At 49.7% G+C, this 70629-nt stretch overlaps 2 protein-coding genes, 2 non-coding genes and 1 pseudogene across 4 annotated transcripts; all 5 read right to left on the bottom strand.

Annotated features, from left to right (window-relative positions):
* Positions 1 to 20243: 20243 nt before the first annotated feature.
* Positions 20244 to 20884, bottom strand: LOC142428552 (annexin A1-like; annotated as a pseudogene).
* Positions 20885 to 28892: 8008 nt separating this feature from the next.
* Positions 28893 to 30939, bottom strand: GAL3ST1 (galactose-3-O-sulfotransferase 1). The gene is made up of 2 exons (XM_075534849.1): positions 30812 to 30939; positions 28893 to 30033 (listed from the first exon to the last, which is right to left on the bottom strand). Exons 1-2 carry the CDS (start codon positions 30937 to 30939, stop codon positions 28893 to 28895), a joined length of 1269 nt encoding a protein of 422 aa, XP_075390964.1.
* A 3743-nt stretch (positions 30940 to 34682) lies between these two features.
* LOC142430145 (U1 spliceosomal RNA) lies at positions 34683 to 34846 on the bottom strand. The gene has a single exon (XR_012780610.1). It is a non-coding gene; the product is annotated as a U1 spliceosomal RNA (small nuclear RNA).
* Positions 34847 to 48056: 13210 nt separating this feature from the next.
* On the bottom strand, positions 48057 to 48219 carry LOC142430136 (U1 spliceosomal RNA). The gene has a single exon (XR_012780603.1). It is a non-coding gene; the product is annotated as a U1 spliceosomal RNA (small nuclear RNA).
* A 7369-nt stretch (positions 48220 to 55588) lies between these two features.
* Positions 55589 to 66138, bottom strand: PES1 (pescadillo ribosomal biogenesis factor 1). Its single transcript, XM_075534151.1, has 15 exons — positions 66006 to 66138; positions 63169 to 63248; positions 61665 to 61818; positions 60596 to 60705; positions 60287 to 60458; positions 60118 to 60207; positions 58286 to 58402; positions 58120 to 58194; positions 57855 to 57944; positions 57575 to 57705; positions 57201 to 57326; positions 56923 to 57107; positions 56384 to 56550; positions 56139 to 56300; positions 55589 to 55950 (listed from the first exon to the last, which is right to left on the bottom strand). The coding sequence occupies exons 1-15, from the start codon at positions 66027 to 66029 to the stop codon at positions 55867 to 55869; spliced, it is 1767 nt and encodes a 588-aa protein (XP_075390266.1). The 5' UTR covers positions 66030 to 66138; the 3' UTR covers positions 55589 to 55866.
* Positions 66139 to 70629: the final 4491 nt, after the last annotated feature.

Raw genomic sequence — 70629 nt, 5'->3', positions numbered from 1 at the left:
ACCCAGTGCTGCCCCAGTCCATAAATCCAATATTAGCCCATATGTCCGACACCAATCTACAAAGTCCTCCTCAATCTCACAAAACACATGCAATGGCACCTACTGCAGGAGGAAAGCCAAATTAGTGAGCATGTAAGCATCTCAGCGCTGGCAGGGGTCTCCACACGGGTGCTCCAGCACCCAGGGCTGCATCGGGGTAGGTCCATGTGGCTTCTCTTCAGGGATGTCTTGCAGGAAGTGAGCCTTGCCAACTGAAGCAGGGAGCTGACTAAGGCAGCTGCACCCTGGTCCGACCATCACAAAGCAAGAGACCCGAGAACTAGAAAAGTGAGGCTCACTGAGTCATTTATCCCTCTGTCCTTCAATTAACCCCACATGTGCTTATCAGCCAGATTGACACAATAAACCTGAACCATCTCACCCACAGAGCAGTTCTTTTCTGTAACACTTGGGGATGATGAAATAAAATGTGTATACATACAATGGAATGACAACTCTGAGGAAGAATGACGTTCTAAGGCAGGACACATGATAGATGAGCCTCAGAAACATTCTCGCTGCCATCGAGTCAATGCTGACTCATAGTGACCCCTTGTGGGCTTCAGAGTCCGTAACTGTTTACAGGAGTAGTGAGCCCAGTCCTTTTCCCAAAGAGCTGCCTGTGGGGTCAAACTGCTGACCATGCGGATTGCAGCCCAGAGCAACCACTATACCAGCAAGGTCAAGGGAATCAGACACGGAACTCACATACAGCCCGATTGCACTTACTGCTTCCTACTCAGAATAGATAAACTCATGGAAACAGAGAGGTGGTTTCCAGGGATGGTTGGGAGGACATGGGATGGGGAACCACAGTTTAAGGAATACAGGGTTGCCTTTGAGAGGGATGAACATGTTTGGGGACTTGATAGATGTAATGGTTGGGCTTCCTTTGTGAAGGAACCCGCCCTTGACATTCCATTTTTCACCTTGAAACACTTTAAGGTATGGGACTGTCACCTACATCCAAAGCACACACGGGCACCAAGAAGGGTCCCAGGAACGTAGCCTGCCTCTCTGTTTTGCCAGTTAGAGAAGCGTTACCAGGGCAGCGTGTCTGACGGTGGAATGTTCTCCAGGGCCTCTGCAGACACAGCCAGATTCAGAGATGGGATGGCAGGGTCACCGTCCTGTGGGTCTGTGGGTCCTGACACCCAATTCTGTGTGAGACCCAGGCTGCAGCTTCATCAGGGCCTTGGAACAGCGGCCCAGAGCCTTCCATTCTCCAATGCCCCGGTGCTGAGAGGGCAAGCCTGCATGTTGGAAGAAGACATGGGAGTCAAAGTCTTTTCCCCTAGATCAGGAAGCCACCGGGTTGTATTTCAGTCAACTGAGAACAGCGATTACACAACTGCTTGAGGGGTGACTTGGGATTGGATCATAGAAAAAGGCCTCCGATTATCACTGAGATCGAGGTTACAGGAGGTGATAGTGCTTGTGCAATTCTGTGGTGACCCAGGGCCTGGGCTATTCCCAAGGGGCCAAAGATCTGTGAGCAACTTTCTAGAAGCCTCGCCCCTCAGGAGACTGGAGAGGGCCAAGGCAGGGAGGGCTGGGAATTCACTGTGGACCCAGAGATCGAAGAGGAGGTGGGGGAGTGGGGTCCACAGGTGAGCCTGACAATGATTCCACCTTCTCTACGAAGGTTTTATCCCAGGAGCAGGCGTTCCACAGCGCAGCTGTTGTGTTTGAATCAGGCTGCAGGTGTTGACGCATCTCAGTGCCTCTGCAGAGAGGGACCGACATTCAGACAGAGTGCCCTATTTGGGAGCCTCCCACGGTGGTGAATTTGCACATAGATCTATTTCCCCATCGTCATATATAAATATATTTGCATCTGTACATGCCTGTATTTTGACCTCTATAAATGCCCTTTGCCTCCTAGTTCTTTCCTCTATTTCCTTTTACTCCCTCTTCTCCCACTATCAGGTTCAGCCTTCATTTGGGTTTCAGTAATTCCTCTCTGTTACATTGTCCTTGATCAAGCCCTATCAGGCCTCCTACACCCTCCTCACCATTGATTTTAGATCACTTGTTCCCTTGTCCCTGGGTTTGTTAACACCCACTTCCTTTCCTCCTCCTCCTCCTCCTCTCCCAAGTCCCCCCAGAACCATCAGTTCCATTGTTTTCTCCTCCAGGTTGTTTATCCCGCCTAACTTATCTAGATAGAGCTACAGAGATAATAATATGCACAAAAACAGATCAAAACAAAGCAACAAAAGAAAAGAAAACAACAACAGAAAAAGAAAAGCCTAGTTCAAGGTCACTTTGTTGATCTTTAAGAATGTTTTCTGGTCCAGTTTGATGGAGTGCCACGTCCTGGCCCCAAAGTCCAGGTATTCCCTGCTCCCCTTGCTGTTCTTTTGCACACCCTTAGTGTCTCCCCTCGGTGTGGTGGGGTCACGTTAGGCACAATTCCCACACTGTGTCTCAGTGTTGTCCCCCATGGCACTATATTCGTAGTGGGCCTGACCCTATGGTTCTCTGCAATGGCTGCTCTGAGCAGGAATATCGTCTTCAGGGCTTGGTGGCCAGGATGTGCTCCACTCTCTCTTCTTCCCCCTTCATTTGCTCCTGTGATGCCTCTAGTTCAGTGGTTCTCAACCTGTTGGTCGCAACCCCTTTGGGGGTTAAACGACCCTTTCACAGGGGTCGCCCGATTCATAACAGTAGCAAAATGACAGTTATGAAGTGGCAACAGAAATCATTTTATGGTTGGGGGGGTGGTCACCACAACATGAGGAACTGTATTAAAGGGCCACAGCATTAGGAAAGTGGAGAACCACTGCCCTAGGTCTTTAATGCTTCCTCCCTCCCAACCCCAACACTGTCATGACCCCAATTCTACCTTACAAATCTGCTAGACTCGAACATGTACACTGGGACAGATAAGAGCTCTGGACACACAGAATCCAGGACAGATAAACCCCTCAGGACCAATAATGAGAGTAGCAATACCATGAGGGTAGGAAGAAGGTGGGAGGAGAAGGGTGAGAAAGGAGGAACTGATCACAATGATGGATGTACACCCCCCAACAACAGAAATGTGGGTGAGGGGAGACAACGGACAGTGTAAAATATGAACATAAAATGATTTATACACTAGCAAGGATTTGTTAGGTAGCTGGAGACAGGACCCCTACAGGCGGTTCACAGAAAACCAGGCGAGGCTCAGCCAGCCAATAAAGGCTAAGGGGCATGTGCCAATTCAGGCCTCCCCAAGCCAGGTGGGCGGTACTCCTGGGTGGACCCAGACGAGGCCAGGTGGGTTTAATTCAGCCAGTGGAGTCGACCAATACCTTTAACCACGCCTCCCAGCCCAAGGCCCCAAATACCAGAACCTGGAGACCACGCAGCGATTGGCTGCTTCTCCAGCTTCTGTTCAGCCATGCCTCAGTCTCTCTTTGGCCACAGGTCACCAGGTGTGGGGGTGCAGTCCATGAGTTGCCTGTGTTCAGTGACTGTAAAACCTGAAACTTCTGTCCTTTATAAAAACCCACTTGGTTCACAAACTAGGCTTCAGCGTGAATTCTTTCTCATGCAAAGCCAAGAACCGAGGTATTTCCCACCTGAGAAACCTACTAGATTCATGAGAGTGGGAAGGTAGGGGATGGAGAGGAAAAAGAGGAGCTGATACCAAGGGGTCAAGTTGAAAGAAAATGTTTTGGAAATGATAATGGCAACAAGTGCACAAATGTGCTTGATACAATCGATGTATGGATTGTTCTAAGAGCTGTAAGGGCCACCAATAAAATGATTTATTAAAATAATTTTTAAAAGAATAAATCGTCCACCAATACCTTAGTGTGGGAAACGGAGGACCTGGAATAAAGTGCACGTGGCTTGCTGCCTACACTCGTGACCACACCGGCACAGTTGGTGACAATGAACAGCACCCAATTATACATAAGCCAGGAAAGAAGATTCTCCACAAGTACCCCCATTACAATTCTAGTATAAAGCCGGCTCCTACAGATGTCTGGCTTCTCAGTACACAGAGGATGCTGACCTTAAAAAGCAGTAAGCTTTCTTTATCCCTTGTTCTTTAGGAGTGATTCATACCTTTTGTCTCTGAAGTACCTGGAGCTCACTACGAAGTGTTTCCCCAGAAGGCTCAGGTTCTCCAAGATGAACACACTGCTCATTTCATTGTGTTTGGATCCACAGGAGGCTTTCAGGCCTGAGGGCTAGAAAAGAATCCTAATGTTGAATAAACTCGTCACCTCTTCTCTAGATAATGGAGATGGGTCCCCTTGGCTCCTCTTTCTAGCTTCTCTGCCCTCATGCCTCAGGACCCCTTTTGACTATGAGGCTGGACCCCACACCGCAGGCCCCCCCCCAAAAGCTTCTCTCTGTGAAGATGTCTAGCAATTGGCGCTCAGGTCAGACTGAACTGGCTTTGCATCGTGCAGGCTGTGTGACCTGCGAGATAGATGAGGCTTTCTGATGCTGCAGAGATGGACAGCCTTGGAAATCTAAGGGGGGCACTTTTGCTCTATCCTACAGGGCTTCTTGTCTGTTGGTGTGTCGTACAGTGGTGGCTTGTGTGTTGCTGTGATGCTGTAAACAAAGGTCACTGGTAATTCAAATGTCATCAGGGTCACCCAAGTAAACAGGACTCCGCGGAGCTTCCAGACTAAGAACAGACACCGAAGAAGGACTCTGCTTCCCACTTTAGAGGAAGGAGCCGCTGGAAAAATTGTGCATAGCTTCAAAGCATTGGCTGCTACTGAGGGCCTAATGAATGAAGTGGGACCTGGTTGAGGAGAGTGCCTGAGGATGGGCCCTTTGAGTCGGAGAGCTCTGTTAGGGAGCTGGCTAGGGGCTTGTTTCTCTCCAGGCTCAGGGACCCCCTACAGGAGATTGGAAGTCAATGCAGGCTAAAGGACCCTGAGCCAGTACACCTGGGTGTCCCCCAAACAGGCCAGGTGGGCTTAATTCAACCAATGGGGCCAACCAGTACCATCAACCAGGCCTCCCAGCAAAAGGCCCTAAAAACCGGAACCTGGAGGCCACCGCCCTCTCTGCAGTGCCATGAGGGGGCCTGTGCGCAGTTTGCTGTAACGCCGCAAACTTCTATCCGTGATACAAACCCGTTTGGATCACAAACCAGGGTGCAGCGTGACATCTTTCACGTGCGAAGCCAAGGACCCAGGTATTTCCCACTTGAGGGCTCTGACAGCCCTAGGAATATGACTGAGAAGGAGCTGATTTCTCTGAGGGGAGTCATCCATGGTGATGTGAGTTGGGCAAAACGTGTGGGAGCAGAGCCTTGAGGATCTTCATTTGCTGATGGGATGCAACTCGAGGTAAAAAGAAGCACCTGAAAAAATCTGCAAGTGATTGGAACTTGAAATGTGTAAAGGGTGACTCTAGAAGAACTGGAAGTGATCAAAAATGAAACAGAACTCATAAAGATCTGTATTCTAGGTACTGGGGAGCTGAAACAGACTAACATTGGCCATTTTGAATTTTAAAAATCATCACATTTAACATAGCAGGACTGACCCAATCAAGAATGGTGTTTCATTCATTGTCAAAGGATACTGCAGAATCCATCCTGCAGTACAATGCAGTCTGTGATAGAACCGTATCTAGCTGCCTTCCAGGAAATCCAATCAACACAACACCAACCACAATAGCTATCGATGAAAAATGTGAAGAATTCATTTCAGTCCATGGGTCGCTAGATGGGGGATTAAGGACTAAAAGAAAATTAGCTGTCCATGCCACAGTAATGGGGTTGGAAAGAAACCGGGCACCCATTAGACACCTAAGAGAAAAATCCAAACTGCACATGCTCAGACACAAGCCCCCATGGTCCAGGTAGGAGGTCCAACCTGGGCACACCCACCTAAGCCCATGGCATCACACAAGTTGGCCTAACTCAGGCAATAAGATTGGCCATACCTTCAAGCATGCCTCCCCAGTGAGTGTAGGCAGGCCAGCTCTTCCTGGTGTGCTTGGAAGCCAGAGGGTGTGCCACATGCCCCGTTGGGCCTCAGGGGTTGTGGGAGGAGCGCTCCACTCAGGCCTCTCTCTTTCCCCTCAGGGGTCTCCTGGGGCCACAGCAGGGGTTTGTGCTCCTGCTCCTGTAGACTTTCCATTAGGTGTTTCGGCCGTGGACCCTGCAAGGTTTCCACACAGCCTGGTACACTGTCCTAAAACAGTGCGTGCTTTTGAGTCTGCACAAACCTGAAACTTCCCTTTTCCTCATATAGGTCACTTGGATTGAATCCTTTCAGCTCCGTGAAGCAAGAATGAAGGTACCTCAATCCAGGAACCTCCCACGTCCAAGCCCAGGGGTAGAAAGAACTCCCCATTCAGTCCCAGCCCAGATTGCCCAATAAAAATCAGTCCTGTGGTTTTTAGAAAGCTGATGGTGCCCGGCTATCAAAAGATAGAGCAGCTGGGGTCTTAAAGGCTTGAAGGTAAACAAGCAGCCATGTAGCTCAGAAGCAACAAAGCTCACATGGAAGAAGCCTGTATGATCATGAGGTGTCGATGAGATCAGGTATAAGGCATCAAAGACCCAAAACAAAACAAACAAAAAGCATATCGATGGGACTGAGGGGAGAGCAGAGTGGAGACCCAAAGCCCATCAGTAGTCAATTGGACACACCCCCTGTCAGAAGGGCCACACGGAAGAGAAGGGCCAGTCAGGATGCAGTATAGCACCACTGAAACACACAACCTTCCCCTAGTTCTTTAATGCTGTCTCCCTTTCCACCACCATGACCCCAATTCTATCTTACCAATCTGACCAAACCAGAACATGTATACAGATAATAGCTTGAAACACAGGGAATTCAGAACAGGTAAGCCCTAAGGACCAATAAGGGGAGCAGAATGCTGGAAGGGTAAGAGTGGGGCAGTGGTAAAGGGGAACCAATCACGATGATCAACGTATGGCCCCCATCCCAGAGGGACAGACAGCAGAAAAGTGGGTGAAATGAGACAGCAATCAGTGTAAAACGTGAAGAAAAGAAAGGAAAAAGGTGGCGGGTCGGGAGAGGGTGGGGCCAGGGATCTTTGGGGGCGGGCCAGGGGTGGGGTGAAAAAAAAAGAAAGAAAAAAAATTATAAATTATCAAGAAGGTATGGGGGAGGGAGGGGTAAATAAGGAGCTGATGCCAGGGGCTCAGGTAGAAAGAAATGTTTTGAAAAAAAATGATGACAACATGTAAAGATGTGTTTGATAAAATGGATATATGTATGGATTGTGATAAGATCTGTAAGAGCCCCCAATAAAATAAAATAAAAATTTGAAAACCAGTCAGCCCCAACCCAGATAGTTGACCAGAATCTGGTCAGGCCAGCCCAGAAAGTCGACCAGAACCCGACAATCCAAGCTCAGAGAGCAGACCAGAACCCAATCAGAACCAGCCCAGAGTGTTGACCAGAACCTGGGCAGTCCAAGCCCAGAGAGCCAACCAGAAGCCGTCCACTCCCCTCCCAGAGAGGCAAAGATGAAAGTGATGCTGGAGCGGAACTTTTATCAAAGTATCTAGCCCAGCACCTTCTATGATGGACTCAAGCCACCTAGTTGCCCACCCATGCTGCCCACAGGGGTGGGATCTGGTTCTCTGCCCCCTAAGTACAATCCTTGTTCTGCACTACATTTGACCACCTACCTTTTGCTCAGTGGGCAGCCCCTCTCAGGCCTCCCTGCCCAGATTCCATGCCGTTTTGCCAGGCCTCTTAAGGACAAGGATGTTTGTGGCTCATCAGGTTGATGTTGGGATGATGACAAAAAGGGATGTCATGTCAAAGGTGGCCACCAACTGCTGCCACACACTCTCCACTCTGCCTCTCTGCTTCTCCCACCTACTCCTGTGACCCCTATCAGAGGACTCCTAGAACCAGAGATGATGACCCTTCACCCTGGTAGACAACTGGAACGCCCTGTCCTCACACCCCAGTGTATCACAGGCTCCACCTGTCACCCAGTATGCCTGGAGCACCTGTCTGTGATTCACCTCAGCTGTTAGACCATGGGCTACAGGGGGTGGGAGGAGAAAGACTTTAAGCCCAGACTCTGACCCAGGGAGGTGGACCTGCAACTGGGGCTGGGCCACACCTGCTGAGCCATATCCAGAGCCCAAGACAAGGACATGTCCTGGCATAAGATGAGCACTTGGTCTGGTGCATGGCACCCCCAGCCGTGGACCACTGAGACCAAGATCCCAGTGCCAGTTTGTTCTGAAGGCCATCACAGGAACAAGGGACCAGGGGTGGGGGGCGGGAAGGAAAGTAGAACAAGGATGACAGCTAGGGAGGGAGGGCTGCCAGGGAGCCACTGGCGCTAATCCTGCTGAGGGGCTCCAGGAGACCACATGGAATGCCCACCCCATAGCTGTGCCCCGCTGAGGCCTGAGTGAACGCCAACTCCCAAGAGCCTTCATCATTGCTCTTCATTCTCATAGAGGCCACCCTGGCGAAGGGGTCTCAGAACATGTGTGGAGGTTTTCAGGACCCTTTCACTCCATTTTCCCATAAACTTGTGGCTGTTCCCTCAGCCAGGTCCCGCACCACTCCCTGAGGGCTGGAGTTCTGAGTCCTGGGGTGGTTACTTGTTGGGCTGTGTTCTGGGGTCTCGTAGCATCCTTGAAGTGTTTTACCAGCTCTAGCTCCTCGCCCTCTTGCCCTAACTCCCACTTCTGCCTGACATTCCAGCATTTTTGTGATAAAGGGTGTCGTGTTTTGTCTGGCTGCTTCCTGCTGGTAGGGGGCGCTGTGGATTTAGACACTGAAGCAGGCAGAAGATGGGGGCAAGGGGGGCCAGGCAATGGCCAAGCGGGTGTATGGGTGACATAGCAGCTGGTTTACTATGACCCTGGACAGTTCTAGTATGCACTGCTGGATAAATCTGAGAAAAGACGGAGCTAAGAGAAAAAAGAAAGAAAGAAGAATTAGTAGCCCTAATAGAGGGAACAATCAGGTGGCCAAGGGGGATTGCAGCCAACCAAATGGGGAGTAATCCATCCTTCAATGACAGCGGAGGTCCTCACTTAGACAGGTCAGCATTTCTATGTCTTGCTCCACTAGCCCAGATTCATTAATGTAATAACAGCACTCTTCCCTGTGGAAGAGGCAGATACCCCCTTTTCCAGCAGTGAGAAGATCCATGGCCCATCTGTTCTGTAGGGAAACTTTGGCCAGAGAGCTGATCTGGCATTGCAACGAGGCCAAGGAGGCTGTGGTAGACTCCAAGGAAGCCTGAAATCACTTCAAAATCTTGTGCTGAGATGATGAAGTGGCCAAGTGTGCCTCCAGCCACTCCAGATGCTGTGATTGAAAAGGTTAGGCTTCTACCTACCATTACAGGAAGGAATATCGCTCTCTGATCGTCAGACAGAGTAACCGTGTTAACTCAGACTGACCACACAGGATTAGCAGAGGAACCATGGCAACTGGAAAACAAGATTCTGCTGTGGAGGAATTTACACATTTACTTAAAGTTCCATTGTGCAAAAAGATTGTCCGGGATTGGAGAAAAATGTAGCATTAATAGTTATATTATGTCGCATAATCCGTGCAGAGAAAATCCATCTACATTCCGATCTGTGAAGTAACAGACTCACTGTGGCTGAGTCTGATTTACTTCTTTTGCATGAGACCATGTCTGCTCTGTTGTTTCCCTGTGTTACTGGGGAATCATCAGTTTGATGCCCTTCATATTTCTGACATGTAAGGGGCCCCGTGGACAATGGGTAAGAGGGACAGCTGTCAGTTCCCATGACAGAGACCTGGGAAGGTTGTAAAGAACCAGAGAAGGAAGGTAAAACTGAGAAGGTAGCCCCTATGTTGTCCAGAAAGGACAAAATCTTACCTGCTACCTTGACTGTTACCCCAGGTTCAGCGAGGGTGATTGGAAACCTCGATTCTGGGCTCCATCATTCCTTAGCAGCCAGGCCCAGTAGTGTCAATGGCTGGTCAGGGCTTGGAAGGTGCGATAGTTTATTGTGCCAGTCTGGCCGATAAACACAAATAGGATTAATTGAAGGGCAGAGAGATAAATGGCTCAGTGAGCCTCGCCTTGCTAGTTCTGTGCCTCAATTTAAAGGGTACACTACCTGTGGGATGCCTAGCCTGTGGACTGTGTCGCTGTAAGTTAAGGTCCCTTTAAGCCCACACGATTGGAATGTTCTTCTCTGGAGCTGGGGACCAACAGTTGGTGATAGTTGGTGACCTGCCTTGCTGTTTGCTGCCTGGGTATATATAGCCCAGCTCTCTCTACAGAGGAGGAACTGGTGGCTCTCAAGACTTAAAGGACTGCTAGTGTCTCACTGCTTTATAATTTAACTGTTAATTTCTTGTATTATCTATCTGTTTATAATTTAACAGTTGATTTCTTGTGTTATATATCTATCTTTATAAATATATATAGTATAATATATATAATTATATATATAACATATATAATAAAATTATATATATATATAATTACTAGCAATCTGGTTTTGTCTCTCTAGAGAACCCTGTCTAACACAGAAGGACTGACCTTCCGAGTCTGGGAGCCGAAGGGCAGTCACTTCTCCAGTGGTCCCGTTGACCGCACGCGGGGCAAGGCTTGCTGGGTAGACAAGGTCGTGGGCAGTGATTGGTCCAGTGACCTTGCTGACCGCATTTGAAGCAGACTCCTGGGGGTGGTCTGAAACTGTTGTTTCCCGGGCCTGAGAAGGATGCCCATGTTGTCCTGGTTGCTGAGGGCCTCAGGGCTGCAATCAAGGCTTGGGCCTGTAAGTTTGCCTTCTGGCGATTTCAGGACTCCCTGTCTGCCTCTGCCTGCTCCTCTCTGGTATTAAAGACTTTAAAGGCCACATTTACCAGGTCCCAGACAGGAGTCTGAGGGTCTTTGGACTTTTAAAACATTTTTTTCTCGTGTCTGAAGCTGATTAGTAATGAAATGTGTGGCAGGGACAGTGGCCCCTGCTGGTGAGGTTGGGACTTGGCAGGTGTATTGGGTAAGGGCTTCAGTCAGGCATTTAAAAATGCTGCCGGATTTTCATCCGGCCCTTGAATAATTTCCTTGAGCTTATCAAAATTAACTGCTTTGTGAGAAATTGCCTGGAGGCCAGCCAAGACACACTGGAGCATTTTATCTCGGCAGGCCCAGCCATCCTGGCCTGCCTGGGTATCAGTTTGGTAACTCTAGCCTGGTCCCTGCCTTCGGACTGCCTCAATAGCCCCAGGCATGTTGGGGTCAGTGAGATGAACCTGGTCTGCTTGCTGCATGAGTGGGTAAAAACACGCTCTCTTTCATCTGAAGTGAGAGTGCATGAAAGGACCATTTTCAAGTTCTCTGGCAAAAATTACTGAGATCAGTCAAAATGTTGAAATCAAAAGTACCGTCTTCTGGCCCATTGAGACACATTATCTAGTTTACATTGGGGCCAAACCAAATTGAAGTTTAAAAAAACCCAAAGAGTTTAGGCTGGAGGTCTGGTGTTAAACCAAGGGTTGAGAGATTAGCAGGGAGGCAACCTACAGGTGTGGAGGAGTCTGGCTTGGAATTTTTGTTTCCCGTGCTGCAGGGTTCTTGGAAGAGACCGAGCTAGACAATCAGGGTCCCGGGTATCCAACTGGGTCTCTTGAACAGGGGGAGGGGGGAGCCTGGCTTCCCAGTCCCCCCAGAAAAGGAGCAAAGAGAATCAGGTGTCTCAGAATATCTCCAACCTTTGGATGAAGGGAGGGGGCGCTCATCAGCCTCCCAACTACCTGGAAAGGACACAGAGAGACCCAGGCATCCCCAGTGCCTCTGACCCTTGGAAGAGGGGGAGGGGGAAAGCCTGACTTCCCAGTTCCCCCGGAAAAGGAACAGCAGGACTTGGGCATCCTCAGGTGCTGTCCTTTGGATGCGGCTCTGCCGTGGGCCCATGGGGCTGAAATGAAATGAATGAACAGAGTCTCTAAAGAACCCAGCAGCAAGGGGCAGTGGCTGAACTAGCAGAAATAAAACGTAGTCAGGTACTCACTCTTAGATGCGGCAGATGGCAGCTGAGAGGTCCTGGTCTGAGGGAAGGGGGATAGAGAAGAGAGGGGCACCACACTTGCCCAAGGGTGGGAAAGGGGGCATCAGGACACCTCTTACTTCTCCCGTGTTTTGGCAGCAAATGTGAGGTTGATTTGGCGACAGAAAGGAGGGAAGGGAGGGAGGGAGGGAGAGAGAGAGAGAGAGAAGGCAAAGGTAGAAACAGTTTCAAGGGTTTATTTCACAGCTCCCAGGAGGGAAGGGAGAGCAGAAAAAGGGATGGGAGCATCCTGAGCTCCTGGGTGAGGAGCACGGCCCCCCAGTTGGGGCCCCCCAAAGTCACGCCGTCCAGGTGAGAGGTGGAGAATTAGTTTTACAGCCCGGGTCTGGGGGCAGGGAGTAGCTGGGGAATTTTCGACTGTAACTTTGTGGTCTGCAGGTACAGAGCTAAGCAACAGCTTTCAATGTTATCTGCCACGGTTCGTCTTCTGCACCTGGGCCTGAAGGCCACCAAAGAGGATGAAGAAGAGGGAGGAAGGAGGGTCTGGCCTTTCATAGTATCTTTGAAGTCTTTTCACCAGCTGTATGTCCTCTCCTCGTCCTCCTGCCCTGCTAACTCCCGCTTCTGCCTGACACTTCCACCTTCTTTGTCCACGCTCTCACATGCGTCTGAGGCCGTGGAAAATACCATTGGATGGGGAGGGAGGGGGAGGGAAAAAAGGAAAATGAGCTGATTCCAGGAACCCAAGTGGAAGGTGAATTTTGAGAATGACGAGGGCAACGAATGTATAAGGGTGCTTTACTCAATTGATGTATGTATGGATTGTGATGAGTTGTATGAGCCCCAACAAAATGATTTATTTTAAAAAATTAAAAAATAAAATACCATTGGAATAGGCACAAAGATGAATCTCTTGCCATCAGTTATCTAGGTAGCTGACTTCCAAAACCCTTGGCATAGACTAGTAAGTGCTTCTAGCACTGCCTCAGTTGGCTGAAACATTCTCATTAGTATTCTGTGCATTCCTGCAGCTTGGTTTCTCACTAGTGCCATCAATGCTCTGTGAATGCCCCCTTTCAGTACCATCTCTTCTCAATCATTCGTTCACTCCTGAAATGTTAGCCCCTCAACCAATTGGCACAGTAACTCTGTGTCTTCCATCTCTGTGTGTGTGTCTGTGCACGTCCATGTGCTGTTAATATTCAAACGATAATAGATGATGCACCACTGTTTCTATCCAAGAAGCGACGTGAAGGGAATCCAGTGATGTTATCATTTTAATGAAACACAGATGCAGTCCCACTGAATAAGTCAGTGTTTTCTTCGTTTTAGAAGTATTTTCAAGTTGGCAACATTACAGTTAAAGGATGCTTAGAATAAGCCTATGATAGTTTTTACAAGGCTGAATCTTAGGAAAATTGTGTAGGAATTTAGACGACTTTGAATATATTCATTTGAATGCTAACAGGCACGTGCTGTCATTTGATCACAATGGTCAGAGATGTTTTTTTTTATTTTTTTATTTTTAGAGATGTTTATGTTTTGTTTTCTCCTGTAATACTTTATTGATTATTTTCTTTTTCTATGCTATTGTCTACTCATCTATGTGTAACTACCTATCTTCAACATTTATATTTATCTTCTTAGTTTCTTCCATTTCCCTCCCTCCTCACTCTGGCTCTGGGTCACCCCCAAAGTCTGCTTCTTTTGGTGTGAAAACTATTAAAATATTTTTAAATATGATAATGGTCGCATGCAGTATTTGTCTTTATGGGATGGCTGAATTGGCTCACCAAAGTATCTTATCATTGTTTTGAAGGCTATAAAATGCTTGACAGGCTCATCATTGCTCATCAGCAATGCATAGTACTCCATTGCGTGTATGTACCAGTTTATTTAGCCATTCCTCCACGGCCAGGTATTTTGGTTGCTTTCTTGCTATTGTGGATCATGCTGCAATAAACATGAGCATACATCTGTTTGCCGTGTTGTGCTCCTTGATTCTTTAGGATAGAGACCTAGCAGAGAGATTACTGGGTCATAGGGCGTTTCTATCCCCACTAGTTTGAGGAAGCCTACTTTCCACAATGCTGGTACAATACTGCTTTCCACAATGCTGGTACAATTTTACAGCCCCACCAGCAGTGCACGAGGGTGCCAAACTCTCCCCATGCTCTCCAGCATTGGTTATATTCTGGTTGTTTGGGGTTTGATTAAAAATATTTTTTTATTACTACCAGTATGATGAGGTGGTATCTTGTTGTTGTTTCGATTTGCATTTCTCTAATGGCTAGTGCAGGAGCCATGGTGGGCTACACGTTGGGTTAGTAACCTCAAGGTCAGCACCAGTCAGATAAAAAGATATAGCATCTGGGGTCTTAAAGGCTTGAAGGTAACCAAGTGGCCATCTAGCTCAGAAGCTACAAAGCCCACATGGAAGAAGTACACTAGCCTGTGTGATCATGAGGTGTCAATGTGATCAGGTATGAGGCATCATCAGAACGAAAAAATCATATCATTGTGAATGAGGGGGAGTGCAGAGTGGGGACCCAAGACACATCTGTGGGCAATTGGACATCCCCTTACAGAAGGGTCTTAGGGAGGAAACGAGCCAGTCAGGGTGTGATGTAGCAACGATGAAAAATACAACTTTTCTCTGGTTCCTAAGTGTTTCCCCCCACTGTCATGATCCGAATCCTATCTTGCAAGTCTGGCTAGACCAGAGGATGTACACTGGTACAGATGGGAACTGGAAACACAGGGAAGCCAGGGCAGCTGATCCCCTCAGGACCAGTGGTGTGAGTGGCGATACTGGGAGGGCATAGGGAGCGTGGGTTGGAAAGGGGGAACCGATTTCAAGGATCTACATATGTCAGGGGAAGCCAGCCCCTAACACATCATTACAGGTCTGGTAGGCGCAATTGTACAGCGATAATAAGTAAAGATCATAGTAAAGTTATAGAGAGTATGAGAGATAGAAGTATTGAAATAAATGGAAGTCAGACACGTTTCATGGTAGCATGCTCACCTCTGCCCTGCTTAATGGTCCACGTGGAGGGGGAGAGAGAGAGAGAGTTTAATGGTAGCCCCGGCCCCTTTTATGTTCTCTGGGGACATGCAAGCCCCCTAATTACAGATGAGGACATACGTCACTGGAAGGGGTTGTCCTATAGGTAATACAGTAATGAGAGGGGGTGGTCTAGGGACATACATGCAATAGGAAGAAGAGGGATCCTAGGTTCAGGATGGTGACCTAACTTTGACCTATTCCCTACATCTCCATAGGAACCATTATCAGTAGAGTGTGAACACTTGGTCTCAGACCTCAAGGAGGAATAGTTTATTGTCCCCAGTAGCAGGGAGTGAGGCTTGCCATATAGTCTGGTTGACTAACTGCCCTAAAGGCCTACCATGTAGTCTGGTGACTAACTACCCTGGGGAGGATGTCTGTAAGCATTTGACCTCTCCCCACATACATATGACCTCCTCCCTGGGCGACAGACAACAGAAAAGTGGGTGAAGGGAGAAGTGGGACAGAGCAAGATATGACAAAATAATAATTTATAAATTATCAAGGGTTCATGAGGGAGGGGGGAGTGGGGAGGGAGAGGGGGAAATGAGGAGCTGATGCCAGGGGCTTAAGTGGAGAGCAAATGGTTTGAGAATGATGAGGGCAATGAATGTACAAATGTGCTTTACAAAGTTGATGTATGTATGCATTGTGATAAGAGTTGTATGAGCCCCCTAATAAAATGATTAAAAAAAGAAGAAATCACCAGGGTTTTTCCTCTGGAAAATGGCGACCAGATAGGACTCATCAGATCCCTCACAGCCTTTAGGCCTGTGTTTACAATGACCAAACTCAGTGACACTAACCTAACTTCAAGGGTACTGCCACCTTACAATCTTACCCATGTCTCACTTAAGCTGTTCACCTGTTATTTGTTTTCCAGTTCTCAGGTTACCAAGTCCTCTAAAGCAAGTGTGCCAGCTCCAGGACCACCACCTCCTAAACCCACCTTGACCTTATCCATCCTGGGCTCTAAATGGACAACCCCTTCTAACAGAGTAGGAAAGGTATGGAACCAAAACCCCACTTCACCCCCTTTGCCAGCAGGAAGTAGCTAGAGATGTCGTCATCCAGTACCCCAAAGATTTGGGTCCATATCTCTTCAGGGGAAAAGGTTAGGCAGATAGGCAGGGATGGGATGTCCATTGACGCATGCCCAATAGAGCTAAGCTTGAGAACAAAAGCCTAGGTTTTCCTGCCGGTAGGCATGGGTGGGCGCTAATCCTGGATCGCCCCACCTGGGCCAGGTGAATTCAATCCAGCCAATGGGGTCGATCTGGTGTCATCCACCACTCCTCCCCCTGGAATCCTTGAAAAGGCAGGAGTGAAGGGGAGGGAGGAGGAACTGGGGAGAGAACTTGAGAAAGAACTTGAGACAAGTCCTTTTTTTGGAGGAGCACTTGGGAGAGAGATCTTTGCGTGACACCGAGCAGTCTCTGCCAGGCTGCATGGTCGAAAGGAATGCTATGGGTGCCACGTAAAACCTGAAACTTCTTCTAAATCTCATTAAACTCACTTGGATCACGAGCCAGACTTCGGCGTGAATTCTTTCTCGTGCGGAGCCAAGGACCAAGGTGCAACTCTAGCCTAGAGAGAGATCTTACAAAACCAAGGGAGACTATGAACAAATCCTGGTGGCTCTTTGTGGAGGAAACTAGACATCCTTTGATAACCTCAAGAATTATAACTACCCACTCTGGGGGGGGGGGGCAGAGAGGAAATGGCGACAGATAGGACTCATCCCTCTGGAGCTCTTGCTGCCAGACTGGAAAATTCGGAGGTAAAGCAAAGGAAACAGGGAGGTGGAGTCCTGAAATTAGAACTAGGGTACCAGGGTCTCTCCTGAACCCCTTTTTGTGTGGGATTTCCACTCACAAAGAAAACCAAGAACGCTTTAAAGTGCTCTAGCTTTGGCAAGCCTGCAGGCGCCTGCTGTGCCCTTGCCGGGAGCAGCGATCTCTGCAGACAGACAGCGGAGAGGGGACAGAATCCCAGACACGAGGGGAACCTCTCTCCAGAGTTGTCCGCATGGTTGGCTGCCTTGAACGCACGGCCAGGGGAGTGGTGGCGGGTAGTCATAATTTAGAATAAAAGAAAAAATATAGAATTACCTTAGGAAGCTCACGGTGTGGGAGAATGTAAGTGGAAAGTTGGGAGTTCAGGGTGCAAATTTAGTTCCAATTGGCTGAGGAGGAAGCAACTCCCCTAATAAGCTGGGTCTCCCCCTCTGGGGGACAGCCTGACAGCCCCCAAATCCAAGGACATCACAAGGAAAAATTTAAAAGGGGTAAAATATATATTATTGGTTTAAAACTCAAATCCAAGTCTGGTTGCTCAACTCCAAGGGAAGCTGTTAACATACATCAGCATAAGAAGTAACCTAGCTAAGGAATGTCAGAACTCAGCTACAGGGCCTGGCAGCTTTTAGCATAACAAAGACCCACTTTAAACAGCAAGAAGCTACAGCCCAGTGACTGTGAGAGACAATTACATTTGAGTATACTCTAGCTGCCCAAAGAGATAAAATAAATAATAAAATCCTCGGGCTTGCTGTTTAACGTTTTTGTCTCCTCTTTGCCTCTTTCTTGGTCTCTCACATTCTACTGCTAATCTCCAGACCTCTCCCCTTAGCCTAGGGCATTTACACCTGTGCCACACCCAGCTGGTGAGCTCCACCACGTTCCAAGCTGCAGCAGGAACCTCTGCCCAACCTCCGCAACACCAAAGCAGGCAACCCTTCTGGGTCTCTCCCCTGAGAGAGAAGCCACAGGAGGATAACATGGTAGGTTAATTCTATAGTGAAATAAGCTGTAGGCAGTTCGAAGAAGTACTCCTACTGTGGGGCCCAAGTAAAGTTCAACTGGGTTAGGGCTAGAATAGGCTGTGGAAAACCAAAGTTTGAGGTAGGCCTAAGTTTTGGTTTCTCGGAAAGGGCCTAAGGTTCAGTTTCAGGTTCCTGGAACAGACATAAACCACTGCCTGATGTAGCCTAACCCAAGCTGACCAATGGGACACAGTGTCCAATAGGTGACCACCCACCATCGGCAGACCAATCAGGAGGACACACGCGATCCTACTGGCCAGTCACTGCTGGACAAGACTGGCACCAGAAATATTCTCCAATAAATTTAAAGAATAATAACCCTGGACTGCCCCTTGACCCCTAACCCTATAAAAGCCTGGAGAACAAAGAACTGGGGGCTGATTCTCTTTTGGACGCTGGGTCCCCGCTGCGCTGGTCAGTGGAGGGAGGGAAGCCTTAGCTCGAGCTAGAAAAATAAAACTCCTTTGCCATTTTTGCATCTCAACTGGTCGTAATTCTTCCATGCGCCCAAGGTGAGCTCCCATTCCATTCCCCAGTCTAACACTACAAGTCTCCCAGAGAGAGCCAGTGCTCTTCGAATCCCAGGAAAATGGCACCTGGCTCATCTAAAACAGCGCAATGCAAACAGCCATCAGCCCTAACAACCTCAATGAAAAAACGGGAGAAACAGAAGGCAATACCAGAAGATGGCCTGAACATGATGACATGCATAGAAGAAGCAGACACTGAGCTGCCACAGAAAGAAATGTTCAGAATGCTACTTGGAGTAATAAAGGATACAAGGGAAACAATACAGAAAAAGGATGAAATGATAGAAGAGGTAAAAGCCAAAAATTACAGAGAAATACAGGAGCTTAGGGAGGAGATAACAAAAACCAGTAGCAGATTCATGGACCTCGAGAAGCAACTGGAGGAATCAGAGAACCGCACCAGTGACTTGGAAAGCAGTCAAGCAGATTTCAACAAACACGAACAAAAATCTAATAAGATCATCAGAGAAGCTGAAGAAAACTTAAGAGCTATGTCTGATGCTATGAAGCGGAACAACATTAGAATTATAGGCTTATCGGAGGAAGACACAACAAAGAAGTCATCTGCAACAATAGTGAGAGAATCCTTGGAGGAAAGCTTCCCCAGCTTAGTGAATGAAAACCAGGCAACCATTCAGGAGGCTGAAAGAATCCCAGCAAGACGGGACCCCAAGAGAAGTCACCAAGGCACACAATAGTTAAATTATCCAACTTTGAGGAAAAGGAGAAAATCAGGGTTTCAGCAATTCCTCTTAGTTATGTCGCACTTGATCATGCCCAACCAGGCCTCCCACACCCTTCTCATCCCCAATTTGGATCGCTTGTTGTTCCCTTGTCCCTGGGTTTATTAACACCACTAACTTTCTCCCCACCTCCCTGTCTCCCATGCCCCATGGAACTACCAGTCCCGTTGTTTTCTCCTCCAATTATTCATCCAGCCTATCTTAGTCCAGGGTTATTATTCTTTAAATTTATTGGAGAATATTTCTGGTGCCAGTCTTGTCCAGCAGTAACTGGCCAGTTAGGGTCGCATGTGTCCTCCCGATTGGTCTGCTGACGGTGGGTGGTCACCTGTTGGACACTGTGTCCCATTGGTCAACTTGGGTCAGGATGGGGAAACATCTATGTGCATATATTAATAAGGTTAGTATTAAGGCAGCAGTGGGACATTGGACCTCCACTCAAGTACTCCCTCAATGCAAGAATATTTTCTTCTATTAAATTGGCATTCTATGATGCTCACCTTCCCAACACAACCGCTGAAGACAAAGTGGGTGAACAACTAAATGTGGTGAAGAAAGCTGATGGTACCCGGCTATCAAAAGAGATAGCGTCTGGGGTCTTAAAGGTAATACTATATATTTTTCTTTTACTCTAAATTATGGCTACCCACCACCACTCCCCTGGCCGTGGGCTCAAGGCAACCAACCACGCGGAGAGCTCCGGAGAGAGGTTCCCCTCGTGTCTGGGATTCTGTCCCCTCTCCGCCGTCTGTCTGCAGAGATCGCTGCTCCTGGCAGGGGCACAGCCGGCGCCTGCAGTCTCGCCAAAGCTACAGCGCATTAAAGCGTTCTTGGTTTGCTTTGTGAGTGGAAATCCCACTCAAAAAGGGGTTCAGGAGAGACCCTGGTACCCTAGCTCTAATTTCAGGACTCCACCTCCCCATTTCTTTCGCTTTATCTCCCAATTTTCTGGTCTGGCAGCAGGAGCTCCGGAGTGATGTCCTATCTGGTCGCCATTTCCTCCCTGTCCTCCCCCACCCCCCAGAGTGGGTAGTTATAATTCTTGAGGATATCAAAAGGATGTCTAGTTTCCTCCACAAAGAGTCACCAGGATTTGTTCATAGTCTCCCTTGGTTTCATCCAGGATGGTTGGTGAAGAGAGACACATACATCCTCTGATAGAATGCTCTGAGATCACTCATGTCAACCTCAGAACAAGAAACCATTATCCCCATCAATGCCCGATGAAGTCACGCTGACTGTATTTGGTGTATTTCTGAAACACTCCGCAAAGACGGTGATGGCTTCTTGTGGTCAGAATGGTATTGGAGTCATTCCGATCTGGCCCCTTTCTCTTTTCTCCTGCTTCATATAAGGCCCTGGTATCCATGACAGTCAAGTTGTTCAGACCACCAAGTTCCTCACACCAACATATTCAGATCAGTCTCCCTTGACCAGGGAAAGCAAAGCCTTCCGAAGAACCAGATGCGTCTGGAGGGATGTCTTTGGCCAGATCTCTCTTCAGGTCATCTCTTCAGACTCTGCTGATTTCTATGATTTCCCTGTTAGTTCTTAATGTCAAAATTTCAGTGAGAATGTCCTCATAAGTTCCAAGGCAGCTCAGAGTTCATTAGCGTCAAACTGGGTAAGAGAGTTTAATAGAGCCAAGGCAACTTACTCAAAGTGGCCTGCTCAGGCTTTCCTCAGAGCTTCACCCAGGGCCATGGATCTCAACCTTCCTAATGCCACAACCCTTTATTTAATACAGTTCCTCATGTGGTGGTGACCACCCCAAACCATGAAATTATTTTCATTGCTATTTCATAACTGTCATTTTGCTACTGTTAGGAATCGTCATGTAAATATCTGATAGGCAGGCTGTATTTTCATCATTACAAATGGAACATCATTAAACATAATGAAAGCATAGTGATTAATCACAAAACAAAATGCAATTATATGGTGTGAACCATTTATGTGTTTTCTGATGTGGGTCGAGACCCACAGGTTGAGAACCACTGATCCAGTGGCTTTCCTTTCTCCTGGGGGTATGCGGCTTGGCGTTGCTGGCAATGTTGTGCATTGGTTCTTAATTCCCATGTCAATGGTGGTTGTTTCATGCACACCTTTAACTGTTAATGCCTGTGCTAGGCAGCAACATCTGAGCCTGGACTGAAGGTAGCAGAAGGGCTTTCTGCTGACACAGAGCTGCCTTTGGATCCTTTGTTTTAACGTATTCCTGGTCTTCATTGTCAGTAAACCAGACCTGCTTGAAGAATTTGGATACCTTCGCCATCATTAAAAAAAAAAAAAAAAAAAGTTTTGTTTTCTGCCTCCGTCCAGAAATTAGAGAGGACCTTCTCTTGAGTGTTTCACTACAGCCAACATTTTTACAATATTAAATCTTCCTACACATGAACAAGGGATAGTCTTCCATTTATAGAATAAGTCTCTTGATTTCCTGTAGTAGTGCTTTGTGGTTTCCTTTTCTACGTCTTTTGGGTGGTTATTGTAAATAGAATTGTTTTATTCATTTCAATTTCAGAGTTCTTTTCTGTGGGGGCAGGTCAGATGCTCTCAGGAAGCTTCCCTGAAGGCAGTCCCTGCCAGACTGCTGTCTCCCCACACCACAGGGGTGGGGGCCTGCGACCATTAGCTTGGTTCCTTTAGGTGGAGTTCACACCCCACTGATAATGGTCTCTATCAGTGGACCCAGAGAACAGGTCAAAGTTAAGCTGCCATCCTAAATCTAGGATCCGCCCATCTTATCACATGTATACCCCAATCCTTCCTCTTCCTGTGGTGTGTATGTCCCTAGACCACTCCCTCTCATTACTGTATTACCTATAGCACAACCCCTTCCTGTGACGTATGTCCTCACCTGCAATTAGGGTGCTTGCATGTCCCCAGAGAATATAAAAAGCCTGGGCTAGCATTAAAAGCTCTCTCTCCCTCCACGTGCAACACGAAGCGGGGGTGAGCATGCTACCATGAACTGTGTCTTGAGTCCATTTATTTCAATACTTCTATCTCTCATGTTCTCTATAACTTTGCTATGATCTTTACTTATTATCGCTGTACAATTGTGCCTACCAGACCCGTAATGATGTGTTAGGGGCCGGCTTCCCCTGACCCTTTTCCTTAGTGTACAGGGAGCCTATTGATTTTTGCATGCTGACCGTGCAGCCTGCCAGAGATCAGCTAGTTGCAACCTGCCAGCATTGGTGTTTTCTACACATAAAATTCTACCATCTGCAAACAGAGAGAGTTTTACTTCTCCCTTGATTTCTTTTTCTTTTTGTCTAGCAGTTCTGGCTAAGATCACCAGGACTATATTAAATAAGAGCAGCCTTGTCTGGGTCCCCTTAGCAGAGAGAATACTTTCAGTTGCTCCCCATTGAATGAAATGCTTGCGATTGGTTTTGTGTGTGTGGCCTTCATTAGGGTGAGTAATTGCCCTCCGACTCTTATCTCATTGTGTGTTGTTATAAACATTAGTGTTGGATTTTGTCAAATGCCTTTTCTGCATCAATCAATATAATCATATGGTCCTTTTGTTGTATTTATATGATGAATTACACTGATTGTTTGTTTTTTTTTCATATCATCCGACCAAATTATTAATGGATGTTCATAGCTCATTGTGAGTCATACCCTGTCAGCAGATGGAGGTCCTGACAGCTGCTCCACCCACACCATTCAGGCTGACTCTACTTCAAGGTGGAAGCTTGCCCTGAGTCATATTTTGAGCGCCTTCTAAACTGAGGGCTCATCTTCTGGCACTATATCAGGAAGTAGTCCACTGCTATTCAGAAAGTGTTCAGTGAATAATCCTTCCGAGTTGACTTCCTCGTCCTTCGTCCTAGGCTGTCTTACTCTGCAAATGAAGCAGAAACCTGACCACCCGGAAGGACCTTGGGCCTCTACTCAAACACTCCCTCAATGCATGAATACCTTATTTTATTAAATTGGAACTCTATGATGCTCACTCTCCCGACACAACGGCTGGAGCCAAAGTGGGTGAACAAGTAAATGTGGTGAAGAAAGCTGATGGTGCCCGGCTATCAAAAGAGATAGTGACTGGGGTCTTAAAGGCTTGAAGATAAACAAGCGGCCATCTAGCTCAGAAGCAACAAAGTCCACATGGAAGAACACACCAGCCTGTGTGATCGAGTGGTCCCAAAGGGATCAGTTACCAGGCATCAAAGAACAAAAAATCATATCATTGACTGCACACCTCCATGATAGGATCGCTGAAGACAAATGGGTGCATAAGCAAATGTGGTGAAGAAAGCTGATGGTGCCCGGCTATCAAAAGAGATAGTGTCTGGGGTCTTAAAGGCTTGAAGGTGAACAAGCGGCCATCTAGCTCAGAAGCAAAAAAGCCCACATGGAAGAAGCACACCGGCCAGTGCGATCACGAGGTGCCAAGGGACCAGGTATAAGGCATCATGCAAAAAAAACAAAAAACAACGATATAAGTGTGTGTAGGTATGTGTATATATGTGTATATGTATATATATATATATATATATATGTATGTATATATATATATATATATATATATATATATATATATATATACCATATTAAATGAAGGGGGAAGTGCAGAGTGGAGACCCAAGGCCCAAGTGTCGGCCAATGGAGATCCCCTCATAGAGGCGTTTAGGAGAGGAGATGGGTTAATTAGGGTACGAGGTAGTACCGATGAAGAACACAGCTTTTCCCCAGATCCTGGACGCTTCCTCCCCCCAACTACCATGATCCGAATTCTACCTTGCAGGCCTGGATAGGACAGAGGCTGTACACTGGTACATATGAGGGCTGGAGGTACAGGGAATCCAGGTGGATGATACCTTCAGGACCAAGGGTGTGAGGGACGATGCTGGGAGAGTGGAGGGTGAGTGGGTTGGAAAGGGGGAACTGATTACAGGGATCCACATGTGACCTCTTCCCTGGGAGAGGGACAGCAGAGAAGGGGGGGAAGGGAGACTCCGGATAGGGCAAGATATGACAAAATAACGAGGTATAAATTACCAAGGGCACATGAGGGAGGGGGGAAAGGGGAGGGAGGGGAAAAAAAGAGGACCTGATGCAAGGGGCTTAAGTGGAGAGCAAATGCCTAGAGAATGATTGGGGCAGGGAATGTATGGATGTGCTTTATACAATTGATGTATGTATATGTATGGATGGTGATAAGAGTTGTATGAGTCCCTAATAAAATGTAAAAAAAGAAAAGAGGAGAAAAAAATGATCAGGGCAAAGACTGTACAGATGTGCTTTATACAATTGATGTATGTATATGTATGAACTGTGATAAGAATTGTATGAGCCCCTAATAAATTGTTAAAATTAAAAAAAAAAAGAAACCTGACCACCATCGTGGGCAACCAATCAGATACTGGAAATACCAGTGACACAGTTTCCAGTATCATGACACGCATGTTATCACAGTGTGGCAAACTGACAGGCGAGTGGTAGCCACAGGTATACTGGTAGATTTTTTTTTCTTCATGTTTCAGGAACCCGATGAAGAGTTTGTAGTTGGTTGATTCTCAGATATCCTCTGATTTTCTTCTCAGGTAGTTAGTTTATTGTGCCAGCCTGGTCGATAAACACATGTGTGGTTAATTGAAGGGCGGAGGGATAAATGGCTCAGTGAGCCTCACTTTTTTAGTTCTCGGATCTCTTGCTCTCTGATGGCCGGACCAGGGTGCAGCTGCCTTAGCCAGTTCCCTGCTTCAGCTGGCAAGGCTCACTTCCTGCAAGACATCCTTGAGGAGAAGCCACATGGACCTACCCTGAAACAGCCATGGATGCTGGAGCAGCCACGTAGAGACCCCTGCCAGTGCTGAGATGCTTACAGGTTCACTGATTCAGCTTTCCTCCTGCAGTCGGCATCATAGTGTGTATTTTTTGAGATGGAGGAGGACTTTGTGGATTGGTGTTGGACATATGGGTTAATGGGTGAACGTTGGACTTGTGTGCTTGGCCAGCATGGGTTGGGATGTTTTCTTGATGTGTGTTTACCCTTTTTATAAAACTCTCTCTTATACACGATTTATATAGCCAAAATAAGTTGGGGGCTAATAAATTATGTGGATTTGTTTCTCTAAAGTACCCAGACTAATACACTTTCTCAAAAGAAGGGCGGGGGGAGCTTTCTGATCTCTTCATATTTGGTAATTCCCCACTACCTCGTTCTAACCAACCCAAGTGTCAACCAATGAAGATGACTAGCTATACTCCAGCCACCTGCAGACTAACTCAGCCAAAGAAGCTGGCTTGAGTGGGACCCCCAGCTGGCTGTGGGGTTTGCCTTTATAAACCTTTGTTGCTCTTTGCCTCAGCAGAGGGGTCTGTCTTGCCCTATGGGATTCACCGTTTCTCCAACTTAAGTTTTTTGTGCTCTCCATAAACCTCTTTTTAATTTAGAATTTTCTGTCTGAGTTTTATTCTTTGGCAGAAAAATCGTGACTAATAAAGTCAGTGCCAATAGAATAACACATTATTGTTGTCATCATTGTTGATATTACAGGAGTGATTTTTGGCCCTTTGAAATCACTGCCAGTGAATCTTTATTGAATTACGGAGTACTCCAATTTAAGATGTCCTCATATCGTATTCTGCTATCGCTATCTTTGGATGGATAAATTATGGGCTAGGAAGGAAGAGGGAGTTGATAGCAATAATGACTGTATAACCCCACTTGAGGGCAGTGAATAACAGAATTGCAGGTGAATGGCACAATAGGTGGTGAAAGATACAGAAAAACAAATAATATAGTAACAAGGGTTCCTGGTTGGGGGGTCGGGAAGAGGGAGGGAATAAAGGGGAGCTGATATCTATGAGTTCAAGAAGAAAGAAAATGTTTTGAAACTGATAGTCCTAGCAATTGTATAATTATGCTTGATCTAATTGAATTATGGACAGCTATAATATCTGTAGGAGTTCCCAATAAAATTATTTATAAAAATAATAATAATTTGAAAATAACTAAATTGTGGGCTAATAAATTATCTCACAACATTGTGGCCAGTACTACCCTCTCCTGTGAATTCTTTGTTGTTGTCAATCTTTTTGTTTGTTGCTTCTTCCCAGAGGTTCACCAGGTGCCACAAACAGTTCAGTGCTTGACTTCTAACTGCCTGGAACTTTGATTCCAAAAGGTCATAGCTTTGAACTTCCAATGGACCAGTTAATTCTCCCAGTGGGGAGTCAGTGTTGACTCAGCTGAGTAAGTATTGACTCAGCAGCGGTGGGTTTTCTCTCTGTTGATGTAAAGTAGGCAAAGGCTATGTGTATTTGCTCATTTCTTGCTATAAGGAAAATTATGAAGGTACAGGCAATTACTCCAGGGGCTCAAGGGGTCAGTTCAGTGGGATGAAGGAGTTTCCCAGATGTGGAGTTTTCAATGTTTCAATTGGGACAGTTCTGGGAAACTCGAGCAGTTGGTCACCTTCCTTGAACCATGTGCTTACTCCCATGTGGTAGTTACATAATCACCGGATTATGTAACTTGCAGAGGGGTGGGGTCTAGCCTGTCAAACAGGTCACAGCTTGGTGGCCTCATTTGGAGGTGCTACGGAGATAAATACCGGAGGCCAGATACACATGGACTCTTTGCTACACATTCCTGTTGACAAGCCACAGGGAGACACACTGATGGCAGCCAGAGCCCTGGAGCTGGAGGAGCCACGTGGAGACCCACGCCAGCGCTGAGATGCTTCCATCGCCACTGGATCCACAGGACTTTCCACCCACTGGCCTGTGATCTTCTGCATTTGGTGGCATTGCATGTGTTGCATGAGTCTAAAGAGGAATTTATAGATTGGTATCAGACATATGGGCTAATTATCAGACTTATAGACTTGATCTGGACTGGGCTGGGATGTTTTCTCAATATACAATTGCTCATTGATATAAAACTCTTTCTTATCCACATATGAGGGTCTCTGAATTTGTTTCTCCAGTCTACCCAGACCAACACATCCCAGGGGTCAAAAGCAGAACGATCTGAGTTTGAGGTCCAACTCTGCTACTGTGTGACCTGGGGTCGGTCATTTAACCTCTCTGAGCTCTGCTCCATAAAACAGGGGCGTGGTAGGTACTCAGAGGGGTATGAGGTGCATCGTGGACTGCCAAAGGAAAACAAGCAAATCAGTCTTGGAAGAAGTACAGCCAGAATGGTCCTTAGAAGTGAGGATGGCATTTACTTTGGACATGGGAATAGGAAGGAACCATCCCTGGAAAAGATGTCTTGCTTGGTAGAGGGTGAGCAAAAAAGACAAAGACCTTTATAACAAGATTGATCCAGCTGGTACTATAATGGGCTCAAGCCTAGCAATAATTTAGAGGATGGTCCAGGACCAGGTAGTGTGTACTTCTGTCATCTGTGGGATGGCTACAAGGAGGAACCAACTCTGCAGCACCCAATACTGCCCTACAAACACGGACACCATCCCTTCACACAGCTGAGCTCAAACCAGTCTTCAGTAAAGAGTTGGGTGGCTGCCATTTTGGCATTTCAGTTCTGGACGCCACTTTCTGATCCTGTGCCCCAGGCAAGACTCCTGTTCCTCTGGGATGCCACGGAGATCAAGTAGAACCAGGAAGCCCCCCTCCAAATATGAGCACAGGAGGGAAGGGTGCCTGGTTGACTGTATGCTTGGGGCTGCCTCAGGGCGGGGCAGAAAAGACACTTGATGAAAATGGTACACTCCTTAGTTGTATTAACTGGCTCCCAGCATGAAGTGGCGAGTCCCAGAGTCTGGGAGAGATTGGCGCATAAGCAGGTGTGAGAGACAGACAGAGTGGGGAGTGTAGGAACAATGGGACAGACATCAAGCTGGCTCAGACCTGGGAGCCAAGTAGGGACAGGTGAGGGCTTGGAGTGCAGGAGATAGTTTGTCTGACTTGCCCTTTGGCAAACTTCCCTGCCTCCGTTCTCACATCTATAGAGTGTAAAGGTAATTGTTCCTGCCTGGCAGGGTTATTGTGAGATAAAGGAGATCATGTGAGAACCCCTTACTCTGGAGCGGCTGGCTGATGCGTGTATGCTCCCCACCTCCCTCTCCCTCCATGAGGATCATGTCACCTGACCAGACCAGCCACCACCCCTGCTCCACCCTTGGCCACTAAGTGAGTTTCCCTCTCTGAGCGCCTTCCCTACTCCCATGAGATAGCAACAGCTCCCACCACCCTGACTGTGGGTGGGGATCAATGAGATCACACACACACACACACACACACACACACACACACACACACACACACACACAGAGTTTCCCAGGTCCTTGTAGCCTGAGGAGTCCCTGGGCTTCAGCGTGTCCCAGACCTCTGGCTGTGTCTTGCAAACAAACACAGGCCCTGATATGCACTCTTGGGGTCCCCCCACCCAGGCCCCACCAGTCACCACTGAGGCTGATTAACAAAAAACACAACATCAAATTCTTTTACTTCTGGGGTCTCCCCCTTTTCTGGGGAGCCAGGAACTAGAACATTCGTTTATGGGGAGGGTTTAATAAAAAAGGTATAATTAGTCAAATACTGATCTCGGTTAGGCCCGCATCTCCCCAGCAACCCCACCTCACCCGGGTGTGTATGTTTGGGGGAGGGGGGGCAAAGGGGCACAAGGAGGAACACAGGGCAGACAGCAACAGTGGGTCCTAGTTCCAGCCCCTCCCCTGCGAGTGATCAGCAGGAGACCCGGGGACCGGGGCGCGGGGCGCGGTCACCACTGCAGGAAATCCCTGATGAACTTCCAGAGCTTGGTGACCCACAGGTTGGCGCCGAGGTCCATCAGGTACTGGATCTCGGGCGTCAGCATGCGGCGGCAGAGCTGCGCGTGCCGCCGCCCGATGCTCTTCTTGAGGTTGTAGCCCAGGATGGGCTTGGCGCCCAGCGGCTGCCAGGGCTGCAGGGCCGAGTCCTGGATGGCGGCCGCGTCCACCGCCTGGCCTCCGTCGATGCAGATGCGGCGCATGCGCTCGTTGGCCCGCCGCAGGGCGGCCACCTCGCGGGCCATGCGCTCGCGCCCGAAGGCCTCCACCTGGCGCCAGAAGGAGGCGTTGAAGTGGCCGTAGAGGCGCGCGTCCAGCCCGTTCCAGGCAGTGGCGCGCCGGTACAGCTCGCCGGTGAGGCGCGGCCCCGCGGCGGCGCGGCGCGCGTTGAGCTTGAAGTAGAGCACGTCCTCCAGCTCCCAGCAGAGCAGCTCCTTGAGCAGCACCAGCGACTCGTCGAAGTACTCCTGCAGCAGCACCAGCTGGAAGCGCCGCTCCACCTCCAGGATGTGCTCGCGCACGCGCGGGCTGCCCGGGTCCAGGCCGCTGTCATAGCCCAGGTCGAAGAAGAGCAGGTTGTGGAGGTAGTGCGCGTTGAAGCCGCGCGGGTCGTAGTAGCGGCGCGGGTCCTGCAGGAACTGGGACAGCTTGTCCCGGCCCGGGAGCTTCCAGGTGAGCGGCACCACTGGCCCGAAGTAGTGGAAGGAGGACTCGAAGAGGCGCGCCGGGTCGCGCAGCACCGTGATGAAGGTGGCGTTGGGCGGCACCAGGCTGCGCACTTCGTCGTAGTGGAAGCGCATGTGGTTGCAGATGATGTTGAAGCAGGCGCCCGGCCGGTAGTCCTGCACCTGGCTGCGGGCGAAGAAGGCCGGGTAGTCAAAGTCGTTGCGCCCGCTGGGGAAGGCGAACTTGAGCCCGTGCTTCTGGCCGAAGCGGAACAGGATGTTGAGCAGCGTGCTGCTGGCCGTCTTGTGGGTCTTCATGAACACGATGTTCCGCCGCGGCTGGCACCCGCCCGCAGAGCCCTTAGTGGGAGTCGCTGCCTGGGGCTCATCCCCGGCCGGGGAGCAGGGTGCTGCGGCCTCTGGAGTTCTGGGGGTGGAGGGGCGGGACAGAGAAGCATGGGAGCCTCAGGGGGCTGCGAGGCTGTAGGGGTGTCCTCAGGACACCTCCCCAAGACAGCCAGTCCCCCACCCCACCCTCTGCCAGCCCTAATCCTAATATGTGTAGAACGGGGTAACCGGGCAGACCTACATGCCCCGTTGTGGGCCCTGGATCTAGGTTTTGGCTTCTCTGGCCTCAGTTTCCTCATCTGTGAAATGGGGTGGAGCTGGCATGAGATTGACGCAAGATGGGGTCCAGCAGACCCTCCGGTTACAGCAGCTCCACCGACACTTGGTCTGAACGACTGTCAAGTCGGACCACATAACATTGTAATGTCTCCCCGTCCCAGACATCAGTGATCAGCAATTTCTTTGCCTTCAATTTAAGCCTAAAGGCTTAGGCTGTGCACAGGCCCGCTAGGTGAGAGGTGGAGCAGCCTGTCTCAAAGTCCTACAGGCCCCAGTAGGAATCCAGGCACTGTGTCAACCGGAGGACTTTGGATAGTCACTGCCCACTCAACGCCCCGGCTGGAGCCCTGATCCCCAGCCTGGGTTCTCAGTCTGTTGGAGTCTCATTCTCCATGAGACAGGTTCTGTTATTACCCCCACTTCACAGAGAAGGGTGCTGAGAACAGGAGAGGGGAGCGGTGAGGCCTTGAGTTCCACAGGGAGTTTTGCTCACAGTGGAACAGCAGCCTAGCCTGCTGCCCAGCATCCCCTCCCTCTACCCCACAGCCCTCCAGGGGCCACCCAGCAGCCCCACTCACGTGGAAGCCAGGCCGGCCTGCAGCGGGGGCACGGCATAGGAGTAGAGCAGCAGCAAGAAGCTGGTGAAGAGAGCGCCCAGCACCAGCCCTTTGGCCATGGACTCCCAGCGCCTCTTTGGTAGTGGCATTGCAGCACCTGGGGGCAGGGTAGAGGGGAGCGTCAGAACCCTGGCCGAGATGTCTGGACCTGCCTTCACCTGGAGCACCCAGAGCCAAACACACGGAGGAAGACAGCGACAGGGTTGTAGACAGAGCCCCGGAGACACACAGTGGAGAGAGACCGGCATACAGAGAGATGGTAGGTAAACTCAGGGGCGGGCAGCTGGGCATGGGGCAGAGAGAAAGGTTTCCTTCCCCGCCCCCTTTTCTCTGGAGCTTTCTAATGAGATGGTTTTGAGGGAAAAGTAAAGAAGACCCACCCCCAGCGTTTATCTTCCCCAGGCCTGGGGCCTCGGGTGCCAACAGGGAGGAGGGTAGAAACTGCCCGGAATGAGGCCCCACCTATTCTCTATGCCACCTTCCCTGCTGCCTCTGGGGACCAAGGCCCTCATCTCTCCTCATTGGCCCCTGTAAGGCAGGTGGGGAGACTGAGGCTCAGAAATGGACAGCGAGGGCTTGGTTGCTGACCACATGCCCACCTCCTCATCCATTCTTAGCAGAAGAGGTGGCCCAAGTTAAGTTTGAATTTCAAATAAATTATATATATTTAAAGTATAAGTATGTTCTCAATGGGTGTTTGCCAATGTGTGTGATACTGCTATGGAGTGGCGCTAGAGCAACCCAGGGGGCATGCTGAAAACGCAGATACCTATATTTTATCCCAGATTCTGGGCTATAGTACAGAGTTTTTAATTGCTGGGGGACGATGAATACTTTTTGTTTCCTGCAAAGGAGGCAGGAAACCAAGTAAGTTCTAAATATTGTTTAGAATATATATGTACAAAAAGTCATTGTTTATCTGAAATTCACACTTACCTGGAGGATGTCCATTTAGAAAGGGTGTCTGAAGATGGCGACCCTACCAGCAGGAGACCCACACATGATCTTTGAGGGGATAGTGCAGGCTAAAGGACGGAGTCCAGGAGAAAGGGGGCTCAGAGGACCATCCAGCCTCCCCTAAACTGTTCAGGAGGAAGGGTGGGGTCCATGAGAGCTGGGCTCAGAGGACCTTCAGGCTCCCCTCTGCTGTAAGACCAGGGCCTAGAACTTTCCACTTCTGTCCTGGTGCATGCTGCACTGTGCCTGGGGCCCGAGGCCACACATGAGAGGTGACACTTACTGCCCCGTGACCAAGCACATCAGCACGGCCTCACTGGCCCGGGTCGCAGAAGCGACACAACTTGCCTAAGGAGGACTCCACATACTTCCTCTGGAAAAATTACTTCTCCAGAGAAGGGCCCTGAGAGAGAAGACATGTGCTCCACTGACTCTTGCTTATGGTGCCTTATCATATCATATCTTCCCAAGCAGATTTGGCCGACCACCCCGTTTTCAGAAAAAGTTACTTAAAAGCCCCTGGCAATTAAAACCTTTTGTACTATAGCCCACAATCCAGGACACAGCCTAGGAATCTGCTTGGACAGCACTCCTGGGTTTGTTTCAGCATTCCCCAGCAGGTAGAACTTCTTTAGATGTTGCCAAGAAAATTGGAATCAGTGAAACTGAGTCCAACTCAAACAAAGAAGCAAACAAAAACCTCAGCCTATCATCGAGTTGATTCTGACTCAGAGTGACCCTGTTGAACGGCTTCTGTGCATTTCCAAGGCTACTCATCCTCTTGGGAACAGAACGCTTCATCTTCCTTCTTTGCAGCAGCTAGTGGATTAGAACTGCTGCCTTCACAGTGAGCAAAGAAAGGTGTAACCCACAGCAGCCTTGGTGGCTTAGTGGGTTATGGGTTGGGCTGGTAGCCACAAGCTCGGCAGTTTGAAACCACTAGCTGCTCCACAGGAGAAAGATGAGGCTTTCTGCTCCCCTAAAAGAGCCCAGCTTATTAATTCTAAACACAAACGTTTTCACTTAAAAATAAACGTTTTAGAGAGTAGAGGGTGAGTGGTTTGGAAAGGGGGAACTGATTACAAGGATCTACATGTGACCTCCTCCCTGGGGGATGGACAACAGAAAAGGGGGTGAAGGGAGACGCCGGATAGGGCAAGATATGACAAAATAATAATCTATAAATTATCAAGGACTCATGACGGAGGGGGAGTGGGGAGGGAGGGGGGGAGAAAAAGAGGACCTGATGCAAAGGGCTTAATTGGAGAGCAAATGCTTTGAAAATGATTAGGGCAAAGAATGTACAGATGTGCTTTATACAATTGATGTATGGATTGTGATGAGTTGTATGAGCCCCTAATAAAATGTTTTAAAAAATAAATAAATAAAATAAACGTTTTAGATGGAAGGATGCTTCACCGCTGCTTGGTCAAAAATAGAACAGAATTATAACCAACCTCAGTGTCCATCAAAAGGGAACAAGGCTCATCTTGGGAGTCATCCATTGATATGCAAGCAAACAAACAAACAAAAACCATCCCAAACAATGCTGAAACCTGTGCATCAGTGTTCACTACCGCTCTGCTCACAAGAGCTTAAAATAAAAGTGTGTGTGTGTGTGTGTGTGTGTGTGTGTGTGGAAATAGCCTAAATGTCCCTCAACAGATGAATGGTTAAGTCATCTAGGCACACAATAGAACATTACTAAACTAAGCCAAACCCACCGCTTCTTATAGTTTCTGAAACGGTCTGTCTTGATGGGAGTTGACAGCCTCATCTTTCTTTGGGGTTTCTGTTGAGTTCAAAATGCCAAGCCTATTTGCTTAATTCAAGGGGTCACTAGGGCTCTTTTAAGCGGGTGTGACTGATGGCTAGCAAGAGAAATGAAATCCTGGGGCAGGCCACAACATGGGTGAACCCTGAAAACATCATGCTGAGCAAACTAAGTCCAAAAGACATGTACTGTATATTCTCACGTATGTGGGAAAAACGAGTCTACAGCAACCAAAGCTGCTTGGTGGTGACCGAGGGGGAAGGGAGAGGGAAATGGGAAATAGGAGGGTCGTGGGGTGATGTCGCCGGTGGTGAAGGAAGGTGGAAAAGAGCACTGACAAAGTCTGCACAACATGAAGATTGTAATAGCATCACTGAATCATACACATAAAAATGAATAAAGTTTTCAACGTTGTCTTCTGCATATTATTACCACAGTGAAAATAAAAGAAGAAAAGAGAAACAAAACCCAAGTGTTTCAAGAAAGTCAGCAACAACAAAACAAAAACCAAGGCTGAGGTAAGCGAGCTGCCTCAGAAACACCCACAGGAAAAGAAAGTCTTAGAACAATTTAAAAAATAAAACAACCAAACCCACTACCTGGCAGTCAACTCCAGCTCATAGTGACCCTGTAGGACAGCCCAGAGCTGCTCCTCAGGGTTTCTGAGACGTCTCACCTTTATGAGGGCAGACAGCTAGGTCTGTCTCCTCCAGATCCACTGGCAAGTTTAAACCTGTGATCTTTCCATTAGCAGCTGATGCTTAGCCCATCGCACACTTTAATGAATTCACGGAACAATGGTGCCCTCCAAATCCACATGTATGTATATACATCATATGTATGAGGCCAGGGAGAAAAACGGGATCAGCATCTTAGGTTTTAGAGTCTCTGGGTTAAAAGTGCATGGTTACTATCAGAAATGTTGGCAACTCAAGTCTAGCCAGAGGCTGCTTGGAAGAAAGACCTGGTCATCTACTTCGGAGAATGCAACCATTGAAAATCCAAGGGAGCCCACTTCTCTTCTGACATGTGGATGCCAGGAATGGGCGTTGACTCTGCGACGCCTGGGTTGATTATTCTAACTTTTCTTTATTTCTTTTAAATGGGAGAGCGCGAATGCAGTCCCCCACTACCACAAATTATGCAGTCGAGTGTCTCACATTTGGGTAGATTGCAGGGGTCAGCACATCCGGAGTGCAATGGATAAGCCTCACCCTGGGAAAAGCACCTTCATGATCTTGGTCTCTCCCCTGCCAGGTTAGTATGATTATTCTAACTTTTCATAGTGGTTTCCTGTTATGCAGAGGGAGATGGGCACATTGAAGAAAACATTTTCTATATTTCTCATTTCTGGAGAGTTTGCATATTAAAAAGTAAACATAATACTTTCTAGGGAGCTGGCAGGCCTGTGTTTCAAACCCATCAGCCACTTCGGGGAAGAAAGCTGTGGCAGTCTACTTCAGTAACAACCTACAAGACAGTTCTACTGTAGAGATAAGTCAGAACTGACCGGAGAGCAAGAGACTTGGATTACTTTCTGAGTCAGCAAAAGACAGTCAAATATATTATTTAAGATGACAGTCCCTCTCAGACGGGCCACACAGAAGGGATGACAAATTCAGGGTGCGGTATGCATATAACTGTCTTCTAGTTGCTTAATAGTTCCTCCCCTTACTATTATGGTTTTTATTTGTTGTACCTCATTACGTATGTTAGATTTGCATATGTTTATTTGTATCTCTAAGATTGTGCGGTACATGAAAGTCAAGATAGATAATCCTTCTGAAACAATAAGAGGAGTAATGGTTTCATGCGGGTACGGAAGTGGGGATGGGGGAGTTGACAGCATTGGTAATTGTGTAACACCACTCAATGGGATTGAATAACAGAATTTTATGTGAATGGATATATTTGATTGTGTAAGATTGGGGGAAAAAAACTATTACAGAAAGAAGAAAAAAGTTGAAATGGCTCTCCTCCCTCTCTCCGTTTCTCTGCCACCCCGAGTGTGGTGGTGCTCCGACTTCACCATGTCATCTCATAAGACTTTCAGGATCAAGAGATTCCTGGCCAAGAAACAGAAGCAGAATCGGCCCATTCCCCAATGGATTCAAATGAAAACCGGTAATAAAATCAGGTACAACTCCAAGAGAAGACACTGGAGAAGAACCAAGCTGGGTCTGTAAGGAGCCCCATGAAGGGTGGCACGCATGGCCGCATTTTCCAAGGCTCAAATCATGGATTAAGACTTTTGTCCCCATTTGATGACTTGAACTTCTATTGGCAAATAATCTGGTTTATTCCTTGGTTTTTTGCTTCCTAATTAAGTTTAACAATAAACAATGTAAGGCTGTTGGTGTGAAAAAAAAGTTGAAATGTTGTGATGACAAACCTCATTCAGGGTGTCTGTAAACTTCCCTAATGGACGAAAATGTCGACAAAATTCATGCACCTGTGCTTAAAGACTGATGATGGGACCATTGAAGAGATGGGGAAGTTATCTGGACTATCTTGGAGCTCGTTTCAGCGAATTTTAACAGAGAATTTGGGAATGAGAAGGCAGAAATGCGAAATTTGTGCCTCACATTCTGACTGACCAGGGAAAAGAGCATCGAGTGGAAACATGCTGTGCTTTGATGGAACAGCTCGAAGCAACCCAGACTGTTTTCCCCAAGGTCATTATGGGCGATTAGACATGGTGCTATTCTTATGACCCTGAAGGCAAACATTAATCAAGCCAGTGGAAGACATCGTCCTCGTCAAAAAAAAAAAAAAGTCAAGTGAAATCAAAGATCAAGACAATGCTCATTTGGTTTCTTTTGATGTGAGGGGGAAAGTACACTTGGAGTTAATTCCAATAGGTCACACTATTAACCAAGCTGTCTATTTAGAAGTTCTGAAAAGATTGCGTAACAGCGTGCAACCAAAAAGGCCTGATTTGTGGCAGATGGGGGGACTGGGTTTGCCACCACGACCATGCACCTGCTCACTCGGACATCTCTGCGTCAGCTTTTGGCAAAAAAAAAAACAAAAAAAACCCAGCATGTCTCTCTTGCCCCACGCACCTTACTCACCTGAGCTCTCTCCGCGTGACTTCTTTTTGTTTCTAGAGATGCAAAGGGACACGAAAGGACAGCGATTTGACGACGTAGAAGAGGTGAAGAGAAAAAAGAGGGAGGTGCTGTCAGCCATCCAAACAGATTAAGTTTCAAAAATGTTTCCAAGAATGGAATCACAGATCTGATCAATGTATTTAGAGCAATGGAGAGTACTTTGAAGGTGATAAGGTTTTCTGTTTGTTTTTTTTAATTCTAAATATGTAACTTAAAAAAATATTCTGGTGGGTTTTTTATTGAGGGGGGATCCCCCTGGTACACCGTCACTAATAAAGCTTTCTCTCACGACGAAGTAGGCCTGGCAGCCGCAGCGCGGACCCTCAGACCTGGTCTGTGGACTAGCCAGGGGCCCCCTGGGCGCTCGTGGAGCCCGGCGAACCTCGAAAATGGGAGTTCTAGAAGCCGGCCTGGCAAGGCGGCCCACGCGGCCACCCCCAGCGTGTTGGCTGCCCCGTCCGAGCCCCAGGTGCCAGCTTGGGCCTGGTCTTCAGGCGAGGCCCCTGGACCCAGTGGTGATGCTTCAGTGAGGCCCACCGGAAGGGAGGCCGAGCGCGGCCAGGCCACAGCCTCGACGGGGCGCCGCGACGGAGGCCGCAGCTCTCACTACGGATGGGTTAGGGTGGCGTGAGGGTGCCATCGGCGGCCCCTCGGGTGCCCCGAGCCCGCTGCGCCCACCGACCCACTCACCGGGGCGCCTTCCACAGCTCTGGGGGGCTGCGAGGCGAAGGTGGAGGCCGTGCGTGCGCGGAGGACAGACCGGCCAGCAGGGGGCAGAGCAGCCGCCCCGCCCCCCCGTGGAGGCTCCGCCCCCCGCATGGCCCCGCCCAGAGGGCCCGCCCCCTCATCCGCCAGTCCGCCCCGTCCATCATTTATGCTCTCCTGGATGGGTGCCCGGGCGTGAGCTCCTGGGCTGGACTGGCCCGCCCTTTGGTCTCCATCCTGAGTCCCTGCCATGAACAAACATGGAGGCTTCTTCAGGACGTGCCCCTCAGAACTGATTGTACCCAGCTGTGCTGCGAGGCAGGGCCCATCCCTACCACCCCTACCCACCCCCACCCCTCCTGCCACCCCTATTTGACAGACGGGGGAGATGGCATGGCCTGCCCAGGCTCACTCAGCAAGGCTGGAGCAGGGCTGGGGTGTGCCCCATGGCCTGGCACTCTGTCCAGGGGACACAGTAGGGTCTGGCCATGTGAGCTGGCTGGTGGCTAGGATGAGGGGCGTCTGGCTGACCTCCTCCCTGCCCCCGCAGCCTATCCCCTCCCACCTCAGCTCTTGTGAGGCGGCCTCTCCTTGTATGTGCAAAGGGCATTCGACTGCACGGGCCTCCGCGAAAATTGAGGCCCAGAGCTGTTGGCTCCCAGTCAGGAGCCCAGTTTGGGAGATAAGAGTGGAGAGCAGAGGGGCATAGCATGTGCGAGCCCAGGAGACAATCGACGCAGATTCATCATTGTCTTTAAAATGGACCAGGGCCCCTCTGTGTCCAGCGGCGTACAGGCCTGAGTAGAACACATCCTTGAGTCCTCCCAGCCTGGCACCTGGGTGCACGATCCCCTCCCCCTCCCCATAAGCGCTGTGAGCTCTGAGCAGACAACGTGAGAACATGACTCAGACAGAAAACACCACCGCGACAACAGGCTCAAGAGCCCCTGTGTGAGCATACATGACCGCCACATGGCTATGAGAGCCATACAGGGAAGCACATGTGTGTAAGAGCCCGTGTGTGAGAGCCCGCGTGTGAGCACTGCGTTCACGAGTCGCCGGGTCTGACTGCTCCGTGCCCCAGGCAAGGCTGTGCCCATCTCTGTGCCTCAATTTCTTCTCCAAAATGATGACGGACACTGTCCCCACCCCCACATCACAAAGTGCTGTGAGGAGCCTCTGAGCCCACAAGGAAAGTGCCCAGCATGGGGTGGCACTATCACTCTATCATCATATCCATCTCAGGGACCCACCATGGCCCCAGCAAGGTGTGTGCCTACGGCCTGGGAAGGGGGCTTGCAGGTAGCTGGTGACCCTGAGGATTGGGAAGGGGGCTTGCAGGCAGCTGGTGACCCTGAGGAAATCCCAGTGCAGCTGAGCTTCCAAACTCCGACTCCTAACTGGAAGTCGGTGGGGCAGGGCCAAGGTCTCGGGGCAGGGGTATGCTCAAGGTCACACAGCTCAGCGGCAGCTCAGATAGGACTGGGGCCTGAATGCCCTCCTCGGCTCCTGCTAGTGACAATCCCAGGCATAAAGGAAAGGCAGTCCCCTCTCAGCCCACCCTGTCCACTCTTGGCCCTGGCCAACAGAAGCCACAGATATGCAGGCGCTGGCTATAAACTGGGCTCCTGACTCCTCATCCTGCACCAGGGGAACCGGCTGCGGGCCGGCGAGGCCTCTGGCCTTGTGCATCCCCAGCAGGCCAGCTTTGGTGATAGTGGTCCTTGTGCCAGAGAGCAGAGGGAGACACACTCACCTGGGCTGGGCTGGCCGTGCTCTCCTCTCTGGGGCCCTGTCTGGCTCCCAGGCTGCCTCTGTGTCACCGGGAGACGGGAATGCTCCAATGACAGGAGCAGCAGCCTGACTCCCTCCTGGTCCAGTGGATTTAAATATTTATGAGTTCCTACTCTGGCGACAAGAGGTGGCATGCTCCAGCCCCCTGCAGGTGCTGCCCTGGCTCTCTGCCACCCCCACCCCCACACTGGACGGCTATGGGAAGGCCCAATCCTTTCAGCAGTTCTTCACTCAGGAGCACAGCAAAAGCTCCCGTGTCCTTGGGCCAAGGATATTATAGCTGCAGAGTCCTGAAGAGAGACAGGGCATGCCCAAAGGCTGAGCGAGAAGGACAAGCAGGGGAAGGAAGGGGCAGGGCACAGGGAGTCACACTGCTCCAGGTGAAGGGCCATGGCTCTAAGAGGTGAAGTTACCTGCCAAGGTCACAAGGCTATCCAAGAGAAGATAGGCACAGGGACCTAGGTGCCAGAACCAGTTCATCAAGATCATTATTGCCATGGCCAGGCTCTCCGTGTGAGTGTTGGGATCAGACCTGGGACATGGTATGGAGAGGTGTCTTGTCTTAACTAACACCCCGCCAGTCTTTTTTCCTTGCACGTGACCTGAGGATGACTTCGGAGTACTAGCAGTGCTGGTGTTTTATGATTTTAAACCAGACAATCATGGGATCGAAAATGCTTGGGACTTTGGGGATGTTGTCTCATACACCCTTGTAATCCTCAGGGGGCTCGGGGGGACCTCTTGTTATCATCCCATTTTATAGAGAAGGGAGCTGAGGCCCAGAAGGGGCAAGGTCAGGGCCAAGGCCGCCCAGTAGGTAAGGAGCAGGGCTGGGGTCAACCTTGTCCGGGTAGGTGAGGATGTGAGGCTTTTGAACAGCAGCAGGCATCACGGGGGCCGTGGGGATCACGGGCAGGATGAGGAGGCCATCCAAGTAGGATGAAGATTCCCAGGGTGGGGACCACTGATGAAAGAGCCCACACGGAGTGGGTGCTGGAGATACTGCCAGTCATGCCAGACACGTCCCTTTCTGAGACACCTGATGACACATCATTGGCTGATCCTTCTCTACCATTCTTTTGGTTTTTTAATTATAAGAAGATCAAAGAACCCCTTCCCCAGAGGTCTTGGCCTCCATATATATATATAGTCTCCATGAGCATCTGAAGAAACAATGCAGAGTGGCCCTATTGGATAAGTAAGCTCAGGACTGCAAGGTCTGCGGTTCAAACCTCCAGCCGCTCTGTGGGGGAACGAGAAGGCTGTCTGCTCCCATAAAGATGTACAGCCTTGGGAATCCTGCATTGGAGTGGGTGCAATGGCAGTGTGTTGGGGTAGGTGAGCAGATAATGATATGAGGGGTCTCTTGTTTTGCACACATTTTGCTTTTAACCGGCTTCTCCACATAGCAAGAGGTGTGGGCCTGTTCTTGTGGCCATCAGCACAGTGGACTGATCTATTCCACAGGCATTTCCTCACTACCTGCTGGCCACAGAGGAGGACACTCTACAATGGGGAGGCTGCTGGGGGTGGTAAGGAAGGCTTCCTGGAGGAGGCAGCTGGTGGGTAGAGGGTCCTCCCTTGCAGTTTAAGGTCACATGACTAAGTCCTGGCCAATGGGCTATGTGGCAGAGCTGTTGACATGGGCTGCTCTCCTCGCTTCTTTCCTTTGTGCTTCATGAGTGGCGCAGTCTCCAAGGATCTGCAGGTGGGAGGAGCTCTAAGGGGGGGAGGGGCCACCTCCCATGACAGTGGATTTCATGGGACATGGGAATTAAACTGCCATTGTGCGCCGCCTTTTGGAACCTGGAGTTTGTTGTCGCCACAAGCATTAAGGAACGCACCTGTTACTTACACTAGGCTGAGTCAGGCAGAGAGGACCATCCACGGTCCAGAGCATCAAGAAATTATCAAATGTTTCGCCTGGCTGGAATGCCCAGTACGCCTGGAAGAAGTTGGTTGGCTAGGGGAGTTGAGAGGCCGAGCCAGAAGGAGGGTCAGGAGGACAGCAGGGCCCCAGAAAGCACGCTCAGGAGTCTGGCCTGGGTCCCGTAGGGTGTGGGGAACCGGGAAAGGCCTTCAACAGAGAAGTAGAGAATTGGGGTCCCCTCTGGGCTGCTGAATTGAAACTGTAGGCGTGAGATGGACACACGGAGATCATCGTTGCTGGGTTATTTCGCAAAGGAGGAAATGGATGGACCTCAGCAGACACCGAGGTGCTACCAAGTCAGTTCTGACTCATATAACGGGACCGAAGGCTGCCCGGCCCTACACCATTGCCACCATGGTTTCCCTGGGGGAGCCCATTGCCGCAGCCACTCTGTCAATCCATCTTGTTGAGAGTCTGCCTCTTTCCCGCTGAACCCTCTACTTTACTAAGCATGATGTCTTTCTCCAAGGTCTGGTCTCTCCTGATAGCACGTTTAAAGCACGTGAAATGAAGTCTTGCCATCCTCACTTTGAAGGAGCCTGCGGTAGTTACATAATCTGGTGTCAATTTGAAAGGATTACAAGTGAAGGGGTGGAGTCTAGTCTGCCAATCAGGTCATAGCCAATGAGGCCTCTGTGTGGGCATGGCCTTCTCCTGAGAATTCTGGGAACTCCTGGATTTCCTCCTTGGAGGCAGGAGACACACTCTCTCGGCTCACTCCCTGAGAGATGCTCTACTAACAAGACACATGGCACTACGCCTGGAAGCTGAACAAGCCACACGGACCTACCCTGATGCAACCAGACCTCTGGAGCCAGAGAAACCACAAAGAGACCCCGACCAGTGCTGAGATTCTTACAACGCCACTGTATCCACAAGACTTCCAACCCACTGGCTTGTGATCCTCCTGCATTCAGCATCATTGCATGTGTTTCATGAGGCTGAAGAGGACTTTATAGATTGGTATCGGACATATGGGCTAATATTGACTTATGGACTTGATCTGGACTGGGCTGGGATGTTTTCTCAGTATTCAATTGCTCTTCTATATAAACCTCTTCCTTAGATATATATGAGTGCCTATGAATTTGTTTCTCTAGTCTACCCAGTCTAACACAGAGCATTCTGGCTGTACTTGTTCTGAGCAAGATTTGTTTGTTCTTCCTCTAGTCCATGGGGCATTTGTTAATATGCTTTGTCAATACTATAACTCAGAGACATCAGTTCTTCATCAGCCTTCCTTATTTCCTGTCCAACTTTCACATGCATATGAGGTTATTAAAAACACTTGGCTCAGGGCAGACCAGGCAAGCCCATCTTAGTATTCAAAGTGGCATCTTTGCGTTTGACCACTTGAAATATGTATGTATGTATGTATATACATATACACATATATGTGTGTACATATACATGTATATGATATATATCAGCATAATTGCCCAAAGTAATAAGTCATTTGATACCCTGATTGGTGCGGCCCAGGCCTTTGGTGATGGATCCAAGCAGAATGATATTCTTAACCACTTCTCCATTTATCACGATGCTCTTTGATTAGTTCAGCTGTGAGGGGTTTTGTGGTCTTTCTACTGAGCTGTAACCCACAGTGTAGCCATTGATCTTCATGTAGCAGCGCTTCAAGTCCTCCTCACTCTCAATAAGCAAGGCGTTGCCATTTTCATAACAGAGGTTGCTCACAAACGTTCCTCCAAACCTGATGCCCCATTCTTCTTCCTATGGTTCAGTTGCTCAGATTATTTGCTCATCCTACCGATAGAGTAAATATCGTGCTGCACACCTTTCCTCATTTTAAACCGCTCCATATCCCTTTGTCTGCCTCTCAGTTTACATACAGGTTCCACAGGAGGCCAATGAAAAGTTCTGGCACTCCCATTCTTTGCAATGTTATCGATCGATGGTTTTTGTTTGTTGTTTTTATGATGAGCAATAGTTTGAAAATGGCTCATTAAATTATAATACGACCTTGCAACTCCTCCCGTCCTCTGTCATTTTGTGGTACTGTTGTGCTTGTGTGCTACTGTGACGCTGGACGTTATGCCGCTGGTATCTCTCACACTAGCAGAGTCACTCACAGCTTGCACGCTAAGACAGATTAAAGACAGGGGAAAGGTCGTCTGAGGGATTCGCCCCTGAAAACCTTCTGAAAATCAGTGGAACAGGCCTGGGAGGGCATGATCAAGGGTAATGTAACCAAGAGAAATTACTGAAACCCAAATGAAGACTGAGCATGATAGTGGGACAAAAGGAAAGTCAAAGGAAATAGAGGGAAAAGCTCAGAGGCAAAGGGCACTTATAGAGGTCTAAATAAAGGCATGTACATAAGCAAATATATTTATATATGAGGATGGGGAAATAGATCTATGTGCATATATTTATAGGTTTAGTATTAAGGTAGTACAAGGAATTAGGCCTCCACTCAAGTACTCCCTCAATGTAAGAATACTTTCTTCTATTAAACTGGCATTCTATGATGCTCACCGTCCTGACACAACCACTGAAGACAAAGCGGGTGAATAAGTAAATGTGGTGAAGAAAGCTGATGGTGCCTGGCTATCAAAAGAGATAGTGTCTGGGGTCTTATAGGCTTGAAGGTAAACAAGCAGCCATCTAGCTCAGAAGCAACAAAGCCCACGTGGAAGAAGCACATCAGCCTGTGCAATCACGAGGTGTCAAAGGGATCAAGTATCAGGCATCATCAGAACAAAATCTCATATCATAGTGAATGAGGGGGTGTGCACGGAGTGGAGACCCAAAGCCCATTTGTAGGCCACTGGACATCCCCTTACAGAAGGGCCTCAGGGAGGAGACGAGACAGTCAGGGTGCGATGTAGCTATGATGAAACTTACAACTTTCCTCTAGTTCCTTAATGCTTCCTCCCCCCCCCACTATCATGACCCCAATTCTACCTTACAAATCTGGCTAGACCAGAGGATGTACACTGGTACAGATAGGAACTGGAAACAGGAAATCCAAGGCGGAGGATCCCTTCAGGACCAGTGGTGTGAGTGGTGATACTGGAAAGGGGGAACCGATTATAAGGATCTACATGTGATCTCCTCCCTGGGGGACGGACAACAGAAGAGTGGGTGAGGGGAGACGTTGGACAGGGCAAGATATGACAAAATAATTATTTATAAATTATCAAGGGTTCATGAGGGAGGGGAAAAATGAGGAGCTGATGCCAGGGGTTAGGTGGAGAGCAAATGTTTTGAGAATGATGAGGCCAATGAACGTACGAATGTGCTTTACACAATTGATGTATGTGTGGATTGTGATAAGAGTTGTATGAGCCCCTAATAAAACGATTAAAAAAGAAAACAAAATTAGTGGAACACTGTCGATATAAGGCTAGAAGATAACCTCTCAGGTTAGAGGGTACTCAAAATACAACTCAGGAAGAGCTGTGTCCCCAAATTAGAGACGACTTAAATGATATGACTCCGAATGAGAAGAAACAACTACAATACGGTCATAATTGGAGTGTGAATGAACATCATACAGGAAGAAAGCAAACGATCATTAAAAAGGCAAAAAAATTTTAAAGCAAGAAAATGTCCAAAAGACTGTCCAAAGAGACTCTGAAACTGTTCTTGAACGTGGAGGAGCTAAAGCAAAGGGAAGACATGCTGAAAACAAAAAAGTTCAACAGAATCTTTCAAAAGGCAGCTTCAGAAGACAGAGTAAAGCATTCTAATGACATATGCAAAGACTTTGAGTCAGAAAACAACCAAGAAATAACACAGCATATCTCAAGCTGAAAGAACCGAAGAAGAAAAAAATCAAGCCTCAAGTTGTTATCTTGAAGGATTCCATGGACAAAATATTGAACAATGCAGGAAGCTTCAAAAAGACATGCTAACGATGTTATGGCACCAAAAAGAACTGGTAACGTTTCAACCAGTTCAAGGGCAGCACACGACAAAGAGCCGACGGGATTACAGGAAGAAGTTCAAGCTACGCTGAAGACATTAGTGGAAAAACAAGGCTGCCGAAGACCAGTGGAGATGTCTCAACAAACTGATGTAGCAGTAACAGCGCTGACTCGTTTGTGCCCGAGTTAATTAACAGCCTCTGATATGCAGATGAAATTTAGAAGACAGCTACCTAACCACCGTAAGAGAGCTATCTTTATTCGCATCCCAAAGACAGGTGACTCAACCGAAGATGGAAAGTATCAATCAATCTTGTTACTTGATCACATGCAAGCAAAATTTGCTGGAGATGGTTTGTTAAATGTTTGCAGCAGTACACAGACAGGGAGCTGCTAGACACGCAAGTTGGGTTCAGAAGACATCATCACTAATGTCAAGTGGATTTTGAGTATTAAGAGCAGAGATTCTCAGAATGACATTGACTCATGTTTTATTGACTGCGAAGGCATTCGACTGGATCATAGCAAACTATAGATAACGTTGCAAAGAATGAGCGTCCCAGGACCTTCAATGGTGTCACGTGGCACCACTGCCTCCACCGAGAGGGAGCTGGGCAACAAGAACAAGGGCAGCCTGAAGGGGTTAAAATCCGAAAAGGTGTACAGAAGCGTTGTATTCTTTCCCCGCATTTAGTCCAGCTGTCCGTCTGATGAACAGTTAACCCATGAAGCTAGACCATATGAAGAAGAATCGGGATGGGAGGAAAGTTCGTTAACAACTTCCGATAGGAAAACGACACAATCTCGCCTGTTGACATGGAAGGTGACTTGAAGCACTTAGAGATGAAGGTCAATGGCTACAGTATGGATTGTAACTCGATAATAAAGAAAACAAAAATCCTGACCACTGGACGAATAAGTAGCATCGTGATAAATGGAGAAAATATTAAAGTTGTAAAGAATTTCATTCTGGATCCACACTCAATGCCCCTGGTCGCACCAATCAGGGTGTCAAAGGACTTATTACAGTGGACGAGGCTGCTGCTGCTGCTGCTGCTGAAAAAGAAAAAACACCTTGCGAGTGGTCAAGAGCAAAAATGCCACTTTGAAGACGAAGATGTGCCTGATCTGAACCACGGTATTTTCAGATGCGTGTGCAAGCTGAAAAGTAAATAACAAAGACAGATGAAGAATTGATGTCTTTGAGTTACAGTAGTGAGCAAACAAATTGGCCCATATGCCACGGACAAGAACAACAAATAAATCCGTTTGGGGAAGTACAGATTACAACTCAATGTTACGAAAACGCAAATCCTCATCACTGAACTAATAAACCTCATGATAAATGGGGAAATTATTGAAGTTGTCCAGTATTTAATTTTGCTTGGGTTCACGGTCAGCACGCAGGGAGGCACCTGCCCAGGAATAAAATGACCAGACCCCTTTGACGTGTTAAAGAGCACCGTGGTCACTTTGAAGAGTAAGGTGTGCCTGACTCAAGCCATGCGTTGTTTGTTTTTTCTTCAAGAGCCTAATAGGTGTGGAAAGCTGGCAGTCGATAAGGAAGCCTGGGCAGGAATCGAGGCATGTGAATGATGATGCTGGTGAAGAATATTGAAAGTTCCTCAGACTCCCAGAAAAACCAAGAACATCTCTCTCAGAAGAAGTCCAGCCAGGTAATCTTCAGAAGGGAGGATGGCATGACTCCATCTCACGTGCATTGGGCACGTGATCCGAAAGGAGAAGTCCCTAGGGTGGGTGAAAAATATGATGCTTGGTAAAGTCGAGGGTCAACGATAAGAGGAAGGCTCTCCATGAGATGGATTGACACGGTGGCTGCAGCACTGAGTTCAAACAGAACAGAGCCTGTGAGGGGGATGCAGGACCGGGCAGGATTCCCTTCTGTTGCAGAGTCACTATGAGTTGGAATTGACGTGACAGCACCTAACAACCACAGTCTTGCAACTGGATCTGTTTGCGATATGTAAAGGGAGAGAGGATGGGAACGCATATGTCGAGACCTTGTAGCTTCATGGGAGAAAAAAAAGATTAAAAAAAAGAGAGTTGTCTCCAAAGATCCCTTACGGTCTCAACTCCCAACAGAGATCATTCCTCATAATTCCATTCAGGTAATAGGGAAGATATACTCGAGTGGATCAGATTTGATGGACATATTTGAGAATCCAAATGCTGAACACTTCATGGACGGCAGTAGTTTCATTGAGAATGGGCATCGCAGGGCTGGACATGCCATTGTTGTGGCTTGGGGAACGGCTACAGGTGACTGCTTACCGGGAATACCTCTGCCTCCAAGGCTGGGTTGCTAGTCATGCTTTAAAAACCCACGTGATCACACACACACACAAAGAATATGAATATATACACCAATTCAAGACCTGTTTTGGGGGGGGAGGGCAGAGGGAAAAGGGAGCTGATATCAAGGAGTTCAAGAAGAAAGCAAAGCTGTTGAAAACTGACGGTGGCAGATTATGCTTGATCTAATTGAATTATGGACAGTTGTAACATCTGTGAGACTAAGAGCTCCTGCAGGGCAAGTTCCAGGAATGTATCCAGATGACTGTGCTGCGATGCCAGTACTCCAGAACAACGCATTGAAAATTATGCTAGATTCAAGACCATTAACTTTACGCGTGCATGTGTGTGTTGACCATTAACTTTACGTGTGTGTGTGTGAAATCGGGCTCTCCCAATCCAGCGATTTGCAGGTAGCAATTTGTTTCGTTTGCGTTAGCTATTCTACATTCAAGAGCAATGTATAGGTTGTTGGTATTGTGGGGGTTAATCAAGTGATACCCTGTTGGTCCTTCTTCGGAAGGAGCACTGGTAGTGTAGTGGCTATGCCTTGGGCTGGTAACTGCAAGGTCACTTGTTCACAACCACCAGCTGTCCCACAGGAGAAAGATGGGGCTTTCTTTTCTTTTTCCTTCCTTCCTTCCTTCCTTCCTTCCTTCCTTCCTTCCTTCCTTCCTTCCTTCCTTCCTATTCTCTCTCTTCTCTTCTCTCTCTCTCTCTCTCTTTCCTTTAGGGGAGAGCGTGAACGCAGTCCCCCACTACCACAAATTATGCAGTCAGTTTCCTGCATTTGGGGAAATTGCAGGGATCAGCACATCCGGAGTGCAATGGATAAGCCTTGCCCTGAGAAAACCACCTTCGTTATCATGGTCTCTCCCCTGCCAGGTGAGTGTAAGATGGGGCTTTCTACTCCAGTCACGAGACTGGGTCTCCAGTCTTGGAGACCCTCAGGAGCCATTCTACCCTGTGCGATAGAGTTGCTACGTGTTGGCATTGACTCGGCGGCTGTGACTGTACTTTGTATATTCCACGTTCCAATTATTAGCAGAGTTTTTGCAGCTGTTTCTTCTGAGTTCGAGTCAGGCCCTGAGATAGCTAAAGTTTATTGTGCTAACCTGGCCAATAACACATGTGGGGTTCATTGAAGGGCAGAGGGATAAATGGCTCAGTGAGCCTCGCCTTCCTAGTTCTTGGGTCTCTTGCTTTGTGATAGTTGGACCAGGGTGCAGCTGTCTTAGCCAGTTCCCTGGTTCAGCTGGCAAGACTCACTTCCTGCAAGACATCCCTGAAGAGAAGCCACATGGACCTACCCCGATGCAGTCCTGGGTGCTGGAGCAGCCGTGTGGAGACCCCCCTGCCAGCGTGGAGATGCTTACAGGTTCACTGATTCGGCTTTCCTCCTGCAGTCGGCATCATTGTGTCTGTTTTGTGAGATGGAGGAGGACTTTATGGATTGGTGTCAGACATGTGGACTTGTGGGCTTGGGCAGCACTGGGTTGGGATGTTTTCTTGATGTGCATTTATACTTTATAGAAAACTCTCTCTTATACATACGAGTTTCTGTGGATTTATTTCTCTGATGTACCCAGACTAGCACAGGCCCCCTCAGGAAATCAAAGTCCTGAAAGCCTTGCTCTAGCCACGTCAGTCTGGCTGACTTCCCTCTGAGAAGGCAGCGCTTTCTTCCCCATAGTCTTTGGGGTGCCTTCCGACCCGAGGGACTCATCTTTTGACATGCTATCAGACAATGTTCTACTGCCATTTGGAAGATTTTCCGTGGATACTTTTGCACAAGAGGTCTTTCTCTTCCTTCTTCCTAGCCTGTCTTAATCTGGAAGCTCCTCCAAAACCTGCCCACCACACGATGATCCTGCTGGTATTTGAAATACCTGCTGCATGGTGGCCGGCACACACAAGCTGCGGCAGGAGGATGTACAGAGAGAGGAGCGGGGCGGCTCCAACAATAAGGGCTGTGGGGGGAGGTCAGATGCTTACAGACATCTTCCTCAGGACAGACTACAGGGTAGGCCTCGCACCCTGCTGCTGGGGACAATAAACTACTTCTCCCTGAGGCCTGCAACCAAGCTTCACACCCCACCAATAATGATCTCTGAGTCAGGGAACAGGTCAAACTGACTCTGTGACATCCAAAGTTAAGTTATCCGCCCATCTTCTCACATGTATACCCCCAGTCCCTCATCTTATTATTACATGTATGTCCCTAGACCACCCCCTCTCATGACTGTATTACCTATAGCACAACCCCTTTCTGTGACGTTTGTACTCACCTGTAATTAGGGGGCTTGTGTGTCCCCAGAGAATATAAAGAGCTTGGGCTAGCATTAAAGATCGCTCTCTCCCTCCACGCGGACCACCAAGCAGGGCTGAGGTGAGCGTGCTACCATGAATCGTGTCTGACTCCATTTATTCCTATATTTCCCTTCTATCTTTCATACTCTCTATGACTTTACTATGATCTTTACTTATTATCGCTGTACAATTGAGCCTACTGGACCCATAATGATGGCTTCCCCTGACATATGGTGCCCAACGTGGGGACCTGTAGGAAAAGAACTCTTTTGAGTTATATCCCATGTAACAATTGTATGGCCTCATCGGACAGCAACTTATTATCACTGTACAATGGCGCCTACCAGACCCGTAATGATGTGTTACGGGCTGGCTTCCCCTGACAAAGCGCCAGTTATGTGTATGAGGTTCTCCAGCACGCTCTGCCTCTCTGTTCCCGGGGCTGCAGGCTAAGATATCCTAGTTATGAACCCTATTTCCCCTGCTCCCTACTTGGGTGACTTCCCCTCCCGAAGCCTGTCTCCTCCTCTGTAAACTAGGGCTACAGTGGGTCCCTGAAGGAGCGCGGATGGTGTTGCGGTTTACACATCTGGCTGCTAACCACAAGGTTGGCAGGTCAAAACCACCAGCCACTCCACAGGAGACTGAGGAGGCCTTCTGCTCCTGTGGAGATTTAGTCTTGGAAGTCCCCAGGGGCAGTTCTACTATGACCTATCGGGTCACTGTCAGTCACGATGGCCTCGATGGCAGTTGGCAGTGTGGGCCTTTCACAAGATTGTTAAGAGGGTCTAGGATCCCAGACTTGACAAGCCGTTGGCCCAACACATAGTCAGTGCTAATCAGGCCCACTGCTGTTCAGTAGATGGAGTCATGGCAGCCCGTGTGTTACATGAGCTGTCAACTTCATGGAAGCTGATCCCCAGGCCCTTTTACCATGGAACCACTATCAGCCTCTTGATTAGCAGTTATGCACAAATGTGTGCACACCCAGGGACCTTCAGTCCATGTGAGCAGAGCCAACAACTATCATCCTCTGCCGTCCACAGGCTGGGACAGCAGGGTCAGCTGGTGCAGATTACTACAGATTACTCCAAAGCCACCCTCCCTCTCTGTGGTAGTTACATAATCTGTTGTCAATTTGAGACGTAAAAGTGAAGTGGTGGAGTTTAGCCTGCTAATCAGGTCCCAGCTTGATGACGTCATTTGGAGCTGCTAAGGAGCTAAATAGCTCCCTAGAGGTGGGACACATGCTCACTCCCTGCGAGACGTTGCTGATGATGTCTGAGGAAGCTCCACCTATGCAGCCAGAGCCCTGGAGCTGGAGGAGCCACATGAAGACCCACGCCAGCGCTGAGAGGCTTACACTGCCACTGGATCCACAAGACTTTCCACCCACTGGCCTGTGATCTTCCTGCATTCGGCATCATTGCATGTGTTGAGTGAGTCTGAAGAGGAATGTGGGCTAATATTGGACTTATTAACTTGATCTGGACTGGGCTGTTTTCTTAATATATAATTACTCTTCTATATAAAGCTCTTTTTATCTTAATCAGTTTATTGGGGCTCGTACAACTCATCAAAATTCATACATACATCTATTGTGTCAATCACATTTGTGCATTTGTTACCATCATCATTCTCAAAACATTTTCTTTCTACTTGAGCCCTTGGTATCAGTTCCTCATTTTTCCCCCTCCCTCCCTCATGAACCCTTGATAATTTATCATTTTTTTCATGTCTCACACTGTCAGACAGATGTCTCCCTTTACTCACTTTTCTGTTGTCCATCCCCCAGGGAGGGAGTTATATGTAGCTCCTTGTGATCGGTTCTCCTTTCTCCCCACCTTACCCTTACCCTCCTGGTATCTCCACTCTATTGGTCCTGAGGGGTTTATCTGTCCTGGATTCCCTGTGTTTCCAGCTCTGATCTGTACCATTGTACATCCTCATGATAGTGGGGGGGGGGGGAGGGAAGCATTTAGGAACTAGAGGAAAGTTGTATGTTTCATCGTTGCTACATCGCACCCTGACTGGCTCATCTCCTCCCCGAGAACCTTCTGTAAGGGGTGTCCAGTGGCCTACAAATGGGCTTTGGGTCCCCAATCTGCACTCATCCTCCTTCACAATGAAATGATTCTTGTTCTTTGATGCTTAATTCCTGATCTCTTCGACACCTCATGATCACACAGGCTGGTGTGCTTCTTCCATGTGGGCTTTGTTGCTTCTGAGCTAGATGGCTGCTTGTTTACCTTCAAGCTTTTAAGACCCCAGATACTGTATCTTTTGGTAGCTGGGTACCATCAGCTTTATTCACCACATTTTCTTATGCACCCATTTGTCTTCAGCGATGTCGGGAAGGTGAGCATTATGGAATGCCAGGCTAATAGAACAAAATGTTCTTCCGTTGAGGGAGTACTTGAGTAGAGGCCCAATGTCCATCTGCTATCTTAATACTAAATCTATAAATATATGCACATAGATTTATTTCCCCATCATCACATATAAATATATTTACATATGTACATGCCTGCATTTAGACCTCTATAAATGCCCTTTGCTTCCTAGTTCTTTCCTCTATCTCCTTTTAATAAAGCTCTTTCTTATATACATATGGGCGTCTATGAGTTTGATTCTCTAGTCGACCCAGAGTAACTCTCTCCAAGGCCCCATACTCCCCATATTCCAGGCTGGAGTCTCTCCAGTCCCCAGATACCATAAGCAAGGAAACAGACACAGACAGGAAAGGCTCTCATGGCAAGTCAAGGCCCAGCGGGGGGGGGGGGTGGGGTGGGTAGGGGAGGACAAAGTCTGTGGTCCCCAGCAAAGACTTTTTGGATTTCTAGGTTTCAGCCTCCACACTTCCTGAAAGTGACAGGCAGATGTCCTCAGGTCCCCACTTTCTCCCAGCCTGCACCTGGCAATCCCCATGGTACTTATATTTCAACTACCCCTGGCTGGTCATGAGAGGTGGCAGTTAGGGACTCCTCAAAGAAGGACCCCATTGGGAGGGGAGTAAGCAGTCATTCCCAAACCAGCTGCCCTGCCTGAATAGCCACTGTTAGTCTTTCTCCCAGAGAATCCCTGCCCCTTTCCTCGGTCTCTAAAGGGAGGGGCTCCTGGGGACACAGTCCTCTTTCAATGAGTGACCAGAGGGCCTTGGACTGACTGAGGAAAGGGACAGGCAAGAAACCGAATTCTTTGTCCACAGGGCGCTTCTTCAGGCAGGCTCTGCCTGGGAGAGCAGCGGGGATAAAGGCAGCCCGAGGTGGCAGCTGGGAACAGGGCTCCCTTGTCTCTGCTCTTACCCGGCCCTGAGTGTCAGGCGGAGCTGGGAGCCAGGGAGTGGAGCGGGGAGGGCTCCTGGGCTGGAGTCTGGGGGCCAGCCCTGGCAGATCCCAGAGACTACGACCCCAGGGAGACAGGTATGCCCAGCAGGAGTGGAGCTGTGAGGTGGGGCCAAGGAGGTGGTGGGGCCAGACGCCTACCATTGGGAGTCAATGCTCTCTTCTATGAACCGTGTGACCTTGGGCAAGTCTCCTGGAGCCTGTATCCCCTTTAGAATAATGAAGATAGACCCCCAACAAGTGGCCACAACAATGGGCTCAAACATAAAATCCATTGTGAGGATGGTGCAGGCCTGGGTGGTGTCTCCTCCTGTGGTACAAAGGGGAGCTATGAGTCACAGCCAAGATAACACAGCACAGAAAGCAGCCGTGCCTCCTTCTCAGGCCAGTGGGGCAACCTGGGGCGGGCCGGGGACATGCAGCCTGCCTCCTGTGTGGCCCAGACACGTCTTGAACTCACTGAGCCTCAGGATGCCCCTCAACCCTGATATGGGAAGAGGTTGGGTTCTCCCTCCACACCTGCCTTTCCTGAGGGTTTCCATGGCATCTGTCGCCATGGGAACCTGGGATCAGGTGTCAGACCGGTGGCTCTCTCCTACCACCCTTGTGGGAGGCAGTAGCCCCTTTCCTGTCCTGGGCAGCTGGGGAGGGGTCCCCACTGAAAGAGGCCACAGTCCTGCATTGCACTCAGCCCAGCTGTTCCCAAGTGCTGACTCTGGGAGCAGGGACCTGCAGCCCCCGAACCCACAAGCCTCTGCAGCCCCTTCCTCTGCTGTGACTTGGGCCCCTTCTGGGGAGGTCTGGGGGGATGGGAAGACCCCAGTCTCCCTCCCTCTCCCCACCCCTGCCTCCTCCACCCCTGCCACACCTCCAGGGCTCAGGCCACCTGTGTCCACGCCCATTAATCATTAACAGACTGCACTTGTTTCTCCAGCCCCGCCATCCTACCTCTTGAGATGGGGCATGGGGGAAAACCTGGGGGAAGTGGCTGTGAGAAAGACTGCGCAGGAGTAAACACCTTTGCTCCTGGCCTCGGTCGCCCACCCTTGGGCAGCAAGGAGGGGCGCCTAGTCTTTGCCACAGCAGCGTAGCACCGCTGCGCCTGCATCCCGTCTGCTAGTCTGCGTGTCCACCTGGGGCCTGACCCACGGAGGGATGGGGCGGCTTGGGGGCTGGGGTAGTGTGGTCCCAGGGCTCCAAAAGGGGTAGACTGAGGCAAGGCCAGGCGTGCCCAGCCCCTGCACTCACCTGGTCCCTGTCCTCGTTGTCCTGCTTAGGCTCAGCGCAGCTGGCTGGGCGCGGGCCGCGCCGCCCGGGCGCTAACTGGGCGGCGGGCGCACCAGCCAGGCCCCCTGTGCCCCAGGCCTGGGCCCTGCCCCCCCGCCGCCGCGCCCGCTCCGGCCAGGTACGGCCGCCGGCCTGGCCCTGCCCCCGGCGCTGTGGCCAATGGGCGACCCGGGCCACGGGGCCCCTGGTGCCCGCCCTGGACTCACAGAAGCCGCATTCAGCGCGGCGGAGCGATGCGCAGCGCCCCCGCCGCCAGCCCAACAAGGCGCGTTTGTCTGGGTGAGCCAACGGGGCCATTGTCCCGCCACCGAGCCCCCAGCCCTGGAGGAGGCTGGAAGTGCCTGGGAATTGGGATGGGGGGTGGGGGGAGGCATGGGGCTCTGGGAAAAGGAGGCAGCCTAAGGAACCGACGGGAGGTTCAGGGCCTCCAGTTAGTGAGATGGGGCATCCATGGGGGAAGACCAGGTACTGGGACACAAAGGGCTCCCTCTGGCCCCCTAAAGTATCCACTAGGCTGTGGCTGTCCGTCCAGGCACTGCCTCCTGGTCCAGGTCTGGCCCTGGTCCTTTAATCCCAGCGCAAGACCACGGGTGAGGCGAGGGCCAATGTCTGATGGAGCTGGGATGCCCTGGTCCAGCTGTGGGCAGTGCAGAAGCAGTTGGCCCCCCAGGGCCTCTATCAGAGCTGTGCTGCCCCCGCCATTACTGGGCGACTCTGGAATGGGGAAAATTCCACATCAGCAAAGCTGCCAGGGATTTTTCCATATTTGAGGGGACTGCCCTCTCTGCCTTGCCCCAGTGCTCCTGCCCCTGGCCTGGGAGGTGTCTTTGTCCGGAGGGGCAGTCTGGCTCCAGAGGCACCGAGCCTGTTCCAGCCCCTGGAACCCCCTCCTCTGAAGCAGGGGCCCAGGGTGCTGTTCTCCCCACGGAGGCACGTTTCTACCTCGAGTAAGGGGCGTGCAGAGGCAAAGCCCTGGAGCCCTTCCTCAGGAAAGGTGGGGACCCTGCTCACAGGCACTGGGCCTCCCAGTCAAGAAGGCTCCTTCCTGAGTAGCCCTGAGGAGCTGTAAGGACCGCAAGGCTACACTGGGGGGGTTCCTCAACTAGGGAGGGTGAGCCCTCCTCCTCCCCTCCGGGCCCGGCTGAGGTTTCCCAGATCCCTGCTCTGGATGCTTCCAGTGCTGGCTCTGAACTCCTCCTGCCGGCAGTTGGTATGTACCAAACTGACTAGTTGTGAGGCCATGCTGAACCTGTATTCTTCTGATCATCCACCACATGTGGGAGGAAGGCTCTTCCCCCACCCCAGAAACACAGAATCCGACTGCAAAACTACAGCCATTTAATGAATGCTCCCCTCAACACCCCCAGCACCCTGAGCATCCTGGGTCCAGTCACGGGGGAGGGCTGGAGAAAGCCAGAGTGGGTGAGTGAATGACTAGCTCTCTGCCCCCACAGCCACTGACTCCTGGAAGCACCAAATCGTGCTGGGCACAGTGTTTTTCTTCGCCAGCCGGCCGGCGGGGAAATAGGGAGCAGCGAGGGGCACTCCGTCCAGCCTGTCTTCAGAGCCCAACCATCAGGGGTCTGCGGCCAGCAGGCCTCACACAGGCCTCGCCTTCTTGGTCTTCTTCTCACGCCTCACGGCCTCATCGTGGGCTTTCCGCTTCTCAGCCAGTTTGTTGGCCTGTAAGGAGGAAGAGGGGAGCAGGCTCTGGTTGTATGTGTGTGTTTGTGTGGGGGTGCTATGAACCAATTGGCACTGCGTTCAGCAGGTTCAGACTCTGTCTCTCAGAACCCGCCCAGCAGACTCGGCCTAGGGTGGGAAGGGGCCCAGGGGCCAGAGGCCCTAGGAAGGGCCAAGCAGGCACCTACCTCTCGGACTTTGCGTTTCTTGCCGAACATGATCTTGCGGTAGAGGTACTTCTCTCTCTTCTTCATCATCATGATGGCCAACCGCTTGGCCTCGCTCTCCTCCTCTTGGGCCAGCCGCTGCTTATCCTCCAGCTTCACCGTGCCTGCCATCACCCTGGGCTTCTGAGGACCCAGGGGGGATGTTGTGGGTACAGGGCACTCCCAATCCCACCAGCCTCCAGACCCCCATCCAGCAGCCCACTGACCTTCCCCTCCATCCTCTGTTCCTCCAGGGCTGCCAGGCGGGCCTCCTCCTCCTTTTCCGAACCAGCCTCCTCCTCCTCCTTTTCCGAACCAGCCTCCTCTTCCTCTTCCTCTTCACTTTCCTTGTCATCGTCTTCCTCCTCCTCCTCTTCAGAGTCATTCAGGTTGCCTATCAAGAGCCAGGGAAGGTCTGAGTGCCTGGAAGCCCATTCTTCCTGTGCACCAATCCCCGTCACCCTGACGGACGTCCCCGGCCATCCAGGGCGGTCCTCCCACAATCCCTTTGGTGCCTCCTCCCGAGGCCAACCTGTCTCCTAAGGAAGCCCCATACTACCCACTCCTGAGCTCTGCTACCTCCCACCAAGCCTCCTTTTGCTCAGTTACTTCACGCCACGTTACGGGAAACAAACTGCCACTTTTCTCAGAAGTTAAAGCAAGCCAGGGAAATCTTGTGGCTTTACTGCCTTGTCCCTGAGAGTGTGTCCCCTCTGTAGTCAAGGGGTCTGTCCACTGGTTGCCCAGCCCCACCGCTCCCACTCACCTGGGTCCTCTCCCCGCTGCAGGGCCAGCAGCTTCAGCTTCTCAGGTGGGATGTAATCACCCTCCTTCTCGGACACAAACGGCGAGAGGTGTGGGGGCAGTGACACCCCTGGGAGGTAACTCTCCGTAGGGAGTAGCAGCCGGGCGTTCACGGAGTCAAACAGCCACTGGGGCTGCACGTAACACCTGGTAGAGCAGTGAGTCAAGGCCTGTCACAGACAACCCTTTGCTATAGACTTCGGTGCCCAGAGAGGGGCAGAGGGAGGGCCAGGGACCTACCTGCCGATGACAGGGGTCTGCTGCCCGGGTCTGTCGACAATCTGGTGGGTGATGCTGGAATCTGTGATGTCGTAGGTAGCCCCGATGCACAGAGACTTGTCCCAGGAGACAGCCCCCCCGAAACTCCTAGGCAGAGGGAGCACCCAAGGGTGCCTGGCATGAGCTGCCAACTATGGGCATAGCTCTCTGGAACCCCCTGGCCACCAGCCCACTCACCCAGCCTCCCTGGTCCCTAGGGGAAGTGCCAGCGGCTGTGTTGCTGCAGGCTCAGGTACCTTGTGCCCCACTGCGCAGATGCAGTGCTGCGGCCCATGAAGGTGGCCGCCCCACCTGCTGGTACCAACGAGCATTCTGCCCAGCGCTCAGTCACCCACCTGATGATGAAGGCCAGGGCCTCACGGGGCACCTCTCGGTTCAGGAAGAACTTCAGACCCTCAAACAGCTTCTTGTGCTTCTCCTGCGCCTCCAGCTCCCTCCTGCGTGCCTCCTCCTGGCTCGCCACCTCCTGCCGTGAAAGAGGCAAGGCCTACACCTGACTGGAGGGCTGAGTGCAGGTCCCATCCCCAACATCCTTGTAGATCCCTCAGGCCAGGGGGCAGCCCCAGTGCCCTCTCACATCCACCCAGATCCTTTGGGAAGGCAGTGAACTCTCACCCCATCAGTGGGAAACTCGTCCACCTCAGCATCCTCCTCGGCGTCCGGCACCACCACCCGAGCCAGGCTGGCACTGAGGGCTGCCAGCTTCTACAGGAAAGAAGCAGGGGCCTGAATGGGCTGTCAGGACAAAGCGGGGTGGGGCGTAGTGATGGCAGTACTGAACCATCAGTGGGTAAAGCCTGCGACCACCCCAGAGCCATCGAGGTCATGCAACCTTGGATCACCTTCAGCCTTCGGCTGGCGCCCCGGCAGGTGCCCTCACCTCCATGGAGCTCTCCGAGTCCAGCGCGTATGCACCCTCACTGGACTTCAGCTCGGTGCTGGTCTGTCCCTCGAGCTGGAAACAGGGGAAGGTCAGAGAGCAGAGGACCCCCAAGGCCCACCACCCCGGGAGGAGAGACAAGTCCCGGGGTCCTGGCCTGGCCTACCTTGGGCGGGTAGTGGAGGTTGAGGGACTGGTAGAGGCGGAAGTTGACGAAGCCCAGCAGGGTGGTGTAGAACTCCGTGAAGGTGGCCATGACTCTGTAGTCCACATCTGTTGGGTGCTGGGACACAAGAGGGGCGTCAGGGGTGGGGGTGCAGGGGAAATGGTAATTCATACAGGGCCGGGGGCTGGCTGACCAGATGATCAAGAGCAGTGGGGTTTGGAGGGGACAGCCCCACCCAGAGGCACCAGTGAGACCTTGGGGTGGAAGCACAGAACTAGGTGATTCACCCAGATCTGAAGCCAGGAACAAAGGCACAGCCTGAAGGCCCAAGAGGCTGGGTGGCCTGGCTCCCGGAGAGCCCTGGAGCAACGTCAGCACAGAGGTGCACTCGCTTGCCGGACAGTGAAGGGATAGAGGGCTCACCTGGCCCTCCAAGAACTGGTCTTGTCAGTGTGCTCCCATCTACACAGGGAGTTCGACTGGCCCACTGCCGTGGACCAACAACCCCAAGATCTCTCCACCCCGGGGCCACAAGGTGCCTACCTCCCCTACTCCCACTTCCACACGAGGAGTTGGCTGGGCCTCTGAAACCAGTCCTGTTTCCCATAGAGCCGAGTAAGACACAAGCCTCCCCAAGGAGCTAGAGGTGAGGCCAGGGCCTCCGTGGGGGCAGAGTGGGGAACTGGCCAGCAAGGAGGCTCTCTTCCCCCAGGGCCAGCTATGTGGAGGTCGCCACCCCAGTGGCCTAGTTCCACAAAGAGAAGTCTGAGCAGCACAGGCTGAGAGAGAGAAAGGAAGGAAGCAGCAGGCCAGAGAGGAAAGAGGCGGGGGGATGGGAAGGTCACAGATGCCCGAATCTGCTCCCCAGAGAGGGAGCACCAACTGTCCCTCCCCTACACAGACCGCAGCCACCATGGCCAGAGCGGGGTCTGCCCTATGCATTCCCACCCGTCACAGGGAGGGCCCAGCCTCATCCTAGGGCCTCTGATGAGCTTGTCAGCACACCATCAGCCAGGCCCACGGCACCTACCCTCTCAAGCACATAGCATGCAGGCCCACCAAGGAGCAGCCACCAGCACCCTGGTTACAGGTTCCGGTGCCAGCTGAACATTCATTGCAGTGGACCCTGCCAACAGCTCCCAAGGCTTCCAACCGAGCAGGGCGCAGAAGCAGCAGCACTTGCTAGGCACTGCTCCCTCTGCAGTCACAGTGCACTGTCCCTCCGGGCCAGCGGCAGGCTGGGGACTAGGGTCCCAGTGCATCAGCTGCAGGCTGGCAATTGGACAGTGCCCAGTCCTATTACCTGCTCCCACCATCCCTTCAGCACCCCCATGTGGAGCACTTAAAAAAAATCCTTAAGCGTTTGACTCCTAACTATAAGGCTGGTGGTTGAACCCACGAGCTGTTCCTTGGGAAGAAGACAAGGATGTCAGCTCCCATCCACATTGACCGCCTCAGAAATCCTATCCAGGCTCATGCGTAGGAATCGACTTGTTGGGGGCCAGGGCCTAAGTCTAAGTCCTCATAACCAGCCTTGGAATGTGGCTGCTGTTTTCAGGTATCCACAAGTCACCCATGACCCAGCAACCCCACAGAGCAGAACTCCAGGCCTTTCTTCTGCAGAACAGCCGGGTGGGTTTGAACTCCCAACCTCAGGGGTATCAGTGCAGTGTTTACAGAGGTGCCCCCAGGGCTCCTCCTCAAAGCGGAAGCATGAGTGAAGTCCAGAGGAGAGAGGGACAGCCAGGCACTCATGTTCCTAATTCCCCAGCACACAATTCACCCCCAACCAACCAGGAGGAGCCAGCACAGGCCTGGCCGTGTGCACTCACATCATGGGAGAAGGCATAGGGTGTGACCCACACGATGGGCTGGCCCAGCACCTCGGCCTGGTAGTAAATGCCTTTGATGGACAGGAAGACCTGGAGGAACAGAAGGCTGAGTGAAGACCAAGGCAGCCGGGTCAGTGACCAGGAGACCCCACCCACAGCGTGGGCCCACCTTGCGCAGGGCGCGTGCAGCGATGACGTAGTGCAGGAATTCCACCGAGAGCCGGCGGCACAGCTGGATGGTCTGCACGTGGCACTTGCCCGTTCGGGGGAAGGTGGAGAAGAGGAAGCACATGGAGAGGGCGTCGTCCAGGTCCCTCAGGGCATCGATAAAGGTGGGGTACCTGCACGGCGAGGCCTGTGCTCACAGCCTGGCCACCCGCCAGCCACCCCAAAGATCCCTATTCGGGCGAGGCCTTGCCATTGTCACTCCCTGGCCAGGCTCTAGGGCAGGGCCGGGCAGTGCAGTGCGTGGGCTCACCGCTCCTTAATGATGTGGTCAAGCTTGTAGTTGGGCTTATTGTCCTTCAGGCGCTCCACAGTGTTCCACTCGCTCTTCCCATAGGCCTTCCGGAGCTTCCGGACAAACACCTGGGTGAGAGGAAGAGACTCCAATACAGGGCCATGGACCGTGGATTTCCCTCTTGCACGGAGGATGGAACTCTGGGGCAAGACGACTCTCCGTGTCCTAGATTGACCGGCATCCTCCACCCAGGCGCACACAAGCGGCAGCCCCAAGGAGCAGCAGGATGAACTATTAGATCAATGTACTCCTCATAGCCACTCATAGATACACCCCCGCCCCCACCCACGTGTGACAAAGGGAGGCTACACAGCCCAGCTTTAGCTTGTCTTCTCTGAGGAAGGACAGGGTCAGGGGTCCAGTCACAAACAAGCTGTGGTGTGAGGGGCTGGGTCACAGGGGTCAGCGAAGCTGAGGCCAGAAGGTCCCTAAACAGATCAACTTTTTTTCTTCCCAGGACTTCTAGCAGCAGAGCTGGAAAACTTCCAACTTGGTGAGATAACAGCCGCAAAACCCAGCAGCAAGATACACTCTCCCTGGCCAGCCTCTGAGGGCCTCTAGGTGGCGCCCGACACCTCCAGTATGCGCATGGCCAGTGGCAGGTGGTCCACTTTCAGTGATTTGCGTTTCACGTTAATAGTTTTCTGCTTTCCCAAGTGGGACATTAGCATCTAATGGCTTCTATTTCTGGAAAGAAAGGCTTAGCCTCCTAAGAGCAATTTCAGAAAGGTTCATGGTAGGAGTGGTTTCTCTTGGCAGGGAGTACACGGAGCTTGTGAAATTATACCATCAGGGCTTCGGAGGCCAAACTTTCCCTAGCCAACCCAGGGAAAACAGCCGCAGGCCAAGGACAATCAGCCAGCCACCAAGGGCCTGACAACAGCTTCCACACAGATGGCCAGAGGTTCTTCCCGACAGCCTTCCTGCAGCAGGATGTTCTTCCTGTCTGCCCAGGCTCACTCAGATGGACTAAGTAATCTGCCTAAAGTCACCATCAGGGGGTCCCCGCCTGGAGGCCACACCCCACCTTGTATTCCCGGAACTTGTTGACAATGGGCTCATGGAGGAGGAATCTGATGTCTTTGATGAGGTAGAAGGTGCGGGCGGCAGTGGAACCCTTGTTAACCTTCTTCTTGTGTTTGGGCTCATGAGGATAAATTCCCTTCAGGATGCATAGCCGCCTGGAAGACAAAACATTCATGGAGGTCAGTAAACAACACACTGCCACTGTGGCACAGCACCAGAAAGGTCACACTGGACAGAGGGATGGGCAGGCAGGTGCCCTCTTCACTAGGGGCAGTAGGAAGTACCCAGCTGTGGAAGGGACATTTCAGAAGACCGGAGAATGACGGACAGAAGAACAAACCAATTTGTCTTGGAGGAATTATTAGAGCCAGAATGTGCCTGAGAAGCGAGGGGGGTGAGGCACCATCCCATTTACTTTGAGCAGCTTCTCAGGAAGGGCCAATTCCTGGAGAATACCATGCTTGGGAAAGTAGGGGGTCAGCAAAAAAGAGAACCACCCTGGACAAGATGATGGACCCAGCAGGCTCAAACCTAATAATGGTGAGGAAGGAGCGGGGCGGGGCAGTGTTTCACTCTGTCCGACACACACGCAGTCCCTGCAAGTGGGAACAGATTTGACCCCTACCAGCAACAACCAAGAAGGGGTGTCAGACATGGACAACGTAGAAGGGAGAACACCGACTGGCTGGCTTATGTCTACCTATCACCCTTTATTACAGATTGAACTGGGTTCCCCCAAAAGGTATGTTGGACTCCAGGCCTCTGTACGTACGAATGACCTTTTTGTTTTTAAAATAAGAGCCTTTGGAGATAATAACTTGGCATCATGCTAGAGCCCTAATCACATAGGACAAAGATCGTGATGTGAAGACAGAGGCTAGCTAGTCATCAAGGAATGCCAGAGATGGCTAGAAGTCTCCAGAAGCTATAAGCGAGGCATGGGACTGTCTTAGGGCTCTGAGAACAGCAACCAGAGAAGTGAGCTAATAGAACAGACAGGTAGAATACCGGCTGCCCTGGCAAAGAAAGGACACACAGAGAGGGATTGGCAGACAGGTGCCCGGGAGACTCAACATGGTAGACACTGATTCAGAATCCTGGCATCCAGAACTGGGAGAATATAACATTGTTTTTAAAAGTTAAAATCAAGAGATTTTAAAAAGAGGAGGAAGAACATCCTGAGAAGGGCCTGGTACTGGGCATGGCTGAGGGGCTGAAGGTAGGCTAGGTGGCTGGCTGGAGACATCACAGGAGATCTGCAAGGCCTGCAGGCCATGGGGAAAGTCTGGAATTGGTTCTCTGAGGACACGTCTGCAGGGAGATGGGTGGCACACCCCAGCCAAACGACCCCTCCTCTGATGACCTAAGCGATGGATGCATCATCACCCACTTTTCCAGCTTCCCATCAGACCAGGCCTGGCCAAGTCAGCTGGAGGAGAAAGAGGGCGACAGTAGAGTGCCCAGCCACCCGGATGGAGGATCCTCTGCAGTCCTCTAGACCTCACCTGAAGTCAGCCAGGCTCAGCTGCAGCTTCTTCCGGGCTTTGTTTCGGGTGATGTAGTTGGTGGCAGAGCCTCGTTCATACTTGGGGAGGAAGAAAACAAGTCTTTATTAGTCAAACTTTCAGTGGCTGACATTTGACACTCAAGCTCTGGGCATGCCTTGTTTCAGAGGCAACTAATATTCCAGAAAAGGACTGGAAAACGGTTGCTGGGATGGGAAGTGCTGAGTTGGGAGGGAGCCCACCTCAGAGAGAGAGAGAGAGAGAAAGAAAGAAGAGAAGAGAGAGAGAGAGAGAGAGAGGCTGCACTGATTCGAAGTTGAATACAGAGGACATACACATCTGGAGAGCATGAGGCGGGGACCGAGAGGTGGCTATGTATCAGGTGCTGTGCCTAGCACTTACTATTAGCTCTCTCTAAGTTTTGGCTCTTATGATGAGCTGTTTCCATACATTACTTCATTTACTCTCCAAAGCCCTGTGGGGTGAATGCCATGTTAAGGCACCCAACCCTTCCCTTTCACACGGGGAAAAGGGTTCAAAAACCCAAATCCAAACCCACCGTTACTGAGTTGAATCCAACTCATAGCAACCCAACAGAACAGCAGTAATCTTTACAGGAATAGCTCTCCTGGTCTTGCTCTCATGGAGTGGCTGCTGGGTTTGAACCGATGCCCTTTCAGTTCACAGCTGAAGGTTTAACTCTCGTGACACCAAGGATCCTTATGAGAGGCTGAGCAAGGTTCAATAACGTGTCCACGTCACATGGCTTCTTCAGTGCTGATGCTAGTATTCAAACCAGCTTGACTCCAGAGCCTAAGCTCCTAAGTACAAAGGCAGTATTTCTCAACTTTGTGGTTATGCATTGGGCTGCAATCCCCACGGTCAGCAGATCGAAACCACCAGCCGTGGTGTAAGAAAAAGACTGGGTTTTCTACTCCAGTCAACAGTTACAGTCTCGGTAACCCACAGAGGTCTCTTCTAGGTGTCAGTGGTTCTCAACCTTCCTAATGCCGTGACCCTTTAATACAGTTCCTCATGTTGTGGTGACTTCCAAACCACAAAATTATTTTCGTTGCTACTTCATAACTGTCATTTTGCTACTGTTATGGATCGGGTGACCCCTGTGAAAGGGTCGTTCAACCCCCCCAAAGGGGTCGCAGCCCACAGGTTGAGAAATGCTGCTCTAGAGCCCTGGTGGTGCTGTCAGACACACTTTGGACTGCAAGGTTGGAGGTTCAAGCTCACCAGCCACTCCTCGAGATAACAATAAGGCTGTCTGCTCCCGTGGACTGACTTGATGGGGGCACAGGGGGCGGCTTTCTTATTCCCCAGTCCCTCAGCCCCATGTAATTTTAATACCACAGATTAACCAGTTATTTAAGTAGTGTGGGCCTTTAGAAGGTCATAAGTCATTGTAATACATGCTATACCCTCCCTCACAACCAGTTTTTGCTCCCTTGAAAGTAGGATTGTATGCGGTGGGCCACACAGCCCCTCCCTGTCCTCACTCATTCATCCATGTGACAGTAACAAGACCTCTACTACAATCAAAGCATAAGCCAGATGCTAAGAGGGCAGAAAAGACAAAAGATCTCATCTCTACCTGCTCCAAGGGGATGCCTGTGGTACTACAATGTGATCCTATCTCACCCTCACATCTCTGTATCCCTGGCAAGAGTAGCAGTGCCTTGTACTGCATTCTAAAATACTGACCAATCATGCCATTCCCAAACAAGCTCTACCTTGCGCAGGGCAGCAAGGGCCTCCTCTCAAGACAGACCAGCTCTAAAGAGACAAATCTCGAGGCTCCACTGGAGTGTGACCACGAATCATTCTCGCCTCAGAAAGGCCCTTCTCTCAATTTCCTGCAGACATTCACGTATTGCGTATTTTGGTGCAGGTCGATGCTAAGTCCTAAGCACAGAAAGACGGGTCTCCAGGGTCACAGGATGAACTGTCTTCATTAAATGTATCCTCTAAAGCCCTGTGTCGCCAGACTTTCGCCTTTAAAAATTAAGATGAGTGGTTTTCAACCAAGGTGATTTTGGTTCTGGGTGAGGGGTGAAATTTAACAATGCCTACAGACATTTTTGGTTGGGGGGTGCTCCTGGCAACCATCAGGGAGAACTCAGGGGTGTGGTGGTAAACATATCAAAATGTACAAGCCTCTTCCATCCCCTCCCCAACCAACGGGTCTTGGCACTTTGGAGATTCCCGACAGGCCGGATTACTAAGCATTCGCCTGCGCCAGAATCCATCCAAGGCTAGATTTACTCCTTCACACTTCTGCTTCAGCAGGACCGCCTCAGAGAGGCTTGCCAAAACACCACCGCCTAAAAGGAGCATCTGTTGATAATCGCCAGCTTCCTCTCTTCATTTGTTTTGTCACAGGAACCACCTGTGAGTCTCTCATTTGCTTGTTTACTTTTGGGGTCGCACCTCTCCCAGTAGAAACTGAATTCAAGGACTACAACTAAATTGTCCATGGCTCCATCTACGTGGAGTCCGCTCCGCCCCGCGGCGCTCTGCAGTACCAAGTGCAACGAGCCTGGGCGACGAAGGTCTCCACGTGTTGATCCCCCAGAAACGACCCGTCCTCGGCTCGAGCTGCGTTCAGTGACACTTTGCGCAGCTCGGGTGCGTTCCCCGATGTCGCCCGGGGATGCGCGCTGCCGTGCTCGCCGCTCCCCGGACGCCCCCTCCCCCTCACGAGGGTCTGCGCCGCTTCTGTCCCCACGAGGGGCCAAGACCGGGAAAAGGCTCGACCCACACGCTCCTCCGCCCCAGCTGTCACCCCCAGCACCCCACCAGGGCACCCTGCCAGCCCTCCAACTCACTTTCTTCTTCTCCAGGCCGCCCATCGCTCCACGTTAGAGGAGCCGCGCGGACAGCGCCGCCGACTTCCGCACGCTTCCGGTCTAAGTCCCCAAGGCCCCTACGCCGCCCGTCTGCGCGGGCTGTCCAAGGATGTGCCTGAAAGCAAGCCCACGGGGAAGTAGGGCTTTCCGCCAGACATTCGCAACTGGATGAGCTGCGGAAATCATCACGGCCTCTCTTCCGAGTTCTGTCCCACCGGTGATCCTATCTCGTAATATTTAAAAGCAGGCGGATGGTTAGGCATTTCTCGACATACCCCGAGTAGACGTTCGGCCCCATTGCATGTTGGGATAGAACAGGAGGACCATTCAGGGGCGACGCAGTGCCTTCTGGGATGCAAAGTTGCGCCTTGCTGGATGTGGGGTGAGCTGCGGTTGCGTTGTCTTGGAAACGGTTGCTAGCGTCGTCCAAACCCACCCTATTGCTTCGCTGCCAGCCATGGTTTCCTTCGTTCTCTTGTTCTTAAGGGGATAAAATAGGGCAAAAGGCAAGCACATATTTTTCCTTCATCCAGGTGGAGAGATCCACAGGCCCACTTATGTTTTCCGAGTCTTAGCTTTGATTGAAGAATAATTAAAGGCCAAGCTGGGTTACAGAAATCATGGCATATTTTAAAACTACATCTTAACACATTTAAGCTGTTATCACTCTTGTATATACATAATGATGTACGCAAATTTATAATACAGATTTGTGCACTTGAGGGGCGGATTACCCAATAACCAAAGCAAGAATGGGTTTATTGGTGCCAATTTACTAATTATTTCACATGAGGCTCATCAAAGAAACGGAAAATGTGTAAGCTGTTCACTGCAGCTTAGTAAGTAAGCACAAACAAACCTATGCTTACCTTGCTTACTGCCTACTCTGTCCCAGGGACTGTAAACTTGAAGTTCTGATTCTGTAGGAAGGTGCTGTGGGTTTAGGGGAGAGAGGGAGCTAAGCCGGCCACACCTGGAAGCACAATCTTTTATATGAAACAATGTGAAGATTTCACTACCGATTAGTTGAAACACAAGTCAGCAGTGTCTACCTTGCTTACTAAGTAATCTGACAATAGCTGTATTAAAACCTCCAGGTAGTGTAGTCTGGGAAATTGATGTCATTTTAAAGTTACTCGCTATTTTCGTCCAGTCACCATTTGGACGTGGGCTCAAAAGATTAAATCTGAGGCCCTTGTGAATGAACTCCACCAAGGTTTTGGTCATGTAAACCATCATTTAGATGGATTTGGGGCTAGCACATATTTCTAGCGCCAATCTAAGAACACTTCGTTCTTATGACATGACTGATTGGTGTTCACCCTTATGAAAATATCACTGAAGATATGGGTGTTATCGAAAAGTGTGACTAATAAACTATATGGTGCCCAGCTTTCAGAAAGAATAGCGTCTGGGGTCTTAAAGGCTTGTCATCAAACAACTAGCCATCTAAGCAAGCCATCAACTAAGTCCACATGAAGTAGCACACCAGCTGGTGTGAGTCAAAGATTGTAAATAGTAAAATCCAAATCCAAAGGAGGGAATGGTATCAGAGCTTAAATTGTGAATGCCTGGTTTACAGAAAGCTGTATGTGACCGCCCAAAATTCATTTGCAGGTTCCACACATAGATTAAGCTTCAGATGGGTAAATCCTCTTAGTCAAGGAATGTGACGAGCCTTATTACCAGACAACAGTGCAAAGTCGCTTGTGGCAAATATAGATTAAAAATGTAATATTGTTTGATTCCCCTTTTGACCTATTTCGAACTCACTTCAGTTTTTTTTTAAATGAAGGGGAAATATATGTGGCGTAGCGAAGGCAAATGGAAGAAATTAAGTCAAAGAACAGAACAGAAAATTTCAAAGGGTAACGCGAGGAGATGAAGTAAAATATCACAAAGTGTGCAAAGAGCTAGAGTTAGACAATCAAAAAGAAAGCACACTCAGCATATCTTACACTGAAAGAACTCAAGAAAAAAATACAAGCATCAAGTTTCAAAATGGGAAGATTCTATGGGTAAAATATTGAACAATACAGGAAGCATCAAAGAAGATGGAAAGAAATCAGTCATTGTATCAAAAAGAATAGGTTGACATTCAACCTTCTCAAGAGGAGGCATATGATTAAGAAATGATGATATTGAAGGAAGAAGTGCAGCTGCACTGAAAGCATTAGCCAAAAACAAGGCTCCAGGAACTGATGGAATATCGATTGAAATGTCTCAGCAAGCTGATGAAGCACTAGAAGCACTCATTCATCCATGGTAATTTGGAAGACAGCTTACCTGGCCAACTGACTGGAAAAGATCCATATTTGTACCATTATAAGGAAATATGACTGAACAGAATGCTCAAATTAGGGAATAATACCATTAATATGACATACAATATACTTTTGCTGGAGATCATTCAACAACACATGCAGCAGTACATTGACAGGGAGCTGCCAGTTGGGGCGGGATTCAGAAGAGGATGTATTTCAGGATAGCATTGTTGATTTCAGATGGATCTTGGATGAAAGCAGAGAATACCAGAAAGATATTTACTTGTGTTTTATTGACCATACAATGACATTTGACTGTGTGGACCATAAAAATCTATGGGTAGAATTGAGAATGGGAATTCCAGAATATGTCTTTTGTGCTTAAGTGGAACCTATAAATGGTTTGAGAAGCAATTGTGAGAACAAAAGGGGTTACTGTATGGTTTAAAATCAAGAAGGTGTGTGCTAGGGTTATATCCTCATACCACACTTATTCAATATGTATGCTGAGCATATAATCAGAGAAGCTGGATTATATGAAAAAGAATGTGGCATCAGGATTGGAGGATGGGATATGCAGATGACACAGTCTTGCTTGCTGAAAGTAAGGAGGACTTGAAGCACTTTCTGATGAAAACCAAAGACTTCAGCCTTCTGTATGAATTCAGCTTAATGTAAAAACAAAACAAAAAAAAACAACCCAAATCCTCATAACTGGACCAATAGGTAACATGATCATAAATGGAGAAAAGATTTAAATTGTCAAGGATTCCCTTTTGCTTAGAACCACAATCAATGCTCATAGAAGCAGTAATCAAGAGATCAAGCAATCCATTGCATAGGGTAAATCTGCTACCCAAGCCTGAAAAGCAAGGATGTCACTTTGAAGATTAAGGTGCACCTGACCCAAGCCATGACATTTTTCAATCACCTCATATGCATGTGAAAGCTGTAAGTTGAATAGGGAAGACTAAAGAAGAATCAATATATTTGAATCGTGCTGGTTAAGAATCTTGGAAGTTCCTTGGACTGCCAAAAGCACAAACAAAACTGTCTTGGAAGAAGTACAGCTAGAGTGCTGCCGAGAAACAAGGATGGTGAAGCTGGGTCTCACAGCCTCTGGACGTGTTAACAGGAGAAACCGCTCCCTAGAAAAGGTCATTATGCAGTAGAAGGGCAGCAAAGAGGGGAAAGCCCTCTGCAGTATAGATTCACACAACGATAGGTTGAAGCATAAGCGTTGTCAGGGTTCGAGGGCTCAGCACCATTTTGTTCTGTTGTTTACAGGGTCACTGTGAGTCTGAACCAACGTGAGGGCCCCTAACAACAAGAACATTGCTACATGGTAGTACAGCCATAAGTGGTATCACTGTTAGTTGCTGTTGAGTTGACTCAAATTCATGATGAATGTATATGTCAAAGAATGAAATTACTTAATCCTGCTCCATCTTCATAATCATTGATATGTTTGAGTCCATTATATAAATCTATTTCCCAAAATGAGGGTTTCCTTCATTTTCCCAGGCCCTTTACCAAGCATGATATCCTTTTTTAAAAACAATTTAATCAGTTTATTGCGGGCTCGTACAACTCTTATCACAATCCATACATCTGTCCATTGTGTCAAGCACATTTGTACATCTGTTGCCATGATATCCTTTATGGTGACATAGCTAAAATAAGTGAACCAGGGTCTTATCAACCTTGCATTTAAGGAACTTTCTGGTTGTACTTCTTCTAAGGGATGGAATACCAACACATATTTTGGCGGGGGACAAAATTAAGTCCTTAACAATCTTATGTAGATACCTAGGAGATAGCACCTTGGTAGTTTGGCCCAGGGGCCCAGTAACCAGTTAATCCTATCAGGGAGATAAATATTTTTTTAAATCACCACCATCGAGTCCACTTTAACCCTATAGGACAGAGTAGAACTGCGCCTTTGGGTTTCCAAGACTAAATTTTGATGGGAGCAGAAAGCCTCATCTTTCTCCTGTGGAGCACCTGGTGGGTTCAAACTGCAGACCTTTTGGTTAGCATCCCAATAGAGAACCCAGGATACCACCTGTGCTTTTCATCAGGGGGTTGTGAGATTTTATTATCCTTTTGGATCAGAACCATTAACCAGACAAAGGGTGTGTGATAAGTGAACTATTTCTAGGGGGAGTGGAAGCAAGCCTTCACTGTGTTTGCATCACACATGTCCATGCTTTAGGAATCTAGAACTAAGAAATCCAGGGGTGTTTTAGTTTCCTACTCAGTACGTTTTCTTCTGTGTTTGACTGCTTTTCCTCAGCATTATGTTTGTGAGCTTCATTCACATTGTGAAGATTGTTCAT

Source organism: Tenrec ecaudatus, chromosome 16 (genome assembly GCF_050624435.1).
Source record: "Tenrec ecaudatus isolate mTenEca1 chromosome 16, mTenEca1.hap1, whole genome shotgun sequence".
In the NCBI taxonomy this organism is placed as follows: domain Eukaryota; kingdom Metazoa; phylum Chordata; class Mammalia; order Afrosoricida; family Tenrecidae; genus Tenrec; species Tenrec ecaudatus.
Note: the sequence above shows the minus strand (reverse complement) of the source record. Positions and strands in the feature narration are given on the sequence as shown.

What these genes read in the sequence shown, in the direction of transcription:
- GAL3ST1 (XM_075534849.1), bottom strand. Translation starts at nt 30,939, where the DNA reads ATGCCACTACCAAAGAGGCGCTGGGAGTCCATGGCCAAAGGGCTGGTG. An exon ending in CAGGCCGGCCTGGCTTCCAC is followed by an intron (nt 30,034 to 30,811) that starts GTGAGTGGGGCT and finishes CTCCACCCCCAG; the next exon opens with AACTCCAGAGGCCGCAGCAC.
- PES1 (XM_075534151.1), bottom strand. Translation starts at nt 66,029, where the DNA reads ATGGGCGGCCTGGAGAAGAAGAAA. An exon ending in GACCACATCATTAAGGAGCG is followed by an intron (nt 60,459 to 60,595) that starts GTGAGCCCACGC and finishes CTCGCCGTGCAG; the next exon opens with GTACCCCACCTTTATCGATG. An exon ending in ACGAGTTTCCCACTGATGGG is followed by an intron (nt 57,706 to 57,854) that starts GTGAGAGTTCAC and finishes CTTTCACGGCAG; the next exon opens with GAGGTGGCGAGCCAGGAGGA.